At 42.1% G+C, this 72,089-nt stretch overlaps 1 protein-coding gene across 3 annotated transcripts; it reads right to left on the bottom strand.

The window, feature by feature from the left end:
* Positions 1-31,332: 31,332 nt before the first annotated feature.
* On the bottom strand, positions 31,333-58,436 carry MYB (MYB proto-oncogene, transcription factor). Of its 3 annotated transcripts, none has more exons than XM_073627320.1 (16): positions 58,182-58,436; positions 52,370-52,484; positions 51,075-51,146; positions 50,849-50,941; positions 49,542-49,762; positions 47,821-48,043; positions 46,665-46,733; positions 45,111-45,215; positions 44,204-44,446; positions 41,363-41,680; positions 40,811-40,956; positions 40,038-40,152; positions 39,820-39,945; positions 38,922-39,020; positions 35,910-36,002; positions 31,333-32,629 (listed from the first exon to the last, which is right to left on the bottom strand). In XM_073627320.1, exons 1-16 carry the CDS (start codon positions 58,202-58,204, stop codon positions 32,519-32,521), a joined length of 2,172 nt encoding a protein of 723 aa, XP_073483421.1. In that variant the 5' UTR covers positions 58,205-58,436; the 3' UTR covers positions 31,333-32,518. The 3 variants fall into 3 exon arrangements, with proteins under 3 accessions (XP_073483421.1, XP_073483422.1, XP_073483424.1); XM_073627321.1 differs by lacking the exon at positions 58,182-58,436 and adding an exon at positions 52,591-52,747; XM_073627323.1 differs by lacking the exon at positions 41,363-41,680 and having other exon boundaries at positions 58,182-58,433.
* Positions 58,437-72,089: the final 13,653 nt, after the last annotated feature.

Genomic DNA, 72,089 nt, shown 5'->3' with positions numbered 1-72,089 from the left:
TTTGTTTTATTGTTAACCATCATTTGCTTAGCAGGTACGCCATTCAGTTGCAGCGCGGATTTATTTATCTTGACAGCAACAGCGTTTGCTCCCACGATATATAAAGCCGTGACTCCAGCGCTGTCGGAGGTGATTTCACCACCACAGTTACATACTTCAGCATATATGCCGAAGCGTGGGGGCAGCAGTGGGTGGAGGAGCAATTTGCTCCTGCCTTTTGCGGGAGGATGCCCCCATGCTTAGGCATATATAAATGGTGCATGTATGCCCATCATTAGAAGTGGGTGGATGAAGGGAGGTATTCTAATGGTGGGCATACCCACCGATCAATATCTTTTTTTCGTTCAGCCCACAGGCTGCATGAAAAAAAAGTTTACAATATATGCCTAACAAGGACCAGCAACGTACTGGCATGTTGCTGGACTTTGAGTGGTTATACCAGAATGATGCCTGCAGGTTTAGGTATCATCTTGGTATCATTATTTTCAGCCAGCGGTCGGCTTTCATGTAAAAGCAATCCTAATGGCTAATTAGCCTCTAGACTGCTTTTGCAAGCAGTGGGAGGGAATGCCCCCCCCCACTGTCTTCCATGTTTTTCTCTGGCTTTCCTGTCCCAACAGGGAACCTGAAAATGCAGCCGGTGATTCAGCCAGCTGACCATAGAGCTGATCAGAGACCAGAGTGGCTCCAAACATCTCTATGGCCTAAGAAACCGGAAGCTACGAGCATTTCATGACTTAGATTTCGCCGAATGTAAACAGCGCCATTGGGAAATTGGGAAAGCATTTTATCACACCGATCTTGGTGTGGTCAGATGCTTTGAGGGCAGAGGAGAGATCTAGGGTCTAATAGAGCCCAATTTTTAAAAAAAAGAGTACCTGTCACTACCTATTGCTATCATAGGGGATATTTACATTCCCTGAGATAACAATAAAATTAATAAAAAAAAAATAAAAATGAAAGGAACAGTTTAAAAATAAGATAAAAAAGCAAAAAAATAATAAAGAAAAAAAAAAAAAGCACCCCTGTCCCCCCCTGCTCTCGCGCAAAGGCGAACACAAGCGTCGGTCTGGCGTCAAATGTAAACAGCAATTGCACCATGCATGTGAGGTATCACCGCGAAGGACAGAACGAGGGCAGTAATCTTAGCAGTAGACCTCCTCTGTAAATCTAAAGTGGTAACCTGTAAAGGCTTTTAAAGGCTTTTAAAAATGTATCTATTTTGTCGCCGCTGCGTGTTTGTGCGCAATTTTAAAGCATGTCATGTTTGGTATCCATGTACTCGGCCTAAGATCATCTTTTTTATTTCATCAAACATTTGGGCAATATAGTGTGTTTTAGTGCATTAAAATTTAAAAAAGTGTGTTTTTTCCCCAAAAAATGCGTTTGAAAAATCGCTGCGCAAATACTGTGTGAAAAAAAAATATGAAACACCCACCATTTCAATCTGTAGGGCATTTGCTTTAAAAAAATATATAATGTTTGTGGGTTCAAAGTAATTTTCTTGCAAAAAAAAATAATTTTTTCATGTAATCAAAAAGTGTCAGAAAGGGCTTTGTCTTCAAGTGGTTAGAAGAGTGGGTGATGTGTGACATAAGCTTCTAAATGTTGTGCATAAAATGCCAGGACAGTTCAAACCCCCCCCAAATGACCCCTATTTGCTGAGAGGCATGTCGAGTCCATGGAATATTTTATATTGTGACACAAGTTGCAGGAAAGAGACAAATCATTTTTTTTTTTTTTTGCACAAAGTTGTCACTAAATGATATATTGCTCAAACATGCCATGGGAATATGTGAAATTACACCCCAAAATACATTCTGTTGCTTCTCCTAAGTATGGGGATACCACATGTGTGGGAATTTTTGGGAGCCTAGCCGCGCACGGGACCCCGAAAACCAAGCACCGCCTTCAGGCTTTCTAAGGGCGTAAATTTTTGATTTCACTCTTCACTGCCTAGCACAGTTTCGGAGGCCATGGAATGCCCAGATGGCACAACCCCCCCCCCCCCAAATGACCCCATTTTGGAAAATAGACACCCCAAGCTATTTGTTGAGAGGTATAGTGAGTATTTTGCAGACCTCACTTTTTGTCACAAACTTTTGAAAATTGAAAAAAGAAAAAAAAAAAAAATTTTTCTTGTCTTTCTTCATTTTCAAAAACAAATGAGAGCTGCAAAATACTCACCATACCTCTCAGCAAATAGCTTGGGGTGTCTACTTTCCAAAATGGGGTCATTTGGGGGGGTTTTGTGCCATCTTGGCATTTTATGGCCTTCAAAACTGTGATAGGTAGTGAGGAGTGGAATCACAACTTAACGCCCTTAGAAATCCTGAAGCCGGTGCTTGGTTTTCGGGGCCCTGTATGCGGCTAGGCTCCCAAAAAGTCCCACACATGTGGTATCCCCGTACTCAGGAGAAGCAGCAGAATATATTTTGGGGTGTAATTCCACATATGCCCATGGCATGTTTGAGCAATATATAATTTAGTGACAACTTTGTGCAAAAAAAAAAAAAAAAAAAAACTTGTGTCAAAATATAAAATATTCCATGGACTCAACATGCCTCTCAGCAAATAGCTTGGGGTGTCTACTTTCCAAAATGGGGTCATTTGGGGGGGTTTTGTGCCATCTGGGCTTTTTATGGCCTTCAAAACTGTGATAGGCAGTGAGGAGTGAAATCACAACTTTACGCCCTTAGAAATCCTGAAAGCGGTGCTTGGTTTTCGGGGCCCCGTATGCGGCTAGGCTCCCAAAAAGTCCCACACATGTGGTATCCCCATACTCAGGAGAAGCAGCTAAATGTATTTTGGGGGGCAATTCCACATATGCCCATGGCCTGTGTGAGAAATATATCATTTAGTGAGAACTTTGTGCAAAAAAAAAAAAATTGTCACTTTCCCGCAACTGGTGTCAAAAAATAAAATATTCCATGGACTCAACATGCCTCTCAGCAAATAGCTTGGGGTGTCTACTTTCCAAAATGGGGTCATTTGGGGGGGGGTTTGTGCCATCTTGGCATTTTATGGCCTTCAAAACTGTGATAGGAAGTGAGGAGTGAAATCAAAAATTTATGCCCTTAGAAATCCTGAAGGCGGTGCTTAGTTTTCGGGGCCCCGTACGCGGCTAGGCTCCCAAAAAGTCCTAAACATGTGGTATCCCCGTACTCAGGAGAAGCAGCAGAATGTATTTTGGGGTGTAATTCCACATATGCCCATGGCATGTTTGAGCAATATATCATTTAGTGACAACTTTGTGCAAAAAAAAAAAAAAAAGTGTTACTTTCCCGCAACTTGTGTCAAAATATAAAATATTCCATGGACTCAATATGCCTCTCAGCAAATAGCTTGGGGTGTCTACTTTCCAAAATGGGGTCATTTGGGGGGGTTTTGTGCCATCTTGGCATTTTATGGCCTTCAAAACTGTGATAGGTAGTGAGGAGTGAAATCACAACATTACGCCCTTAGAAATCCTGAAGGCGGTGCTTGGTTTTTGGGGCCCCGTATGCGGCTAGGCTCCCAAAAAGTCCCACACATGTGGTATCCCCATACTCAGGAGAAGCAGCTAAATGTATTTTGGGGTGCAATTCCACATATGCCCATGGCCTGTGTGAGAAATATATCATTTAGTGACAACTTTGTGCAAAAAAAAAAAAAATTGTCACTTTCCCGCAACTTGTGTCAAAAAAGAAAGTATTCCATGGACTCAACATGCCTCTCAGCAAATAGCTTGGGGTGTCTACTTTCCAAAATGGGGTCATTTGGGGGGGTTTTGTGCCATCTGGGCATTTTATGGCCTTCAAAACTGTGATAGGTAGTGAGGAGTGAAATCAAAAATTTATGCCCTTAGAAATCCTGAAGGCTGTGATTGGTTTTCGGGGCCCCGTACGCGGCTAGGCTCCCAAAAAGTCCCACACATGTGGTATCCCCATACTCAGGAGAAGCAGCTGAATGTATTTTGGGGTGCAATTCCACATAGGCCCATGGCCTGTGTGAGCAATATATCATTTAGTGACAACTTTTTGTAAATATTTTTTTTTTTTTTTTTGTCATTACTCAATCACTTGGGACAAAAAAAATAAATATTCAATGGGTTCAACATGCCTCTCAGCAATTTCCTTGGGGTGTCTACTTTCCAAAATGGGGTCATTTGGGGGGGTTTTGTACTGCCCTGCCATTTTAGCACCTCAAGAAATGACATAGGCAGTCATAAACTAAAAGCTGTGTAAATTCCAGAAAATGTACCCTAGTTTGTAGACGCTATAACTTTTGCGCAAACCAATAAATATACGCTTATTGACATTTTTTTTACCAAAGACATGTGGCCGAATAAATTTTGGCCTAAATGTATGACTAAAATTGAGTTTATTGGATTTTTTTTATAACAAAAAGTAGAAAATATCATTTTTTTTCAAAATTTTCGGTCTTTTTCCGTTTATAGCGCAAAAAATAAAAACCACAGAGGTGATCAAATGCCATCAAAAGAAAGCTCTATTTGTGGGAAGAAAAGGACGCAAATTTCGTTTGGGTACAGCATTGCATGTCCGCGCAATTAAAAGTTAAAGCGACGCAGTGCCAAATTGGAAAAAGACCTCTGGTCCTTAGGCAGCATAATGGTCCGGGGCTCAAGTGGTTAAATGGATGTTCAGAATCAAAAGCCTGTGTTGGTGGTACTGTCAGGCCTTCCCTGTAAAAAAGACCAACTGGCACTAGTAGTAATTATGCAGGTTGTTTTTGGGGGAAGATCCTGAAAAAGGAGACGACATGCAATAGATGCCGACTGCTTCCTGGTCTCAGAGCAGGACCTCTCAGCCCTGCTAGTAGGGGATTTTTAACCAACAGTTTCCCTCTCTGACCTTTTCTGTTTGGAGGGTGGCCTTAGCATAGCATTATCGCTAGTCAAAATATCAGAGCTTGGCCTCTTGCAGCTGCTAGATCTGCCTGAACCAGGACAGGCAAGCTGCTCCTGCTTCATTTGCCTCCCCTTTGAAAAGCCACTCCTGTGACACCTAACACGTCTACTGGAACGTTGTGTAGTACTGGTGGTGGAAGTATGACTGTCTGGGCCTGGCAATACAGATGCTGACATACATGACACAGACAATGATGGTACAAACTCACAGGTGCTGGTAGTGGTTGTTGTTGCTGTGGCACTGCTGCTGCTGGTACCAGGAGGAGGAACCTTATGTTGAGAGCTTGAATTCATCTTGACAAAAACTTTACTAGACTGGACTCTCTTTTGCTGCTTCTCAAATTTTGTCTCCCCTCCTCTGCTCAAACTCCCTTTCTCACTCAGTTACAGGGAATGCAGTGAACTTTTGCCCTTAATTCAACCTCCAGCACAAAATAATGCAGTTGATTGGACTGTAAATTACTCCATGCCAGTGATCCAGCCCCCAAGGAATTAACTGATTGGCCTAAAAAAACGTAACTCTCTAATATCCAGAATAACTAATGAATTTGCATTGGAATTGAAATGTGTCTAAATTTTACAACTTTCGGACATTTGGATGCATTCGAATTTCCATTCAAATAGATTATGAATAAAACCGAATCCGAAATAAATGATATCGCAAATATCAAATAGCTTTGGCGTAATTTGTTGATGCTTTAACACAGCCTAATGCAACAGCAAGTCGACTCGTGGTTTTGCATAACGAATGATTTCATTTCACTATTCGTAAAATTTAGCGGACATTCAGATGAATCAATTTCTTTCCAATTGTTTAGTAGCTCACTAGGGAATAAAACGAATCGACTTGAATAAAATTAAATTATTCATTATGCGATCAGGATCACAAGTCGACTTGCTGTTGCATTAGGCTGCGTTAACGCATTAACAAATTATGCAGAAGGCATTTGCTGTTTATGATATAATTTAGTTCGGATTCGGTTTTATTCATAATTGTTTTGTTGGGAAATTTGAATGCTTCCGAATGTCCAAAAGTTGCTAAATTCAGACGAATTTCGATTTGTTACTAAATGAATTGCACAAGCCTACATTGTACTCTTTTAAATGTTTTTGTTGTTTTAACTGGGCATTTGTGTCTTTTGTTTGGTGGGCTTACATATTGTGGCTGCAGTTTGTATGTGGCTGCAGTTTGTAGTGTCATGGTTGATTGAATACATGTCTATGTATATGGGGACCCAGGTATTGTCCCAGGGGACATGTATCAATGCAAAATAAAAGGTTTTAAAACCATTTTTTTCAGGAGCAGCGATTTTCAGAATGCTTAAAGTAAAGAGAATAAAAACAAACTATCCCTTTAACCATCTCAATACAGTGCACTTTCACCCCCTTCCTGCCCAAGCCATTTTTCAGCTTTCAACGCTCTCACAATTTGAATGACAATTGCGCGGTCATGCAACACTGTACCCAAATGAAATTTTTAATATTTTTTCCCCACAAATAGAGCTCTCTTTTTTCTTTTGATCACCTCTGCGTTTTTTATTTTTTTCCGCTATAAACAAAAGAAGAGTGACAAGTTTGAAAAAAACACAATACTTTTTTACTTTATTTTACTTTTTGCTATAATAAATGTCCAATTTTTTTTTTAAACAAATTTTTTCCTCAGTTTAGGCCGATATGTATTCTTCTACATATTTTTGGTAAAAAAAATCGTATATTGATTGGTTTGCGCAAAAGTTATAGCGTCTGCAAAATAGGGGATAGATTTATAGCATTTTTATAATTTTTTTTTTTTTTAACTAGTAATGGCGGCGATCTGCGATTTTTATCATGACTGCGATATTGTGGTGGACATAGCGGACACTTTTGACACATTTTTAGGACCATTCACATTTATACAGCGATCCGTGCTATAAAAATGCACTGATTACTGTAAATGTGACTGGCAAGGAAGGGGTTAACACTAGGGGGTGATCGAGGGGTTAATTATGTTCCTAGGTAGTGTTTCTAACTGAAGAGGGAGGGGACTCATAAGGGGAGGAGACCGATCGTTGTTGCTCTATACTGAGAACACACATCGGTCTCCTCTCCTCTCTGACAGGATGTGGATCCGTGTGTTTACACACACAGATTCATGGTCCTGCCGTGTTACCGGGCAATCGCGGGTGCCTGGCGGATATTGCGGCCGCCGGGCACGCGCATCGGGTGCCCAGTGACATTGCGGGTGCGCGCGATTGCCGCCGGCGGCGCGCGTGCGCCCCCTGGTGGGCAGGGACAGCGAGGGCGTCATATGACGCCTTCCTAGAAAGAGAGCTACGCCGCCTGGCCGTCATATGACAGCCGGGGGATGGTAAGCAGTTAAATATCATGTCTGGGGGGTCCCCTTAGTCTGCCTGTAAAGTGGAACATCTGTCTAATGTGTTTTAAAGTCCAGCAGCAAAATGACATTTATAAAGAAGAAAATGTAATTTGAACTTGCTCGTGGCTGTAATGTATTCCCGGTAATATAAATAAAAATCAAGGAAAAAAACGGCGTGGGCCCCCCCTCCCCCCAGTCCATACCAGGCCCTCTGGGTCTGGTATGGTTATTAAGGGGAACTCCATGCCAAATTAAAAAAAAAAAACAGTATGTGGTCCCTCCAAAATCCATACCAGGCCCTTGGGGTCTGGTATGGATTTTAAGGGAAACTCTAAGGCAAAATAAAAAAAAAATTGGTTTGGGGCCCCCCAAAAATCAATACCAGACCCTTATCTGAGCATGCAGCCTGGAGGACAGGAAAGGGGGGGGCAAGCGAGACAAGGGCCTCATCCCCACAACCCTTGCCAAAAAAAGTGTCAAAAAAGTAAAAAACACAAAAGACAGTTTTTGACAATTTCTTTATAAAAAAAAAGTGTACATCCATCTTTAATCGCACCGCCCGTTGGACCCGAAAAATAGAAAAAAAAAAACATGAAAAAACTCCACCTCCATGGGAGGCCTCCCCGCTGACTCCTATCTTTTTGCGGTAACAGCTGTTATATAGGCAAGGACGGTGCCACACATTTACATAACCGGATGACCCTGCCCCCCTCTGACGACACATGACATCAGACGGGGCGGGGTCACTCAGTTACATCACCGGGTGGCCCCGTCATTGTCTATATAACAGCTGTCACCGCGAAAAGACAGGAGTCAGCGGGACGCCTCCCATTAAGGCGAAGCTTTTTTTTTCTATTTTTCGGGTCCATCAGACAAAGTGATTGAAGATGGATGGACATCGCGGGACACTTTGTTTTTCTTTTTTAATAAAGGAATTGTCAAAAACTGTCTTTTGTGGTTTTTACTTTTTAACACTTTTTTTGGTGAATGGGTAGGGATGAGCCAAACACCCCCCGGTTCGCAACAGAACCTGCGAACGGACCGAAAATTTGCAGGAACGTTAGAACCCCATTGAAGTCTATGGGACTCCAACGTTCAAAATCAAAAGTGCTAATTTTAAAGGCTAATTTGCATGGTATTGTCCTAAAAAGGGTTTGCGGACCTGGGTCCTGCCCCAGGAGACATGTATCAATGCAAAAAAAAGTTTTAAAAAAGGATTTTTTTTCGGGAGCAGTGATTTTAATGATGCTTAAAGTGAAAAAAAAGTGAAATATTACTTTAAATATCGTACGGGGGGGGGGGGGGTGTCTATAGTATGCCTGTAAAGTGACGCATGTTTCCTGTGCTTAGAACAGTCCCTGCACAAAATGACATTTTTAAAGGAATACAAGTCATTTAAAACTGCTTGTGGCTTTAATGTAATGTTGGGTCCTGGCAATATGGATGAAAATCAGTGAGACAAACGGCATGGGTACCCCCCAGTCCATTACCAGGCCCTTTGGGTCTTGTATGGATATTAAGGGGAACCCCGCACCCAAATTAAAAAAAAGGAAAGGTGTGGGGCCACCAGGCCCTATATACTCTGAACAGAAGTATACAGGCGGTGCAAACAAGACAGGGACTGTAGGTTTGTTGTTAAGTAGAATCGGTTTGTAATTTTGAACTGGTACATTTTTAATGTGTTTAGCTCCAGCAAAAAAATCTATTTTAAGCTTTTTGGAAAACATAGGGAAGGGTTATCACCATTTGTTTTGCTATCTGTGCACCTCTTCAGAAGATTTTACCTCACTTTCTGTCCCAATGACAAATGTTTTTTGACAATTTGGGGTTCTTAGTGAAACAAGGATTGGTGATAAAGCATCAGTGGAAAGGAGACACGTTTTTCCCATATTAACTCTTATGCCCCGTACACACGGCCGGACATTGATCGGACATTCCGACAACAAAATCCTAGGATTTTTTCCGATGGATGTTGGCTCAAACTTGTTTTGCGTACACACGGTCGCACAAAGTTGTCGGAATTTCCGATTGCCAAGAACGCAGTGACGTAAACCACGTATGACAAGACTAGAAAAGGCCAATTCAGAACCAAGCGCGGCACCCTTTGGGCTCCTTTTGCTAATCTCGTGTTAGTAAAAGTTTGGTGAGAGACGATTCAAGCTTTTTCAGACTCGTGGTTTTCAGATCGTTTTCTGCTGTTCAGTTTGTGCTTGTGGGTTTGTATCTGCTTTTCAGTGCGTGCAAGCAAGTTCCGCGTGACTTTGTCATTGTGTTCTTGTTCTTTTGTTACTGTTTTTCAGGTCGCTCTTCACAGGCCTTGCTGTTCTTCAGTGCGTTCTGTTACTTCGTTCTGAACAGCCGACCGTTTTCTAGCCATGTTGCGTATATGTACTCCTCGTAGAGTTCGTGCTGTGCGGGGGCTTGGTGTTGGGGTCCTGACCTTGACACAAGTCCAGTCCATGAACAGGGTGGGGAGGAGTTCATGGACCAAGAATTGGTTGCTTCAGCGTTCTGTCATATGCCTTTGCTCCGTGAGATCCGTGAGAATAATCCTGATGATTTCAGGAACTTTCTCCGGATGACGGACCTTGTATTTCACCGTTTGTTGGCTTTGCTGACCCCCTATATTAGCAGGCAGGATACCTGCATGAGGCAAGCCATCACTCCGGAGCAGAGGCTCATCGCCACCCTGCGGTACTTGGCGACGGGGAGAAGCCTGTAGGACTTCAAGTTCTCGACAGGCATCTCCCCCCAGGCTCTGGGTATCATTATCCCAGAGACCTGTTCTGCCATCATCCAGGTCCTGCAGAAGGAGTATATTAAGGTAAGATTTTTATCCTTTAATATCACATTTTATTGCATTTAAAGTTTGCTAATATATTGTATTTCTTTCCTTATTCCCTAATTACCATGATTGTAATATGCTGTGAATGTCCCCTTTGTTCTCATGCATGCAGGATTTTTATGTAATTTTTTTTTTGGTCCTTCATACATATTTGCCTTCACTTACCTCTCCAGCATGCTATCCTGGCCCTATATTCACCTCATGTAGTCACTTAACAATGTATTTTATCAGCTCCATAGTAGTGCTTTACTCCAAACACCCCCTAAAATGTTTTTAAATGTGATTTGTGCTTTAAATTCAGGCAGAGTGCCAGAGGCTTTTTTTTTGGGGGGGGGGGGGTCCCCAAATCATTAGGAACCCTCCCACCCCCCAACTGCTAAGTCAGCTGATCCCAATTCTCTATCTATCCTCAATCATCTATCTGCTGACTTTGCCAAACCCATACACACTATACCCATCTCTTTTGTTCTCAGATGTATGGATGAATTCCCCAAAGCATGTAGTGCAAGGGCCTGCCTGTATACTTTCAAATGGTACTGTTTAAAGTTTTTGTATCCTATTATTATCTTGATATGTAATAGCAGAATGTCCAAATGTGCTCAAATGTGTACAGTGTGTATTTATATCTTTGTATTATGACACTTCTTACCTGTCCAGTGGGCTGCCAATAGTGTAACTAAGGAGGGGCTGTTCAAAGTAATACCCATTATTTAGGCATTCATCTCTCAATGAAGTGGAGAGGGTTACCTGGCCAAGAGCTCCCCCCCTATAATGTTGGAAATGGCCCATGAGGGGGGCAGGAGGGGGAATATGATAGTTGTACCTTATACTTTGGTCTTTAAAAATTCCCATAAATAAATGTTAACTTGATGTTGGCCAAGAATGTTTGTGTCTAATCTGCTTTCCATGTTTATGTGCAAAAAGTCTAATTTTTTTTTGTTTTCCTCAACAGTTTCCTTCCACGCCACAGGAATGGCAGACTGTGGCCTCCCACTTTGCCCAGCGGTGGGACTTTCCTAACTGCGGAGGAGCAATTGATGGGAAACACGTCCACATCATCCCACCACCCAACTCGGGGTCGTACTATTATAATTATACGGGGTTCAATAGTATTGTGATGTTGGCGGTGGTGCCGGCTACTTATGAGTTCCTGTATGCGGACGTGGGGAAGAATGGCCGGATGTTCGATGGTGGAGTCATCGCCCAGACGGAGTTCTACAGGCGTTTCCAGAATGGCAGCTTGGACTTGCCACCTCCAGAAGACAATGTGGAAGGACTCCCATTCGTCTTCATTGCGGATGAAGCTTTTGCGCTGGGGGACCATCTTATACGGCCATTTCCAATGAGGACCCTCACCCCGGACCAGAGGGTTTTTAATTACCGGCTGGCCAGAGCCAGAAGAGTGGTGGAAAACACGTTTGGAATCATGGCCAGCCGGTTCCGCCTATTTCTTACACCCATACATATGGCGGAGTACAAACTGAATCACATTATCCTGGCGTGCTGTGTTCTACACAACTTTTTACGGCAACATTCTGCCAACTATGCTGGCTCAGTTGGGCCTGAAGCCGGAATTCAAAATGAACCAACCCTGATGGCGCTTAAAAGTGGCCGTCCTGGCTTGCCCTCCCTGAGTGCCCGTGATGTCCGGCTAAGATACCTTGAATTCTTTGCGGGTAGGGGGGCTATGAATATGCCAGACAATGTGTGAAACCTTTATCAAATAAAAAAAAACATTAAGCAAATCTTTGGTGACATTTACTGCTTGTGTTTGTTTTAGCTGACCCTGACAGAAATGTGTGGAGTCCTGAAAATGGCGTGATTGTGTAACCTTACAAAGCACTGTTGGGTGTTATTTACTAAAGGCAAAGACACTTTGCACTACAAGTGCAGTTGAAACTGCACTTGTAGTGCAAAGTGGATTTGCCCTTAGGAAATAACCCCCATTGTCACAGAAAGCAGCAATTAGAGCACCACAAAAGTGTTGGAGCGTTGAGACAATAATCCACACATTCTTGATTAACAATCTTTTTAATACCAGCACAATCACATGTGCATTTAGAAAAGGTTTTTAAAACAAACCAACATGTTTGTTGTATAACAATTTTTGGGGTGGCATTAGAAAAAGTAGAAATGTCCATTTAAGATAAAACAGGCATGTTTAAAACCAACAAGAAAGACACAAATCTTGAACTTACAAAGTTCACATTTGGTAGAACTTGAAGGCAATATCAGACATGAGTACCGTATTTATCGGCGTATAACACGCACTTTTTTCCCCTTAAAATCAGGGTCCCCGCCGATCTCCGCTGATTTTTTGCGATTGCGCCGACATACACATCCGAGTGTACAGATTTAAATATGGCGCCGGCGGACTCGGTGAAGGGCGGAGCCGAGATACGCAAAGCTGAGTGTACCCGGCTCCTTTCGGCTCCACTCACCGTCCCGCCCAGTCCCGCCACTGGGCGTGACTGTGAGCGGAGCCGAAAAGAGCTGAGTGCATTCGGCTATGTGTATCTCTGCTCCGCCGAGTCCCTCCGCGGCGCCATATTTAAATCTGTACACTCGGATGTGTATGTTGGCACGATCGCAAACAATCAGCGGAGATCGGCGGGGATTGCAAGGCTGCACTGGGGCAAGGCTGCAATGGACACTGGGGAAGGCTGCACTAACAAGGCTGCACTGACATGGCTGCAAGGCTGCACTGGGGCAAGGCTGCAATGGACACTGGGGAAGGCTGCACTAACAAGGCTGCACTGACATGGCTGCAAGGCTGCACTGGGACAAGGCTGCAAGGCTGCACTGGGACAAGGCTGCAATGGACACTGGGGAAGGCTGCACTAACAAGGCTGCACTGACATGGCTGCAAGGCTGCACTTGGGCAAGGCTGCAATGGACACCGGGGAAGGCTGCACTAACAAGGCTGCACTGACATGGCTGCAAGGCTGCACTGGGGCAAGGCTGCACTGACAAGGCTGCACTGAGAAGGCTTCAATGACACTGACAAGGCTGCATTGATGGGCATTTAAATGTAAGTTTTTTTCCCTTAAACTTCCCTCCTAAAAGTTTTTTTCCTTAAAATTCCCTCCTAAACTTGGGGTGCGTGTTATACGCCGATAAATACGGTATTTAGGAACTGTGGTTGATATTGCGTCCAGATGGGGTGAAGTCACCCCCGGAAAAGCCAAATTTTGAAGATGCACACAAATTTACAAATGTCAACATGTGCTAGCTGCCATCATGGGGGATCAAGGGACGTGTTTTGGGGGAGCAACCCCTTCCTCACAGCTACTTTATTATTGAGGAAGGGGTTGCACCCCCAAAACGCATCCATTGATCTCCCGTGATGGCAGATAGCACATGTTGACACACTGTGTGCATCTTCAAAATTTGGCTTTTCTACTATTTGACAAACAATGTTAAAATTGTAGTACACCATAAAACAAAGGGATTTGGAGGGGTTTTAAACTCTCCCCAAAACATCAATGATGTTCTTACTTTTTTGAAGAACATCATTGATGATTTTATTGATGTTTTCCAATGCAACATTACACCCCATGATCTCCCCAATCAGGATCTGTGCACTTTCCGAGGTGAAAGGATCTGGATCCACAACATCACGATCACCTAAAAAGATAGAAACAAAAAAAAAAACATGTATTATAAATATGCCGGCATCCATCTCTTACCTGAGCCTGTGGTCGCAGACACTCACCTGTTGTGGTGCCAATTTCCACCACGTCTTCCTCCTCCTGCTCTTCTTGTCTTGGTTGGATTTTCCCTTCTTCCAGAGGTGGGGGGTCTCTGGTCTCCTCGGATGAGGGGTGTCCTCAGAGTCTTTTCTCCCCTATGTAAAAAAAAAAAATCATATACTTAGCACACAGATATTTGAGGGAAGAACTATAAATATGAAACATTGCTTTTAGTGTCCTTTGTCAAGCTTGAATACTTTACCTGTTTTGTACAAGCTTCACAGATGGAGACACCCCTATAGTATACACTGGAGCACCTGTGTGGGCCCCCTAATAAAAAGGGTGTTCTTGTGTCCCACACTAGTGCTCCAGCGTCCAGATGTGAAAACTGCTGCTGAGTGTCCTCTCCTTACACAGAATCTAGTTTGCATTTCATTCTATTAACAAACACATCTACACAACCAAATTTTTTTCATACAAGTAGGCCCTAAAAAATGTTGGCAAATGCATATGGCCCAAACAATGGTGTTTTATAGGCCGAAAGAAAAATGTTTGATATGAACTAATAATGTGCCCATGAACATGAAAGTTGACATTTTAAACTGTATTAACAGTTAAGAAAAGCACATGGAGCAACACGAACGTAAGAAAGACAAAAAGAATAGGAACACAGCACAACTACTTACTTTTTTGCAGCACTCTCCGGATCTTTCTGTACTGCTCATGTTCTCTTAATTTAAGGTCCGACCACCGCTTCCTGAGCTGCTCTTTCGATCGACGTACCCTGAAATTCTGGTTCAGACTTTTGATCACTTTCACCATGATCTTGGCCTTTCGGACATTGGGGTTGGGGTAAGGTCCATACTTCCCGTCATAGTCGGCCCTTTTCATTATGTCGACCATCTCCAACATCTCCCCAAAGGACATATTTGATGCCTTAAATCGTCTCCTTCTTGATCAGGACGTTTCAGGCTCCGGGCTTTCCTCCTCCTCGTTGGTGTAAATATCAGACACCTGCTCTGACTCCGCCATGTGCTCTTCCCCGCTGCGCAGAACGAGAAGGGGCGGGGAATAGACTAGAAAGAATGTCAGGGGCGGGCGGAGTTTCACACATGCGCAGTGTCTATAAAGCGTAACACGATCTGTGAGCGGAGGAAGGAGTAACGGAGGCGCCGATCGTGATAGCGAAGGTAAGATTTAACATTGGGCCTATACTGCTTCTAGATTGAGGCCTGTATTTGCACAAGTTTAGAAGACTTTAGGCTGACATTAGGGTTTGTCTTGTGTTGTGTCTTGCAGTGAAAATGGATATCTTGAAAGATAATGACTTTATGCCAATCTTCATTGATATGTTCAGGGAGCTGCCCTGTCTGTGGGAGATAAACCACCCTTAATATAAGAACCAAGCAAAGAGGAAGGCAGTGCTGGATAATTTGTTGGAATTTGTGAAGACGGTGATCCCCAAGGCAGACATCACCTATTTGAAGATCCTAATTGGTGGCCTGAGGAGCACTTTTCTAAGGGAGCACAAGAAGGTCCAGGAATCCCAGAGATCCGGAGCTGCAGATGACATTTATGTCCCCAGGCTGTGGTACTATGACAGGCTGCATTTTCTGGCAGGTCAGACTGAACCCAGGCCAGCACTCTACACTCTTCCTTCCATGCTTCCTTCCACTCCAGCTGAGGCTTCTGCAGCCCAACCTGGGCCTTCCAGGCAGCAACATGTGGAGGAGCCCAGCTTGAGCCAGGTATAGCATTCCTCTAAATATTTCTGGTTGTCCAATCAACGATGTTAACTAGATGTTAGTTAGGAGTACTAATTTATGATTGTGATTGATGATGCAAAAACTAAAACCATGTCCCTTTTTCATACACAGGGAAGTCTCAGCCAGGAGGTGGCCAGGCCAAGCAGGCTGCCTGATATCTAGGTCCCTCCCCTACACCTTCAAAGACAAAGTGGCAGGAAGATGAGTAACCTGGAGGAGGCTGCCATAGGCCTCTTTTGGAAGGCTACAGAGGCCCTGAGAAGCCCCCACAGTGTGGAGGAGGACTTTGCTGGCATAACTGCCTGCAAAATGCTGCAGATGGAGGAGGGCCAACGACTCCTGTGTGAGCCCTTAATTTTGGAAGCTCTCAATAAGGGGTTGAGGGGCCAAATAACATCTGCTACCCACATTTGTGACCTCACACATAGTCCTCCTCCTCCTCCAGGTCCTCCTCCTCCAGGTCCTACTACTCCTCCTCCTCCTCCAGGTCCTACTCCTCCTCTTGCCACATCTCCAACACCAGAGCCACAGCATGGAAGGAAGCGTGGAAAGAAGACCAGAGAGTGATGACCCTGGGTCCAGTCTGGTCTGACAAAAGATGCAGGCTCTTGTAGTACCACAGCCTGGGAACATACATGTCATCTGCTGCTTTCAGGATCTCTGGGACTTCTGGACCAGACTGCACTCCCTTAGATAAGGACTCCTCAGGCCATCAATTTTGATGTTAAATAATTGATGTGTGCCCCAGGATCCAAGGCTTCGCCAATTTCTGATGTTTCTCCAGCGTTGCCTCCCTCTTTGTTTGGTTCTGAGCCCTTAATAAAGGAATTTTTGTTTCAATTATACTTGCCTATGTGTGTTCCTGAAAAAGGGACAGTTTGTTTGTGAGGAGGCAGGTACATTTCAAAAATACAATGTGAAATTAACAAGGGACACCAACACCAAACAATCTCATTGAGATTAAATAATATAAGATATCAATGGTGTTGTGGTAACTTGACACACAAAACACACACAAAAATATTAGGGAGTAAAACTAACAAAAAAATAAAACAAAGATCAGCCTTGAAAAAAATACAAACCCAAAAAAAAACAAAAAACAGCCTTTAAAAAAAAAAAAAAAAAGAAAACAACAAAAAAAAAAATTTGTCAGACGTGACAAATCCAAATATATTGAAGGAATCATGATAAATAATAAAGAAAGAAGTTTGTGAGAAGTCTGTGTGAATATAAGCAGCAAAACTACTTAATTCTTCTCACATTATAAAGAAGAAGAGAGTGCGCTGTATTAAACCATTTTTTACATTGCAGCGTGACGAAAGTGCTGTATCCATTGCGAATGCTAATTTTACCAGACCGAGCTGTTCCGTCTCGGAATTTCTTCTGAGCATGGGTGACACTTTGTGCGTCGGAACTGGCCACACACTGTCAGAATTGACGCGATCGGATTTTGTTGTCGGAAAATTTTTTAGCCTGCTCTCAAACTTTGTGTGTCGGAAAATCCGATGGAAAATGTCCGATGGAGCCCACACACGGTCGGAATGTCCGACAACACGCTCCGATCTGACATTTTTCATCGGAAAATCCGACCGTGTGTACGGGGCATTACAGGAGAGAATTTCCCTTCCTAGGGGTAGATTTCATCTCACTTCCTGTTGTCTCCTTCCGTTTGCAAGTAGGAGTCGAACAAGCCCTGCTGCAAAGTATTGCATCAAAAATTTTAATTACACGTCCCTGTTATACGGGGGCTGAAAAATTGGGCTTTAGGCACTGGTGCTGGTGCCACAACACTGCGACCCCTCACAGATACTCTAGTTGGAGCGCAGGAACAAGCCCTTCTGCAAAGTATTGCATCAAAAATTTTAATTACACACCCCTGTTAAACAGGGGCTGAAAAATTGGGCCTTAGGCACTGGTGCTGGTGCCACAACACTGCAACCCCTTACAAATACTTTAGTTGAGTGCAGCAACAAACCCTCCTTGAAAAATATTGCATCAAAAATTGTAATTACACGCCCCTGTTAAACAGGGGCTGAAAAACTGGGCCTTAGCCACTGGTGGCGGTGCCCAGAACCAAAAATATTTTTACAAGCTATCAGCATGATCATTGAGGAGGAAGAGGATAGTCACTCAGCATAACAGGATAGTCACTCAGCATCAGCATAGGCAGTCTTGAAGGGATCTGATTTTCAAAAAAAAATATTCGGTTACATCAGCATCAGGTGCTTGGTAGCTGGTGGTGATCCAAGACTGATTCATTTTTATGAAGGTCAGTCAAACCTCCAGCAGCACTGAATGTGCGTTCCGAAAGAACGCTGGATGCAGGACAGGCCAGTAGCTCAATTGCATACTGTGCAAGCTCTGGCCAGTGATCCATCCTCAAGACCCAGTAACCCAGAGGATTTTCGGTGGGAAAGGTGTCCAAGTAAGATCTTGCCCCTAGGTATTCCTGCACCATGTAAAACAGACGCTGGTGATGGTTGCTGGAACCGATCATACCTTGGGGCTGCGGGCTAAAAATTGTCTGAAAGCATCGGTCAGATGGCCACCTTCTCCACCGCTCCTTCTTTGACTGACCGAAGCCTCAGCAACACGTTGTCCAGGAACAGGAGTTTGTAACCTCCCAGTCTCTGGGAACGCGTTGCACAGACCTTTCTGCAAGGCCTCCCGAAGATGTTTCATCCTCTGCTCCCTCTGCGACGGCAAGATAAGGTCCGCAACCTTACCCTTGTAACGTGGATCAAGGAGGGTTGCCAGCCAGTATTGATCCCTCTCCTTGATACCATGAATACAAGGATCCTTCTGCAGGCTTTGCAGGATCAGGGAGGCCATGCAGCGTAGGTTTGCTGAGGCATTCGGTCCGGAGTCCTCTGGGTCACTAAGGACGACATGATCCGCAGCCACCTCTTCCCAGCCACGTACAACTCCATGGGTTTCTTGGGACTGTAAATGATCCCTTAAAGACTGCTGCTGATGCTGAGTGCCAAGCTCCACCTCCATGCTGACACAATCCTCCTTTTCCTCCTTCTCCTCCTCCTCATCCTCTTCCTGTGTGATCGGCGGGCACGCAGGAACACTGTCTGGATAAAGGGGGCCTTGAGAGCTAAGGAAGTCCTCCTCTTCCTGCCTCTGTTTTGCCTCAAGTGCCCTGTCCATTATTCCACGCAGCGTGTGCTCCAACAGGTGGACAAGGGGGACAGTGTCACTGATGCATGCACTGTCACTGCTCACCATCCTCGTGGCCTCCTCAAATGGTGACAGGACAGTGCACGCATCCCTGATCATGGCCCACTGGCGTGGGGGAAAAAAAACAAGCTCCCCTAACCCTGTCCTGGTGCCATAGTCGCACAGGTACTCATTGATGGCCCTCTGCTGCGTGTGCAGCTGCTGCAGCGCCTGGCCAACGTTGAGTTCCACCTGGTGGGCATGTCACAGATTAGGCGGGCCGAGCACTGGCATTATATGACCTGCAGAAATGCACACAGACTTTCCTGGCCTGCCTCAGGACATCCTGTAAGCCCGGGTACCTGCCCAAGAACCGCTGCACCACCAAGTTAAGGACGGGAGCTAAACAGGGCACATGGGTCAGTTGTCCCTGTCGGAGGGCGGAGAGGAGGTTGGTGCCATTATCGCAAACCACCATGCCTGCCTTAAGCTGGCGTGGTGTCAACCACCTCTGAACCTGCCCCTGCAGAGCCGACAGAATCTCTGCCCCAGTGTGGCTCTTGTCCCCCAAGCACACCAGCTCAAGCACCGCATGGCATCTTTTGGCCTGCGTGCTTGCGTAGCCCCTTGAACGCCTACGGAGCACCGCTGGTTCCGAAGTCAAATCAGCACAGGAAGAGGCCATGGAGGAAGAAGAAGAGGAGGGGTGGAGGAGAGAGGTGTGGTAGAATCACCACTAGTAGTATTTTGGAGGCGTTGTGGCAGAACAACCTCAAACACTACTGCACCTTGTCCTGCATCCTTCCCAGCTGCCAGAGTCACCCAGTGTGCGGTGAAAGATAGGTAACGTCCCTGTCCATGCCTGCTGGACCATGAGTCAGCGGTAATATGCACCTTACCGCTGACCGCCCTGTCCAGCGAGGCCAAGACATTGCCTTCCACATGCCGGTAGAAAGCCGGAAACGCCTTCCATGAGAAAAAGTGGCGTTTGGGAACCTGCCACTAAGGAACCGCACATTCCACAAACTCACGGAAGGGGGCAGAGTCTACCAACTGAAAAGGCAGCAGTTGAAGTGCTAGCAATTTAGCCAAGCTATCGTTCAACCGCTGGGCATGTGGATGGCTGGGAGCGAACTTCTTTTGGCGGTGCAGCAGCTGGGGCAGGGAAATTTGCCTGGTACAATCTGACGTTAGTGTACCGATAGCAGATTGCCCCAAGTACTTGGCTGTGACACACCTAATTCTACACCTTCATTCCTCTCACTGCAGGTCTCAGAGAGGACTGAAGGTATAGTGGGGTTGGAGATCCCAGCTGATGAGGAGCAAGGAGAGGTCCTCTTTGTTCTTTGGTGTGAGTCTTTTAGGTACGCTTGCCAACGAACTGCATGGCAGGTCAACATATGTCTGGTCAAGCATGTGGTGCCCAAGCGGGAGATGTTTTGGCCACGAGAGATACGCTTGAGACATATGATGCAAATAGCAGCTGTGGGATCTGATGCACTCGTCTCAAAAAAGGCCCACACCAAAGAACTTTTGGAATAATGCGCAGAGACAGCAGTGCCCTGCACATGCGGAGCTCTGCGGTGTGATGCAGTCGGTGTGCTGCCCTTAAGCTGGCTCCTGGAGGGCATCCTGCCTCGTTGGTGATGTGCCTCCTCCTCCTCCTCTCTCCTATCAGGCACCCACGTGGAGTCAGTAACCTCATCATCCCCTCCCTCCTCATCACTGGAGCAAAGCTGGCAGTATGCTGCAGCTGGAGGAACATGACTGCCAGATTGCTGTCCTTCTTGGGCACTCCCTCTCTCTGGGCTCACGTTACTGCCTTCCTCTAGTTGGGTACCATCATCGGAGCCTTCAAAATGCTGGGCATCCTCCTGGAGCATGTACCCAACACTGTGGTCAAACAGTTCGGGGGACTCCTCAGGAGGACATGGTGGGGCTAGGGAAGGAGTGACTGATGCCATTGAGCCGAGGGAAGAGGCCACGTTGGCAGCTGCTTTGCCAGACAAAGTACCCTGAGCCTGGGTGAGAGAGGATGAGGAGGATGAGGACGGCTTGGTCATCCACTCTACCAAGTCTTCCGCATGTTGCAGCTCAACACGGCCAGCTGCTGAAAATAAGGACAAGCGTGTCCCACAGCCACGTGCTGATGAGGATGCACCGTCTCCACGACCAGCACTGTTGCCTCTAGACACAGAGCCTGCTTGCCCTCTTTTATTGGCTTGTGACTGTCTGCCTCTCCTTGTTGGCCTTCCAGACATACTAATGGCCTGCAGTGAGATGTAGCTGCACAAAGCTGGGATGTATATATATACTGATACTGCAGCTAGCAGAATCAACTGCCTGCCTGTAGTATTATTAGTATGAGAACACCAGCAATTGTCTTCAGGTAGCTTTAGGTGCACACTGTGCAGAGGACGCAGTACACTAGCTGTAAATACTGTAGCTGCCTGTCTGTGGTATTAATAGGCTCAGAAGAACACCACCAATTTTATTCAGGTAGCTTTAGGTGCACACTGTGCAGAGGACACAATACACTAACTGTAAATACTGTAGCTGCCTGCCTGTGGTATTAATAGGATCAGAAGAACACCACTAATTTTCTTCAGGTAGCTTTAGGTGCACACTGTGCAGCGCACACAGTGCACTAACTGTAAATACTGTAGCTGCCTGCCTGTGGTATTAATAGGAGCAGAACGACAGCAATTGTCTCCAGGTAGCTTTAGGTGCACATTGTGCAGAGGACGCACTACACTAACTGTAAATACTGTAGCTGTCTGCCTGCGGTATTAATAGGATCAGAAGAACACTACTAATTTTCTTCAGGTAGCTTTAGGTGCACACTGTGCAGAGAACACAGTGCACTAACTGTAAATACTGTAGCTGCCTGCCTGTGGTATTAATAGGAGCAGAACAACAGCAATTGTCTCCAGGTAGCTTTAAGTGCACACTGTGCAGAGGACGCACTACACTAACTGTAAATACTGTAGCTGCCTGCCTGTGGTATTAATAGGATCAGAAGAACACCACTAATTTTCTTCAGGTAGCTTTAGGCGCACAGAAGATCAGAAGAACACCACTAATTTTCTTCAGGTAGCTTTAGGCGCACACTGTGCAGAGGACACAGTACACTAACTGTAAATACTGTAGCTGCCTGCCTATGGTATTAATAGGAGCAGAACAACAGCAATTGTCTTCAGGTAGCTTTAGGTGCACACTGTGCAGAGGATGCACTACACTAACTGTAAATACTGTAGCTGCCTGCCTGTGGTATTAATAGGATCAGAAGAACACCACTAATCTTCAGGTAGCTTTAGGTGCACACTGTGCAGAGGACACAGTGCACTAACTGTAAATACTGTAGCTGCCTGCCTGTGGTATTAATAGGAGCAGAACAACAGCAATTGTTTCCAGGTAGCTTTAGGTGCACACTGTGCAGAGGATGCACTACACTAACTGTAAATATTGCAGCTGCCTGCGTTACTGCACTAATAGGATCAGAAGAACACCCCTAATTTTCTTCAGGTAGCTTTAGGTGCACACTATGCAGAGGACGCACTACACTAACTGTAAATACTGTAGCTAATAGGACTAATAGGATCAGAAGAACACCAGCAATTTTCTTCAGGTAGCTGTAAATACTGTAAAAACACCTGCCTGTCTGTCAGTAGTAGGAAGAGAATAACAGGAACGGATCTAGCTAAACTAATTACAGTATATATATATATATATATATATATATATATATATATATATATATACAACACCTAGGATGTATATATATACACAATACACTGTAAGTGCAGCTAACTGACCCGCCTGCCTACTCTAACGTAAATAAAATGACACTGTCTCTCTGTCTATCTATCTCTCTCTCAACGCCGGAACACACTACACAGGGCCGCCGTGCAGGCGGCCTTATATAGTGTGGGGCGTGTACTAAGCCCCCTGAGCCATAATTGGCCAAAGCCACCCTGGCTTTGGCCAATTACGGCTCTGTGTACAGACGGCGCTGTGATTGGCCAAGCATGCGGGTCATAGTGCATGCTTGGCCAATCATCAACCAGCAATGCACTGCGATGCCGAATTCCGAACGATATGGGCCTTTCGTGCCAAATTCGAGTGGCGCGTCACGGCCCATATCGTTCGGAATTCGTCGAACGTCCGAACAGGCAATGTTCGAGTCGAACATGCGTTCAATTCGAACACGTAGCTCATCCCTATGAATGGGTACGGGTACAATGTACCCGATATCCATTTACAGGGGGAGCGGGATCTGGTGGCCCCCTTGTTGAAGGGGGTTTCCAGATTCTGATAAGCCCCCTGCCCGCAGACCCCACAACCACTGGGCAAGGGTTGTCGGTATGAGGCCCTTGTCCCCATCAACACCCCAAAACACCCCAACGACCCCAAAGCACCCTTCCCATGTTGAGGGCAAGCGGCCTGGTATGGTTCAGGAGGGGGGGGCACTCGCTCGTGCTCTCCCCTTTCCTGGCCTGCCAGGCTGCTTGCTCAGATAAGGGTCTGGTATGGATTTTTGGGGGGACCCCACGCCAATATTTAAAAAAACTTTGCCATGGAGTTCCCCCTAAAATCTATGCCAGAGCCAAAGGGCCTGGTATGCATTTTGGGGGGACCCCATGCTGTTTTTATTTTTTTTATTTTGGCGTGGATTTCCCCTTAAATCTATACCAATACTATATTGGTATAGTATACTACTATATATACTAGACTGCCTGCACAGTATATATAGTCTACACTGAATGCAGAGTATATGTGTGTGTGTGTATATATATATATATATACCATATTTATCGATGTATAACACGCACCGGCGTATAACACGCACCCCAAGTTTAGGAGGGAATTTTAAGGAAAAAACTTTTTAGGGAAAAAAACTTACATTTAAATGCCCATCAATGCAGCCTTATCAGTGTCCATCTGCAGCCTCGTCAGTGTCATTTGCAGCCTTATCAGTGTCCATCTGCAGCCTTGTCAGTGTCATTTGCAGCCTTATCAGTGTCCATCTGCAGCCTTGTCAGTGTCATCTGCAGCCTTGTCATTTGCAGCCTTGTCAGTGTCATCTGCAGCCTTGTCAGTGTCATCTGCAGCCTTATCATTTGCAACCTTAACAGTGTCCATCTGCAGCCTTGTCAGTGACATTGCAGCCTTGTCAGTGTCACTGCAGTTTAAATATGGAGCAGAGATACACAGGACCGGCTCTGTGTATCTCGGCTCCTCTGGGCTTCTCTCGGCTCCTCTCGCAGTCCCGCACTATGATGGACATAACACAGGTCCAATGGCGGGACTGGGCGTGACTGTGAGCGCCGCTGATATACATACATAGCCAAGTGTACTCGGCTAGGCTCGGCTAGCTCCGCTTACAGTCAAGCCCAGTCCTTGTGTTATCTCCATCATAGGGCGGGACTAGGTGTGACTGTGAGCGGAGCTAGCTGAGCCTAGCCGAGTACACTCGGCTATGTATGTATATCAGCGGCGCTCGCTCCTCCGTTCACAATCAGCGGGGGGATCGGCGGGGATTGGCGTATAACACGCACCCATGATTTTCCCCTGATTTTAAGGGGAAAAAGTGCTACATATAGTATATATATATATATATATATATATATATATATATATATATATACGCAGTATCTCCCCTCACATTTTTGTAAATATTTTATTATATCTTTTCATGTGACAACACTGAAGAAATGACACTGCTATAATGTACTGTAAAGTAATGAGTGCACAACTTGTATAGCAGTGTAAATTTGCTGTCCCCTCAAAATAACGCAACACACAGCCATGAAAGTCTAACCCGCTGGAACCAAAAGTGAGTACACCCCTAAGTGAAAATGTCCAAATTGGGCCCAATTAGCCATTTTCCCTCCCCAGTGTCATGTGACTTGTTAGTGTTACAAGGTCTCAGGTGTGAATGGGGAGCAGGGGTGCTAAATTTGGTGTTATCACTCTCTCATACTGGTCACTGAGAGTTCAACATGGCACTCATCCACTCTGTGGATCTGTGGATCTGAAAAAAAGAATTGTTTCTCTACATAAAGATGGCCTAGGCTATAAAAAGGTTGCCAAGACCCTGAAACTGAGCTGCAGCACGATGGCCAAGACCATACAGTGGTTTAACAGGACAGGTTCCACTCAGAACAGATCTCGCCATGGTCGATCAAAGAAGTTGAATGCACGTGCTCAGTGTCATATCCAGAGGTTGTCTTTGGGAAATAGACGTATGAGTACTGCCAGCATTGCTGCACAGGTTGAAGGGGTGGGGGGGTCAGTCTGTCACTGCATCAAATTGGTCTGCATTGCTGTCGTCCCAGAAGGAAGCCTCTTCTAAAGATGATGCACAAGAAAGCCCGCAAACGGTTTGCTGAAGACAAGCATACTAAGGACATGGATTACTGGAATAAATGTTCTGTGGTCTGATGAGACCAAGATAAACGTATTTGGTTCAGATGGTGTCAAGCGTGTGGCAGCAACCAGGTGAGGAGTACAAAGACAAGTGTGTCTTGCCTACAGTCAAGCATGGTGGTGGCAGTGTCATGGTCTGAGGCTGCATGAGTGCTGCCAGCACTGGGGAGCTACAGTTCATTGAGGGAACCATGAATGCCAACATGTACTGTGACATACTGAAGCAGAGCATGATCCCCTCTCTTCGGAGACTGGGCCGCAGGGCAGTAACAACATGATAACGACACCAAACACACCTCCAAGATGACCACTGCCTTGCTAAAGAAGCTGAGGGTAAAGGTGCTGGACTGGCCAAGCATGTCTTCAGACCTAAAACCTATTGAGCATCTGTGGGGCATCCTTAAATGGAGAGTGGAGGAGCGCAAGGTCTCTAACATCCACCAGCTCCGTGATGTCGTCATGAAGGAGTGGAAGATGACTCCAGTGGCAACCTGTGAAGCTCTTATGAACTCCATGCACAAGAGGGTTAAGACGGTGCTGGAAAATAATGGTGGCCACACAAAATATTACACTTTGGGCCCAATTTGGACATTTTCACTTAGGATATACTCACTTTTGTAGCCAGTGGTTTAGACAATAATGGCTGTGTGTTGAGTTATTTTGAGGGGACAGCAAATTTACACTGTTATACAAGCTGTAAACGCACTACTTTACATTGTAGCAAAGTGTAAATTCTTCAGTGTTGTCACATGAAAAGATATAATAAAATATTTACAAAAATGGGAGGGGTGTACTCACTTTTGTGCGATACTGTATATATATATATATATATATATATATATATATATATATATATATATATACACTACACGGTGTGTATATATATATATATATATATATAAATACACTGCCTGCACTAGTCTACACTACACTGACTACACTGTGTGTGTGTATATATATATATATATATATATATATATATATATATATATATATATATATATACTAAACTGCCTGCACGCCACTAACCTGCCTCTAGCTAACATTCTCTCAATCATAAGCATAACACTATATACGGCCGCCGTGTAAGCAGCCTAATATAGTGTGGGGCGTGGACTTAGCCCCCTGAGCCATGTTTGGCTAAAGGCACCCATACCCCACGAGATTGTATGCCCCCCTCAAATCAAGCTTCGTGAAAACCGTTGCTCCCTTGAGGCGGTCAAATAACTCTGTAATCAACGGAATCAGATAGGCATTCTTAATCGTGAAACGATTGAGACCCCTATACTCAATACAAGGTCTCAGTTCACCACTCTTATTCTTCACAAATAAGAAACCAGCACCAGCAGGATACAAGGATGCGGCTGAAACCTCGGCAAAGTACGTGTGTAACATACTCCTCCATGGCCTTATCCTCCAAGACTGATAAAGGGTAAACCCGGGCACGAGGGGGTATGGCACCAGGTTGAAGGTCAATTGCGTAATCATACGACCGGTGTGGAGGCAAACTACCAGCTTGACCTTTGTCAAAGACATTGCTAAAATTGCGGTACTCCTCCGGCAGGGAGGAGAGTGAAGAGGTGCATAGGACCTTGGCTACCTTCTGGAAGCATGTCTTACTGCATTATGGTGACCAGGATAGAACCCAGCGGCTTATCCTTCTGGATAACTGGGGACAAAACAACGCCACCTAAGGTCTGTCCATGACAAGACCTCAAGGTTCGGGCGTTCCCTGGAGGGGTAGGACAAGACTTCAAAAAGTGACCTGCCTGGCCACAATAAAGGCACAATCTCTCCCTCCTCCTAAGGGTTCTCTCATCCGCAGAGAGACGCGTGAAGCCCAAGTGCGAGAGCTCATCTTCACTGACCGACTCGGTACCAGGAGGCATGGGAGGTGAGGGAGGCAAGCATGAGACTGCAAAGCTCGGAGAAAAATGTACAGGAGGCTTCCGCAAGTGCTCCTTAAAAGAAAGTCTTTCTCTGAGTCTGGAGTCAATGAGGATGGCAAACATGATCAACTTCTCCAGCTCAGTGGGTATATCTCAGGCTGCTATCTCATCCTTGATGGTATCTGAGAGACCATGAAAAAAAGCAGCCACAAGGTCCTCATTGTTCAAAGCAACCTCTGCTGCCAGAGTACGGAATTCAATGGCGTAATCGGCAACAATTCTTGAACTCTGTTTGATGGACATAAGGCACTTGGCAGCAAAAGCGGAGCGTGCTCAGGATAACTCAAGACAACAGGTTTTTCCGTCTCCCATTGAGGGTTTGCCCAGGCCAAGGCTCTCTCAGAAAGCAAAGATGTCACGAATACTACTTTGCTTCTGTCTACGGGAAACGCCTGGGGCAGCATCTCAAAGTATATCACAACCTGGTTGGGAAACCCTCTGCATTGGACTGGATCGCCCCCAAATCGCTGGGGAAACGTAGCGGAACCAGACATACAGTGCCTTGAAAAAGTATTCACCCCCTTGGCTTTTTACCTATTTTGTTACATTACAGCCTTTAGTTCAATGTTTTTTTTTTTTATCTGAATTATATGTGATGGATCAGAACACAATAGTCTAATTTGGCGAAGTAAAATTCGAAAAATATATACATAAAAGTATTTTTCAGAAATAAAAAACTGATAATTGGCATGTGCGTATGTATTCACTCCCTTTGTTATGAAGCCCATAAAAAGCTCTGGTGCAACCAATTACCTTCAGAAGTCACATAATTAGTGAAACGATGTCCACCTGTGTGCAATCTAAGTGTCACATGATCTGTCATTACATATACACACCTTTTTGAAAGGCCCCAGAGGCTGCAGCACCTAAGCAAGAGGCACCACTAACCAAATACTACCATGAAGACCGAGGAACTCTCCAAACAAGTAAGGGACAATGTTTTAAGAAGTACAAGTCAGGATTAGGTTATAAAAAAATATCCAAATCTTTGATGATCCCTAGGAGCACCATCAAATCTATCATAACCAAATGGAAAGAACATGGCCCAACAGCAAACCTGCCAAGAGACGGCTGCACACCAAAACTCACAGACCGGACAAGGGGGGCATTAATCGGAGAGGCAGCACAGAGACCTAAGGTAACCCTGAAGGAGCTGCAGAGTTCCACAGCAGAGACTGGAGTATCTGTACATAGGACGACAATAAGTCGTACGCTCCATAGAGTTGGGCTTTATGGCAGAGTGGCCAGAAGAAAGCCATTACTTTCAGCAAAAAACAAAATGGCACGTTTTGAGTTTGCGAAAAGGCATGTGGGAGACTCCCAAAATGTATGGATGTATGGAGGAAGGTGCTCTGGTCTGATGAGACTAAAATTTTACTTTTTGGACCATTCACATTTATACAGCGATCAGTGTGATTAAAAATGCATTGATTACTGTGTAAATGTGACTGGCAGTGAAGGGGTTAACCACTAGGGGGAGCTGTAGGGGTTAAGTGTGTCCTAGGGAGTGATTCTAACTGTGGGGGGGGGGTGAGCTATGTGTGACACAGGGAGCTGTGATCAGTGTCAGTGTCACTAGGCAGAATGGGGAAATGCTTGTTTACATCAGCATTTCCCCGTTCTTCCTCTCCGTGAGACAATTGTGGGTATCCCCGCGGACATCGAGTCCGCAGGAACCGTGATCACACTCACGAAGCTTGCGCGCAAGCTGCTTCTTAAAGGGCAACGTACAGGTACGTTAATATGCCTGTACGTGCCCTTCTGCCGATGTATATCGGTGTGAGCCGGTAGGCAAGCAGCTAGATAAGACAGTAGGCATAGGTGTAAGTGAAGAATGATAACATGGGGATAAAACTGAGCGTGGGCAAATACTCATATTTTGAATGCACATTGCCAAAACACAGGTTGAACACTGATATTTCTCCTGCACAGTATGAAGTAGCTGGGATTTTCACCACGTGGGTCTTACTGTCTGGATGTCAAAACGATAATTATTTTGCAATTATGCAGTACAACTTGGCAGTCCTAAGGTCATGAGAATAATAACATATAAGCTGAAGTACAAAGCCAGGGGGTAAGCATGGAACAGTGTAGATGACACCACAGTCTAAAACAAGCCATTAGGAAAGGGGAAATCACAGTTAAAGAGTAGTCTGCCTGAAACACAGAGTCAAGAAGAATTAGGCACTGGAAGAATCACATAAAATGAGACACGTAGACATTTCAGACCTGGAAGACACATACAGAAGCCAAGCTGGGAGACTAGTGTAAATAGCAACATGAGCAAAAATAGCACATTTGAAAATGATGGATGTGTTGAGAGGAATAAAGTGGGTTTTCAGAAAATAGCATTACATTCATGTATATCTGGAGTGCAGTGATCTAGCAGCACTTGGTACCAAGTCACAGTGGCCACGTGGCTAGCACTTCCATCCAGCAGCACTAGGGTCGTCGATTCGAATCCCAACCATGGCACTAACTGCACAGAGATTGCAACTTCTCCCTGTGTCTGCGTGGGTCTAAATGGGCTCCAGTATATGTACATATGAATGGGAGTTAGGGACCTTAGATTGTAAGCTCCTTGAGGGCAGGGACTGATGTGAATGTACAATACATATGTAAAGCGCTGCGTAAATTGGCGGCACTATATAAGTACCTGTAATAAATAAATAAGTTGTTGATGGTGTGGGCAGCATAACCTTTAAGATTGCAATTCAAGATTTTCCCCACATGAAACCATTGCTGCAATAGCTAGATAGTGTGGACAGCTAAAGTTTGACAATGGAGCAGGGCTGTAGTTAAGGCACCAAACAATGACAAAGCAAAGCTCAAGAACGAGCCAAATTAAGGTCCCAGAAAATGAATCATCTACCTGAGTATTAAGTCAAAAGACAAGCATTGGTTGGGAACAAAAATTCAAAGAGCATTTTGAGGGCAAAAGCTGGATCAAGCTAGTAGACATACTATTTAAATGGCTCATTTGTGATCGCTGGTGCATGCTATGTGTTACTCTAGATGTAGATCTGATCTGGAAAGCATATGCGGTCATGAAAGACCATGGCAGTAGTCCACAGATTTTATTTCTAACTGGTTAGTTTGAGTTAGTGCACTTCACTCCTTATTAAAAAGCCTTATAGTAGCAATAAGGACAGAATCAGCAGTGGGCCATACAACAGTGGTGTCCAAATATTTATCTTGGAATTATCTTTAAACAAAAACCCATCAGTTCTTCCATTTTTAATGAATAAACCTGCCAGTCTTTCAGTTGTGGTGTTTTTAAAAGACTAAAAATACATTTTGAGCCAGTGGGTTTGCACGTTGTATCTACTTATTGCTGGCAGCTATAAACCATGAATTACAGTCTAATATGTTTGAAGTAATTGTAGGACATTGAGCCCTATTTGACTACGACCCCATACACACTATTAGATTTTCTGCAGATTTTTGTGTTCAGATTTACCAAAACCATATAATGAGGTCAAACCTTAAGAGTTTCAATTTGCAATCAGGCAGGCCCTTGCACTACATGGTTTTGGTAAATCCGAAGACAAAAATCTGCAGAAAATCTAATAGTGTGTATGGGGCTTACCTGTATTAAGAAACTGAAGTGTTCAGAATCAGGTGTATTAGACTTTACTAATTAAGACTGAATATCTGAGGTCGGGTTTACACTGGTGCGACAAACGCTTAGACATTGGGAGCTCATGTCGCATGACGTGGGGAAATCAAGGTTTCCCTATGGGAGCCGTCTTAACTGGTCCGACACAAGTCGGTCCGACTTTGAAAATGCTCCCTGTACTTCTTTGGTCCGACTTTGATCCTACTTCAGCCCATTGAATATCATTGGTGTTGGATCAAAGTCGGATCCCTGTTCATTGAAAGTCGGACGTATGTCGGCTTCAAGTCGCAGGGCAAAGTCGGATCCAAAGTAGGACAGCTGTTGTGTCACACCAGTGTAAACCCGACCTGAAACTTCAAGTAGCGATCACAAGCAAATAATCAGCAAGTGACAGCTGTCTTGATCTTCACTATTGGCCTTTGATTTTGTTCATATTTACACAGTTAGATCAACATGCTTATCAGTCCTGGTTAGTTCAATTCTGCATGATTCCATTGTATTCCTGCAATTTCTTTTGGTAAAATCACATATATTGCTGTATATACTAGGGTTGATAAACTGTATATACATTTTGCAAAATATAGGAATATAAAAACACCACATTAGAAAACACTCTTTATTTGTTTTTTTAACAAAGGCAGTAAAAAATAAGTGCAGAAATGCTGCACCAAATGCTTTAAGGCAGCAAGTTCGAAGTACACAAACAAAAACTCCCAACAATACAGTGTTCAATTTTATAAGTTCAGACAGAAGGCAGTAACTGTACAGAAGAGAATTGAATAAAACTGAGAATGAAAATCTCAGTTTGAACAAACAAACAAAATATATATAAAATATGAACACATAAATGCAGTCTTCTCCCAAACTGAAGGTGCAATTTTAAAAAAAGGTTCTCCCAGAAAATGTACAAAAAAAGTTCTTGCGAAAATACAAAACTTTATCAAATGCTAGTGCATAATTAAGCGTGTATCAACATAGTGATCTTTTTGTCCTTATTCCAATGATGCTATCACAATGCCAGCATGTCTATATGCTACAAACTTAGCAGCAGGGATAAGGGGTTAAAAAAATGCATTTTTTGCATTACTTTTATTAAAAAAAATTAAATTAGTGAATAAAAATAGAATTTGCTTTAATAAAAAAATTATTACCAGTCAGTAGCCTTTTAAAGCAAGCTAATTTTGTAAAAAAAAAAAAAAAAAGTCAAAAATAAAAAAATCAGCACTCATACAAATATATATTTTTTTACATATATCTGAATAAAATACAGTCCTCAGCATTCACAGAATTGAAGTCACGTATATTTTGTGCTTGTGAACATTTGTGAATCTTGTAGTAATGCTTGCCACTGTTTTGTGTATCAAGGCATTTTGTCAACTGCAATTAGACAGTAAATGGTAGAGCTCCTGCTCTTAATGTGAAAACAAATATATATATAAAACATCAATACTGGTATTAAGTTTACTTGTTCTTTAAAAACTGTTCAGATTTTGCAAGTGTAATAAATTACAATGCCATTAATGCCCAAATAATTTAGGCAGAATTTTAATTTTTGTGTATGGAAATGTGCACCCTCCAAATAACTTTATTGGTAGGATGAAAATCCAACAAAAAGCTCAGAAATTAGAACAAAATGCACTTTGTGCTTCTCCCAACTGTTGTACCACAACAAAGTGTCCCAATTAACAAAACTCCCAAAGTTTAATGTAGAGGAATTGTTCAACAGAATCCCAAATTATCTTTTAAGTGTTTCCAAAATGATAATGCTTGTTCAGATCAACCAGCCCATCACATGACAAGGGTGGATACCGTCTTCATGCATTGATGATACATTTCTGTATACAACTTCTGGTCGTCTATCTTCCCACAGGACATTGCTTCCAATGTACTCCCAAGTTGCTGTGGGGAGAAGAGATTAGATTCATTTTAAAGCTATAGAAATATACATTTATTTTTATCATGCTCAATATGGATCCTTTTTTTTTTAAGACAGTTCTTAGTCACAAAATGTAATAAATGTGTCTTAGTCATATTCTTCAGAAAAACAAATAAGCTTATAAAATGTTTACTTTTTTATTAACATACCCAGGTATGTACAGTCAATACTGGTATTTGCATATCCAACTGAATACTACTACCTAATTTTCATATACATATTAGCACCCACATTTAAAACTTTTCATGACAGGCATATGTAGCCTGCCATTTCTGACCTGAAAATGTTGGTATCCTGATCATTATGTTACGCTTTTGGCTTCCATACTTTAAAGTGATATTAAAGTATTTAGTTTGAAAATAAACATGTTATACTTGCTGCACAGAGCAGCCCTGACCCTCTTCTTGGGTCCCACGCAGGCGCTCCTGGCCCCTCCCTGCTGTCCCCACATCAAGCATCTTGCTATGGGGGCACCCGAGCCGAGCCGCTGCTCTGTTTTCATTTAGGTTCGCCCCCCCTTCTCTCCTCATTGGCTCACTGACTTTGATTGACAGTAGCGGGAGCCAATAGCCAATCAAGAGGGAGAGTCACGGGCAGCCGAGGCTCTTGTGTAACATTTCAGGTTTGAGATGGGTCAGGTAAGTATTAGGGGGGCTGCTGCACACTGAAGTTTTTTCATCTTAATGCATAGAATGCATCAAAATAAAAAAACCTGCCTTTAGAACCACTTTAAGTCATCTATCCAGAACAAGTGTGCAGATCTGTAGAGTTGGAAGTTCTTATTCTCATACTCGTTCCAGGCTAAATATGAATGTTTAATTTTACACTCTGGTAAAAGGCCTGTGTTTACGGGCTTAGAGATTGTGTTAGTGGGCATATGCAGAGTACATCTAGGTGCATTATGTTTGCATTTCAGATCAGTTTAAGATGGCCCTGAGATCACTCACTGTTCATTAACATGCATTTGACCTGCGGTTAACTGCCTTCTTCTATATTACCATTGACTTGTATATAGAGAAAAAGTTCTGAAACACAAAAAAGCCAGTTGACACAGGCCCTAAAATAGGTCTGAGGTGTTTTTTCTTTTTATTTACTCATATATTTTCTTCCTAAGGGCCAGTTCACACAATAGAAAAGCAGTCCGGATGTGTTCCAGATGCTTTTTTGCATGCGCATTTTTGATGCGTTCCAGTGCATTTTTGATGCAGTCCAGTGCATTTTTTCCCCCTCTTTTTTCTTAACCTTGAGGGCCAGTTCACATCACATGCAGTCCAGTGCGTTTTTTTCCTGCATCAAAATTGAAAGTAGGTTATATGGTTTTTAATGGCATAGTTCACACCAGTGCTTGCAGTTCCAGGAAAAATAAGTAGAACATGCTGCATTTTTCCTGCACTGGACTGTACTGGAATGCTGTAAAAAGGAAAACGTACTGGAACGCACCAAAAACACACTGGAAGACACATCCTTATTTAAGGTTAAGAAAAAAAGAGGGGGGAAAATGCACTGGAGCGCATCAAAAACGCACATGCAGAAAAGCATCTGGAACACATTCGGACTGCGTTTCTATGGTGTGAACTGGCCCTAAATAAGGACATGTGTGTTTCAGTGCGTTTTACAGCATTCCAGTCCAGTCCAGTGCAGTGCAGGAAAAATGCAGCATGTTCTACTTTTTTTTTCCTGGAACTGGAAAGCCCTGGAACTGCAAGCACTGGTGTGAACTATGCCATTGAAAAGCATAAAAAAATAAATAAATAAATAAAACGCACCGGAATGCATGTGGTGTGAACTGGCCTGTGAAAATGTCTGCGTAAAGGTCAATAAAACTCAAAACAGGTATTTAGGATTTGGGTGGGAATTAGTGGGATAAATACCGTAACATGCATTTGAAATTCAAGTGATAAGATTTACTTTTAGTAATATGTGTTTTAGCACTTCCTCCAAAGCAATAATGAAGGTGACACTCTCTCAAAGCTGAAATTGATAATTATGTGATTGTTTTACATTATAACATATTATAATAGACCTTAATGGATGGTTAATGGAGCAGCTCCTGCAGTGAATAATAACGTACACCGCATTCTGGGAAAGGTAGTTGTTCAAATAATATAAATAGGTGAATTTGACATACAGTATATCTCTGCGTGACATGCATACTGATCTAAATGGTAATGCCTAGCCTGCGTATATTTCACAATCATATCAGTGTTTGCATATGTTACCTAAACACCTAGATAAAACTTCTGAGAACTTGCCTGCATCTTGTTCATAAAGCCTTTCCCTAGTGCTCCATTGTTCAAAAAATATATGTCAATATCCTCTTATAATGTGTTAAATTAAACATAGTGACTTAAAAAAGGAAAAAAAAAAATAGTATGAAACCTGGACATTTTGCTTCTAATCAAATCTGTGTTACAAGTCATGTAATCTGTTCTAAGCACTTTTCACTTTCTATTTCCCAAGGTGAATAAAACATAGATCTGGGATAGCTATTGTGAGGTTTTTACAAAAGCAAACACTTATTTCATGGATGTGTCATAGTAATTTTGAAAGAAACAGCTTCACAAATAAAATCAAACCTCATGGCTTAAAGAGAAAGTAAAAGGCACAGTTGATTGCACGTGGCTGAATATCAGTATGCTACTGGATTTCTGTGCTATTATTTAAAAAAATATATATTTTGCAGGTTTTGTATTCCTCAGTTTTTTTTTAATCAATGTATAATGCCTGGTACACATGATGAGATTATTGGACGAATGATTGTCTGTTTTTTTTGCATGCTAGTCTCACATTGAAAATAAAAGAGGTTTCTAAAGTTACGAAAATTCTCGTAAAACAGAATAAAAATTCGGAATTGATGAAGGACAACTGTACTGATTAAACGAAAGTTGTACGATCTAGTATCAAACAAGAAAAATTTTCGTGTCTGTCCCTTCGGATAATATCGAATGAACTTTAGTGATCAGCTCTTGAAAGCTATGTTCTAACGACCAGATTATAGTACGATCACTTCAAAGGCGGTATTTTTCGTATGATTTTCTGATCGTGTGTATGGGCCTTAACAGCATGTAGTGACCAAAAACAACCCACAATGAAGTTTTGGGACACTTGAAATGCAAGTTTCTTAAGTCACACAAATTAGAGAAGGATGGATAAGGGTGACAATATATAATATATGTATATAATATTGTAATATTATATCACAACGGACCATGTGAGCATTCAGTTATAATAATAACAAATTACCTGTAATGGGCTTGAAAATAGTCTATTTCTTTGAGCAGTAAATGACCTCAGCCTGTGATCCTCTTTCATCAGAAAAGAACTGGTAAGAAGATTCTGTAAATAAAAAGGCAAAAGAGATTGTTTGGTTAACATTACACTGCATGAGTTACATTGATTTTCTTTGAAGCAAAAAAATACAGGTTTTTGGTGTCTCTATTTTCTACAGCTTTTACAGACGTGTCTTACTTTCACCGAGGTTTTACAATTATAAGGAATAACAAAGGCTTCCCATACTGAACTCTCTGCAATGGCCACATCATCTAACTTTAGGAGACCACAATAATAACAAGCCAGGTGGGTATTCAACCCACCAGTGGCTACCAAAACTGATATATATTTGGGTAGACCTCCTTAACAACTTCCCGCCTGGCCTATAGCGGATTGACGGCCGGGCGTTGGTTCTGTTATCCTGACTGGGCATCATATGCCATCCTGACACACAGCATCTCGTCGTGGTAAGGAGCCTCTGACAGAGGCTTCTTGCCATGTGATCAGCTGTGACCAATCACAGCTGATCATCGCATGAACCAGGAAGTGCCGGTAAATGGCTTTCCTCGGTTCACGCTGACAGGGAGAGCCGATCGGCGGCTCTCTTTGTCAGAGGGGGGGGGGGTCTGTTCTGATAACTGATTATCAGCACAGCCCCCATCAGATGTGCCCATCAGCTGCCAATCAGTGCCCAACAGCTGCCAGTCAGTGCCCCCTCAATAAAGTCTCAGTGCCAATCAGAGCCCACCACAGTGCCAATCAGTGCCCATCACAGTGCCCAGCAGTAACACCTGTCAGTGCAGCCTATCGGTGCCCATCAGTGCTGCATATCAGTGTCGCCTATCAGTGCCCATCAATTCGACATATTAGTGCCAACTCATCAGTGCTAACTCATCGGTGCCGTCAGTGAAGGAGAAAACAAAATTTTATGACAGAAACTAAGAAAATTTTTTTTTTTTCCCCAAAATTCTGGTCTTTTTTAGTTTGTTTAGCAAAAAATAAACTCAGAAGTGATAAAATATTACCAAAAGAAACCTCTATTTGTGGGAAGAAAATGATAAAAACTTAGTTTGGGTACAGTGTTGCATGACCGTGCAATTGTCATTCAAAATGCGACAGCACTGAAAGCTGAAAATTGTCCTGGGCAGGAAGGGGTGAAAGTGCCTGGTATTGAAGTGGTTAATGACATGTCAGTCTTCAAAAGAAGAAGCAAGTTATATCAAAGTATATAGAAAGACAAAATGTATTTTAGTTTGGGATAGAGTAGATAAGGGTTAAAACTCCTTTTAAGTTTTTTTATGCTATGTTCCCACTAGAATATTTTATCTCTCTTCCTTTTCCAGTGATATTATCACAAAAAATTTGGGAATTCCTGTCACTTCTAGACCTGGTGACAGTAGCCACCAGGACATATAGGGACGGTGGCTCTCCCCAGTGAGGACACAGGCAGCAATAAAATCCTTCTAGGTGTTCCAAGCCTCCTATATACTCTAGCAAAAAAAAACTGCTTTAGATACACTTTAACCACTTAAGGACCAGAAGGATTTACCCCATTAATGACCAGGCCATTTTTTTGCGATACGGCACCGCTTTAACTGACAACTGTTCGGTTGTACGATGCTGTACCTAAACAAAATGTATGTTCTTTTTTCCCACAAATAGAGCTTTCTTTTGGTGGTATTTGATCACCTCTGTGGTTTTTATTTAATGCGCTATAAACAAAAAGAGAGCGACAATTTTGAAAAAAAAACCAATAGCAATATTTTTTACTTTTTTGCTACAATACATATCCCCCCCCAAAAAAAAATATATAAAAAAAACCCAAAAAATGTCTTCCTCAGTTTAAGCTGATATATATTCTTCTACATATTTTTGGTAAAAAAAAAAAAAAAAAAACGCAATAAGCGTATATTGATTAGTTTGCGCAAAAGTTATAGCGTCTACAAAATAGTTAATAGATTTATGCCATTTTTATTATTATTAGTTTTTTTACTAGTAATGGCGGTGATTTGGGATTTTTAGCGGGACTGCGACATTGCTGCGGACAGATCGCACACCAGACTGACATTTTTGACACTTTTTTGGAAACCAGTGACTTTATTACAGTAATAAGTGCTAAAAATATGCACTGTTATTGTACTAATAACACTAGCAGGGAAGGTGTTAACATCAGGGGTGATCAAGGGGTTAAATGTGTTCCCTGTAGGTGTTTTATAACTGTATGGGGGATGGGCTGCCTAGCAGAAAGACAGGATCTGTGTGATCTCCCGTCAGAGCGGAGATCTTCCTTGTTTACACAGGCAGATCACCGTTCTGTCACTGCAGGGAATGATCGCGGGTGGCCGGCGGACATTGAGTCCGCCCCACCCCCTGATTGGCTCCCCCCGCTGGCCAGTAGGCACTCCCACAAAATAGAGTTCATGAGCCAACGTACAATGACGGTGATTCGCAGGAACGAGCGAACTGCCACAGTACAATGACGGCGGCTGGTCAGCAAGTGGTTAAGGAAGTGACTGCACATGTCCACTCCTGTAAATTACATCAACTAGTCTTCTAAGGCAGGCCATACATGGTGCAAATTTCTTTTCTGCAAAATTTGCATGATTTTCCCATCAAAACAAACAGTGCTGACAGGGGAATCCCTCCTGCCGGGAGGCAGCCGATAATGACAACTGCAAGAGAATCCGGCAGGCTGGTTGTACCCAAGTTGATTGATCAACTTGGTACATTCAGCCTGCCCATTAACAGGTCGAATCTCGGACAGTTCCTGCTGAACCAACAGAAATTTGTGCAGTGTATGGCCAGCCTTATGGACGGTGCATATAGCTTTTTGTATTATCTTTTGACAGTGGACATGTTTTTGAACAATGAAAATAAATTCTCATTTCATTTTCAGGGCCTTTTCTGATTATCTTTGCAGTGTGAAGCTGTGGTTTGTCTTCAGTAACTATGAAGTGAGACAATTCCATTAAAGTGCTGACTTACTGGAGTATCTTCCAGAATATTGTGCTGTGTAAATAGCTGAGCCACGAGGTTATCAGATTCCCAGTAGACGTTTTCCATCTTATGAGTTGGAGACTCTACCTGAAAACAACAAAATGATGCCACTTATGTCAGAATAACATTGTTGAAATAAATTCCAGAAAGCAGATGTTGGCATAGACTGCAAAATCAGGTGCAGCTGTACATGGTAGCCAATCAGCTTCAAACTTCAGCTTGTTCAATTAAGCTTTGACAAAATACCTGGAAGCTGATTGGTTTCTACACAGGGATACACCAGATTTTGAACTCTCCAGTTTTAGTAAATCAACCCTACTGAAGCTGCCAAACTTTAGCTCTTCAGTGGCAGTGATGTCACATGCAATGGAACTAAAAAAGGTCATCTTCAACACTCAGAGCTTGCTTGTGAGAGTTTCTATGTGATGCTTCTAACACAGATATTGCTTTGTGACAAGTTCAGTTTAAAATAATTAATAATATTTGTGCAATTTCTTTTCAAGACAAAATATAACATTCTACATACACTTATTAACTTTGGTGAAAATTAAATTTTACTATCAAAACGGAATATGTCTTGAAATGAAACCAAAATACCAGGCCCGATTTATTAAAATATCTGAATCTCTGCTGCACATGAAGGAGCAGATTATCCTTTTCACTACTGTACTGCAAAAATGTGATTCAGTTTCAACTTATATCACAACGATAAATAACTCGGACTGTAATACATTATTCCAGCTTAATTGCATGGACCAAACACATTAGAAAGCATCAGAGATGGTGAAATACACTTTATAGTTTTACAGTGTTATAGGATTCATATTTATTCTGAAGTATACAATATATAATACATGGAAGCCTGCATGAAGATCTACTTGCTTACCTCTTGCTTAATTTTCTTTAGAACAGGTTCCTCTGTCTCATGGAACTCTGCTACAATGCCAGAATCATCAGACTCCTGTTTGATTACTTCCTGAAGGTCTTCTGCAAGGTGTGAGGGTGTGTGATGCTGAAAGAATGTAAGAGAAACTATTGTAAGCATTAAAGCACATCCTGCCTACTTGCTGTACCTGAGCAAACCAGCCCTTTCGTTCAGCTTACCGAAAGTTTCAGTGGCCCGTATTTGAACTCCTGAGCAGCTAACGCATTTTTGAAGGGAGTGGGTGTTCTTGGAGAGCTGTCCAAAATTGATCGTTTCATGGCTGGTGTCCTAAGGCTGTAAATGTCAAGGGGCAAATGTAAATTTGCTTTTTTTTTTTTTTGTTTACAGTTTTGAAACAAATATAACCTATTCAGATAGCTTTGTAAAATGCTAACCACATATGCTACCTCCAACTCTGTAGCAAAGTGACCATTCTGAGCACTACTTTTGAATTACTGTAGCAGATGTGAAATGATTAATATTGAGCATACACAAAAAAGAAAAAAACAAAAACACCCCAGAATTGCTTTAGCAAAATGTCGGGCAAGTGAACAGAGTTCCTACATAAAACATAGGGAGGTTGATTTACTACAGGCAAATATACTGTGCACTGCAAGCGCAGTTGCTCTAGATCTGAGGGGAAGCTCTGAAATGAGGGAAAGCTCTGCTGATTTCTATCATCCAATCATGTGCAAGCAAAAATGCGGTGTTTTTATTTTCCTTGCATATTCCACTCAGATCTAGAGCAACTGTACTTACAGTGCACAGACTATTGGCCTTTAGTAAATCAACCCCACTACTATTAAAAGTAGATCTATACTTAAATGTTAACTTGGCTTTTGGTCATGTGACTGGCAAAACCTTTCACTAGAAACAGCTGAACGCAATCATTTTGAGGGCTGTCCTTATACTTTTGCCCATATAGTGCATTTTAGGGGGGAAAAAAACCTACATGTGATTTTCTTTTTGTAGTCGCGTTGTGTGGTCCCGGTGAAGTGGTGTGGTAATTGCGGTCTTGTGGGAAGAACACAAAGGGGTGGAGCTTAGAGTTGGTTGCTCGATGTGCATCCCCTCATGTGCTGACACTGGATTCAAGAACTGCAAAGAGAAATCACAAGGAATAAATTACTATATTGTTCAAAGAAATAGTACATAAAATATGTTGCAAGTCTATGAACACGTTGCCCTAATACTAACAAGCACACTAAGTAAAGGATTGTGGAAAGAAACAGGATATTCAGAAAAGTTTTACAGAACGCCATTACCAAAGTGCCAGAGCAAACAGACAGAAAGAATTAGCAAGCCTCCTCCAAAGTGCCAAATAAAAACACCAATTAGTGTTGCTGGTAAACTAATTTCAGAGCTCCATGTGTAAGAGTGAATTAATCACAAAGTGAAATTAATGGGTGTGAGAGGAATTAGTCATTGTTTCCAAACATTTACTTTCTATACTGTTAATTCTTTGATGAGAAGTAGTGAGAATTTTGCAGAAGTCATCATCTACCTGAGAGGGAGAGAAAGGCAGGCTTTTGATAGGGGAGAGACCACTCTCTCCACCGCAACTGAGACGCCCTCTCTTTTTGCACAGGACGATCAACGGCGACTGGCTGCACTTTGAGCAATCTAGGGAACTGGGCGAGGTGGGAGAACCCATACAGAGCATGGTTTTGCCTGTGTCTGTATCAGGTACAGCCCCGGGGCCACACAGGCTGCCCATCTCCTCCGGAGGCTCGGAGTCTCGGCCTGAGGGAGAACTGCTGTTTGAGGAATCTGTGTTCTCACTGGTTTCAAAACTGTTGACTTCACTCCATGATGAAGAATCCTGAAACAATGTAGGAGGCACGCAACTTTAACATATTGAAAGGTGCCGCCTTAAATACTTCCACAAAAAAGATTACTACTTACACATTTTAGAGCAATCCAGAAATGATGCAACAGTTGTGCTCACTCTTTTATTAGGTATGTGTATACATTGCTGCAAAAGGGCTATATAATCTATCACACATTTTATCAACCAGTTGTATGTGTATTTTAGGGGACAACTGTGTATCTTTTCCAGGCCATGCAACTGCATAACAAAGTTTAAAATTGTATCAAATCATAAAAAAATATGGTACTAACTGGAAAAGATTAGAACAATTTCAGGATAGAATAAATGAAATGACATGCACCAATGGGTAGATTAAATGAATTGATCCATATCAGTAAGTATTTGGCTCTCGTGCTACATTGCTTAAAGTGAACATGTGAGGATTAAAAATGTGCACACTACCATTACTGACTTGTTTAGAATGGTGCAGGCTATGAAGCTGTTGCCCTGATCCTAGCTTCCTTTATTAAGTGAGTCACTGACCTGGAACAAGCATGCAGAAAGGGGAGTTCAGACTTTACTGGCTGCATGCTTGACCCGGGTCAGCAACCGCGTATGTGGTTAAGACAGAATCAAGTTGATTTTCTCCAAACTACCATTTTTAAGTACAAGCCAGCAATGGCTTATCCTATACTTCAAAGGTTTCAGATTTTGGTTATTAGTCTAAGCAACACTTCTCCATCACAATCAATTTTTTATGGGTCTATAACTATTTACTTATTTAGATAATAACTAATGTTTCTTTTAACTGAAAAATGTACACTTAGTACTGGTTGGAATGACCATCGAAGCAGAGTATTAATAAACAAATAACATGCAGCTTTAAGCTTGAAAAAGAAAAGGAAATAAAAACAAAATAAGAAACTGCATTCCGCTTGGTAAGTATACAGTAAGACGCAGGCGTACACTATGTAAACCTGTACTAGCAAAAAAGGATCTCACAGTTGGCAACATAAGATGCCAGATCTTAGCCTCTGCGTTACAATAATTCTCTTTGCAGCTCCACCGGAGCCCTACAAAATAATTCTGACTTCTGGGGTATGTTGAGAGTAGGCATGACACCCAGCAGAGTGACCTATTGCCATGTGTCTGTGAACATTTGCATAGGAAATTGTGCAGTCCACAGTGGCACTGTGAAAAAGGTTATTGCTGCACAAAAGGAAGTAGTGTCTACTTTAATCATCTGCCAGACAGTATATTAACTTTTGTTTTATTTAGTACAGGTACACTTTAAAGTTGTCATAAACCCTTAAAAATACCCAGTTAATCGACTCGTCTTAGGTGATACAGAGATGAAGCAACTCCTCCTACATACATTGTACCTGTTTATCTGTAGCCCCCTCTCCTCTACATATAAGTCCAAAATGTATAAAACTGTTCTTAGGTGATACAGAGATGAAGCAACTCCTCCTACATACATTGTACCTGTTTATCTGCTGCCGCCTCTCCTCTACATATAAGTCCAAAATGTATAAAACTGGTCTTAGGTGATACAGAGATGAAGCAACTCCTCCTACATACATTGTACCTGTTTATCTGCAGCCCCCTCTCCTCTACATATAAGTCCAAAATGTATAAAGCTTGCCTGAGCTGTCAGATAACAGGGGGCAAAAGCTGAAATTACACTCTGCGGAGCTTAGTGAGGAGAGCTCTGAGAGCTAATTGAAGGAAAGAAATCCCCCCTCACACAGCACACAGAGCTAAGGCTGTCAATCAGCTGGAGGTCCCTCCCTGTCAACTTTTTCTCTTGGTGTCAGGAAAATATGTCAGAAATGACTCATGCTGTTAGCAGAGGAATGGGGCAGCAGACAGAAATAACACTTAAGCCCAGTACAAACCAATAAGATTATCAGACAAATGATCGTCCGTTTTTTTGTTGCATGCTAGTGTCCCTATCAAAATTGAAGAGGTTAGCAAAGTACGAAAATTCTCGTATGACATAATAAAAAAATTGGAAGTGATGAAATGTATTGTATTTGTAATGTATTTTCAGACAAAAACTGTACTGATTAAACGAAAAGCGTACAATCTTGTATCGTACGAGAAAACTTTTCGTGTCTGTCCCTCCGTATAATTTCAGATGAAAGCTGTGTACTAGCGATTAGATTATCATACGATCAATATTTTTTGTACGATTTTCTGATTGTGTGTAAAGGTCTTTAGTGATCTTAATTGAGACAAGTACACACTATAGATATGCTTTGTTTATATTTTATGTCTGTAGTTTACAATCACTTTAAGCCACAGCAAACTATTCTGAACGCAAATCAGTGGCATTGCTTTCTGAACTAAGGCACAAGAGAACTCCAGACTTTACTAAACTGACTGTAGTGGGAACCATTAGGAAATGAAATTTAGCGGCACACAAAAAATACATTAGTAGAAGATGTACTCTACCCATGAATATGAATATTCACATTGCCACTTTCACTTTTTTCATTTGAACCTGATCTATGAAATGTCTGGATTACTTACAGGATCAATATACTGCAAAGTGTCAGTGTATTCAGGCACATTCTTCATCTGTATTAACAGATTTACACCAAAACACCGAGCTGGTGAAGCACTTTCTTCAGGAAGGCACCCATGGTCCAACGGAGGAGAAGGTGTACAGTTATGGGGTTCCGCAAGACAAGAGGCAGGAGCACTGTCACCATGGGGCCTAGAGTTGTCAGCGATTGTTGTGCTCTGCCACACGGGATATTCTTCTGCATGGTTCTGTGTTTTACAAAAAGAGATGGAAAAAAAGGAGGAACTTAGAATGAAATTGCTCAAGGTGTCTCACACACAGCTATGGGCCAGATAAAAGCTGTTGCATCATCTAAAGTACTTGCACTTCTGAAACAGTTGTCAAGATGTTTCCTTTCATCAATGTAGTAGCCAGCCTGAAATACACTGCTATGTGTTGTGTCATCGTGCAATGACTATTTCATACTACAGAGCTACACATGCAGAGAGGTCACAGTACATGTTTAATAAAACGTTTAAAAAGATAAGACCTCTTTCTCGGCTGAAGTGTTCTACTTTAACCAAAAACGTGTAATTGATACTGTTTTCAAAGGCTATATCTGCTTTAATACAGGATATTTAACATTTATACTATGATGGGAATAGCATGAATAACCTATTAAAGTGTAAATATGTAACTAAATGCTGTCAAAAAGATAAGACTAAACAACACTATACTGTATATTGTGTTAGTTCTCAAAGGTACTATTTTAATGTGTCTATTGGTGCATATAACCACATAAGAATATGTGTAAGAACTAATCTTTGTTGAAAGGACAAATTGACAAAAGGCATGTGATTGCTATGCCAAGCACTTAATTTATTTGGATTTTGGATAGTTTGCAGAACCTAGGATAAGCGAGACCAATCTTACTGGTATTGCATGATGTCCCTTCAGTTCATTTTCTGTTGACATAAGTAGTAACTCTAACTCTTTTATCCTCTTTTCTTTTTCTGGATCTTCATCATTATAGGGTCTCTAAAAATACACAAATAGGAAAAAAAAGACAAACCAAAAAAACAATTAATTAGTAGGCTTTAGTCAGATGTCAGAAAGCTATGAAAGGAAAAACTGTGAACTGTCTGCAATAAATCGGGCTGTTTCTAGCCAACTAGTGGGTGTTATTGAGCACTTCACGCAATCAGTTGCGCTTTTTACTTAACAATATTCTCCATATTGTTGGAAAGTCTCTCAGCGAATAAGTCCCATATCCTTCCCTTTCTCAGCACATGTGCCCTGCTGTCACTGTTAGGCGAGAACTGTAGTAACAGCTCTGGAACAACTTATTCAGATATAGAAGTTGCCTCCCTGTGAGTTACCTCTTAGTGGGTTACCTGGTTGTTAGACTAAAGCCTAGTAAAGGTCGGGCAGCATTGGCTGGTTCAATAGAAACCGTCCGACATTCGGCCCGTGTGTATTGCAGCTGGTCTGTCAGAAGCTGGCCCTTCGCCCAGCTTCTGTTAAAGGGGCATGACCAAAAAAGGTCTGCCGATCAGCTCCTGCTGACTGGAGTGTTCTGGTGGGGGGCTGTCCCCTTGTCAGAACACAAGGGCACAGCAGAAGAGATCGCTGTACTAACATTGCATGGTTAGTACAGTGGCTCCTCCTGAGGTGTCAGTTTTTTATGTTCAGCCCTGCTGGGTTGAACAAACAAAAAAAAACTAGTAGTGTATACTTGGTTTTAGTTAGTACAGGCAAAAACACTTTAATTTGATCACTGAAAAGCTGCATTGTGTATGCTTTGTTCTCAGCAAGTTCCATCATAAACTAATATATGCCCAAACATAAAGACTGTGATAACAATAGCACGCAATAGAAAAGACTCCACTATTCTTGCTTAGTCATAACTTCCCCTTTCCCTGGCTTTTCCTTTTGCTATATGAGTGTTTTCACAGTGACCACAAATTAGCTCCTGGGTGGAAGCTCTAAGACTAGTATAAAAAACAAGCTTGTGTGCATCAACTTAAGCATAATGTGCAAATATGATATTCACGTGAGTTGGTAAGCTGGGTATACACTAGGAAAATATATACAAAAATTCTCAAAACATTTGATTATAGTTCAAAAGTAGTTGAAGATTTCATTTTCTATTAAAATTTGATATTAGAAGGAATGGACTTTACTGAATGAAAACCACATTCATTATTAGAAATTCATACATTTGAGAATATTTTTGTTTCTTCGAATTTTCTCCTCATTGCAGTCGAAAATGAATGCCGATTTGACCCCACTAAAGATTAGAATAACAAACGAATGTTCTCACAACTAAAAATGTCAAATTAAATTCTACTAGTGTATACCCAGTTTTACACATAGATAACTAACAGATCAATATCCTACAATATACTGAAGAAGAAAAGACAACATAGCTAATAAATGTCAGCCATAAATACTCATTATTAATAAATGACTTTCAGGAAAAAGTACCTGGACAACAGCAGTTGCTGGTTGAGGGACGTTGACTATATTTACATGAAGTGCTACAGGATAAGGTGCCTGTGAATAAAGAACAAGAAGACGTGAGACAATAAAGCACACCATTTCATACAACAGTTCTCAAATGTACTCTAGTAGCAGTTTTAATATGTATTGCTTGTATGGTCTCCATTATTTGCATGTATAAGTTCAATCATACTATTTTTTCAAACAAGTGGAAGCCTTGGGATAGATTGTACACAGTAACCATTGTTACTACACAATAGGTGTGGTTCCACTATCAGGTAAGTAAAAACACTCCCCCTATATCATAAATAAAAGGTTTGCATAAATGTTTGCATTAGTCCTCCACATATTCAAACTAGGAGGGATTTGCCCTCTGTCTCCTGAAAAAGCTTTTATGATTATGATGAAGCACTGCTGCCACCAAAACCATTCATTTGATCTATATTTGCATCTCAGGTCGTAAATTCTTAATTTTTTGGCTTGTTTTCAAATATCCTATGTTCATGCAACATGAAAGTTACCATTTCTGAACAACCACAGCAGTAGCTTATTGGAAAATAGCAAATGTGTCACATTTTAATTAGGCATGTAAAATATAATTGCATTGAAAGTCATAAATCCCGCATGCACATTTGTGCGAGTGTGTGTGTGCACCATGTGGTCATTACGATTCGTGTTAAATTGCATCTAACACAAATACACAAACAAAACCAATGCTCCTTACCCCCCAGCACACAATAATAGACACATGCATTGTCTTGTATTGTGCTGGAAAAAAAAAAAAACAAGTCAGGTGAGTATTTTTGTTTGTGAACATGTATTGAAAGCCAATGGAAAATGATCGAGCAGTTTAAAAGGCCCTATAGAAATCACGGAAGATGCTAGTCTTATTTTGAAAATGGAAAACGGGGGTGAGGAATCTTGTGTTCACTCCTCTTTTCCAATCATGATAGAAGAATATGCTTTTTTTAAATTATTTCTAAATAAACTTAATTTTATAAGGTGGGAAATTATTGTGAAAAAATGTTGTCTATAATATACAAAGCTCTTCAATAATATACCTTTTTAAAACAGCCTTTAGTACAATGCTAATCAGCAAAAAATGTTATGTAAGCGTTATTCAAGGATGTAGGGTACTTACATTTGGTGGCTCAGGCAGATGGTAGTAGAAACTTGGGACATGGCTGTTTTGAGAAAGCTGTGCAGAAGGTGCAGTGTGAGTGGTGAAGCTCATTAAGGGGTTTTTTGTAAAGCTTGTGGCTATAGAAGGCTGGTTGGCTTTGGATGATTCCTGCAGATAACCTTCCTGTTCGACCTTGCGTCGCATAGTAGAATTCCAGTGGTTCTTGATTGCATTATCCGTCCTGCCCAATATAAAATTTTAAAGGTTACTGGTGAAAAGAACTGGTGATGTTAAAAAAGTGCTTTTATAAAAAAGTTACTTCATATGAGTATGGTCAAAATGAGGACTTATTAAAAATAACTCCAAATGTTAAAGATCTCTAAACAGGGTGAGGTATGTGTAAGCACATTCATTATGCTTACCTCTGATCCTGTACTCCAGATATTTTCAGGTCTAGAATTCAGAAGCTGGCACACACATGCTCCCAGTGAATTACCCTACAGGCCTTTGGAAATCGTTTTTAGCCCCATTGTTGGCAACATCCATATGTGCTATCGCCCACAACTACAGTGCTGACAGCAAAAGCACATATCACAAAAGTAACTGTAAACACCTAAGGCAAATTGACACTATATGCGGTTACAGACATTTTATCGCATGGTAAAATGTCTGTCACTGGAGGGACGCACAGGAAACAATTGTTTCCTATGTGTCCCATTCACACTGCAACGCAGCCTAGCACTGCGCTGAAACTTGCTGCAGTAAAATAGACATGCTGCATTTTACCGCAGAGCACCGGGACGAATTGCAGTGATTGAAGTATACGTTTTATATACATCAAATAAAGCTTGTCCAAAACAAAGGAAAAAAGGGAGCCATGTGATGTGCTGAATCGCGCACCACACTGCCAGCAACACAAAGAGTCCGGATCAGTGAATCGCTCCTACCGCTCTGCGTTGCAGTGTGAATTGGCCCTACATGGATGACACTGACAAAAATGTAACACACCGCTGCTTATCAATTATTAGATCTGATTGCTGCATTACTTTTACTTTTTCAGGCAAAGTACATTTTCAGAAAGTGCAGAAAATACCTGTTGATCTCCCCATAAATGCAGTGTCCTTGTCACATCCCTTTGAGCAGCCTAATAAAAAACCCCAAATCTTATTTTGTTCTGTAATCTACTAATCCCATCATCATCCATGTCATGAAAATCAAAGGCAAACTTGTATAAAGTCCAGTCTGAGTGGCAAGTAAATATGGCCACCCAGGGACAAGGAGTGTGTTATTTGCCAGATCACTAGGAAAAAAATAAAGAGAAAAAAGCCTGAAAATGCAACCTAATGCAGCCATCACATTTAAAGCTAAAATATATTTTTTTGTTTTTGGGTTTAGATGCATTATAATTAAAATAATTGCAATCTAGGGAGCTGTAAACGTGGAGTTGCTCTTTAGCAAACTAACATACAGTTCCAAGCTATACAAGACCTTTTCCTTTTTAATTAAAGCATGCTGTACTGCCTAAGTGAATATTTTTAAGTAATAAGACATTTTACTGGGTTTCAGTGGATTAGGCTTACAACAATAAAAATGTATTAAACAGCAAATGAAAGACCTGGAAACAAATTTTGTTCGCCTATAAAACAAGCTTGAGTAAAAAAATAAGGAAAAACAGCCAGCAATACTATTTGAATCCACAGTTAATCAGAACAATGTTTATGGAATGCCTGTTCTATTACCTCCCAGGAAGAAGCTTGGCAATTTCTGCCCATCTATTTCCAAGACGTTTGTGTGCGTCGTATATTATTCTGTCCTCTTGCTCTGTCCAGGAGGTCTTCTTCACTTCTGGATTCAGATGATTGTGCCATCTCTCTCTGCATTGCTTACCAATCCTCCCTTTTAAGTGCTTGGCAATTATAGACCAGCGTTTGGGGCCATACTTCTGTACTAGTTCGATCACCTAAGAAATATAATAATTCGTAACACTTAAATAAAGATAAAAACATGACAGCAGTGATCAAAATATCAGTGGTGAATGTATATGCTTTACTTTTTGATTCATACACTTTTCCTAAAATATTTTTTTTTAATTAAATGTAAAGAGCATTTTCAGGCAAGAAAAGAAACCAAGCGCTGTGCCAAATAATGCTATCCAGCAAGTCCTGGAACTATGCTAAAGTCTGCAAGTCCACCAAATTTACTTTAAACTGGTCTTTCTTTAAGCCACTACATCTAGAATCCAGAGGGGAACTCACAAGGACACTGGGAGTTTACTTCTAGAAAAATGTACTGTGTAACCCTCTCTGTTAGAGTTAGACACTAGTTTTTGTATTACATCTGCAAGAAACCTTCAGTGCCTGTGTTTGGGTATAGTTCTCCTGCTTGAAAAACAGCGCTTCCTCAGACCACCACATTACTAACAGAAAGGACTAGGATGGGCTGGTATACTACAGCACTGGCTGGATAAAACACTACTGTACTAAGTAGGTAGGCTGTGCTCCGCGTACGCATATCAAGGTTCAATTTTATTACATTTTGACTGATGTATAACTGTAGAGGCCAAGTAAAAAAAATGTATATTTTGAAAACATATGGGGGAGTTTAAATGTTTGCTTTGCTTACATGTGACCCCACTGGGGAGTTTTGTTCTAATGGTCTTCATGTGTGGTCTGCTGGTCAGAAAGGTTGGGAAATCTCCCAAATGGCAACTATTGGGTTGATTTACTAAAACTGGAGAGTGCAAAATCTGGTGCAGCTCTGCATAGAAACCAATCAGCTTCCAGTTTTTTTTTTTTTGTCAACGCTTAATTGAACAAGCTGAAGTTAGAAGCTGATTGGCTACCATGTACAGCTGCACCAGATTTAGCACTCTCCAGTTTTAGTAAATCAGCCCCACTGACAGCAAATGAATACATGAGAGAGGTTCTAGCACTTCCCAACTTTATTCCAAACAAAGGGTAATGTTTGGGCTATACTTGGGTTTCTTTTAACACACAGAACAAAATGGCTGTATAATCAGTGAACAGAAAGATTGTAGATGGCTTACCCGCTGGTCTTCTTCTTTGGTCCATGGTCCCTTAATAAGTTCAGGGTTTAAAACTTTCTGCCACCGATGCTGGCACTGAACATCTGTCCGATTCTTTGACGATAGAAACAAACAGAGATCAGCATTATTCCATTGTTATACCAGCAATTTTTACCTGTTTTAAGTGTATTAATGAAGTATGTACTGTATATTGATCAGACTTCTCTGTACTTATTTGCAGACTTACCGGAAGGAAGCTAGCAATAACCTTCCAATCTTCTGTGCCATTCTGTTCTACTAATTTCTTCAGCTTCTCATCCTGTAACAATGCAAAAAAAGTTATCTTTAAATATTATTCCACTATTATAGTCCAATATTTTTGGCCAGGTAACCAGAAATGTTATAAAAAACAGAAGAATCGCGCTAATATAAATTACAAAAAAGTAAGTCCGGTCCGTTGGCCGTACAGACCCGTCCTGCTGGAGATCGAGCACAGATTGGAGGTGACGTCATCCTGTCGTCCTGCTCCGCCCTGTGACAACATCACGTCTTCCAGGAGTAACCCCTTCCATTCTTGGTGGTGGACTGCTTTTCACGGAGGAATATTATTTATTCACTTGGATCCCCTTTTTCACATGGGTGGTTACATATAGATGCCACCATTTGAGACTATTATTTAGTTCACTCATTTATGGACTTCTAGGTCACATGGGTGGTCAACCCTGGATGCTGCCGTATTTTGTGTTCATTTATATTGAATTTCAGTTTAATTTGCATTTGACACTGTTCTTAATTTGTGTTCGCTGTTTCTATGCCCTTTTTTTTAATTTATATTAGCGCGATTCTTCTGTTTTTTATTTTTAGCGATATATGGGTGTCATATTGTCAGAGTCGCTGCTTTTTCACTATGCTATGTAATTGATATATTATCGCATCATTTTAGGTGTTTCATTTACAACCTATCACTTAGCACAGTTTTTTTCCCCTTTTTCCTAAGCAGAAATGTAGCTGTATCTGGCCTCCTCCCCATATCTGGTCTATGGTGTCTGGTGATACAGATGATGGGGCACTATTCCTCCACCTAATATCAAATGTAATGTTTACTCCCACCGATGCCAGGAAAATTTCCACTCCCGCTGGCCACAGTCCAGCCCCCATAAGGTCTGAAGGACAAAAAACTGGTCCTTTGCTTAGAAAGTTTGGAGACCCCTGCCTTAATGCATATTGTGCAAGCGATTAAAGGTAATGCATAATATCTGAATGTATGATAGCTGGTAAAAACAAAGGCTGCTCTTTGGTTTTGTATGACAATACATCAGTAAGCAAACAGCTCAGAAGACTAGCTGCCAGTTAACTTAAAAAATAATAACAGGTCACTCCCTGTCACTCGCTAAGCAACCACTCTAATACAAACCTTGAACTTGAATGCCTAAGTAAGTCGATGAGGTTAGAGCCCCTGAAGAAATCATGGTACATAAAACGAACCCCAGAGCAAACAATAAATCTATACCAGTGATCATCAACCATACAGCAACAAGTTACCTCCTCGCGTGTCCATCGTGTTTTTCCCAAGTGTCGTTTTCCTTTGGAAAGCATGCCATCATAATCATGTTCGTACATTTCTATGTCGTCATCATCTTCCTCTGAGCTGTATAAGCTGCAGGCAGACACAGGCATCACATCAGAAAGTCATATTTTATCTTTATTCACCATCCCCCTGTTACAAAATCACTTAAAAAAAAAAAAAAAAGGAAGAGTTTCACCTGAAAATCTGGAAATCTTGCACGACAAGATTTTGCACGCTACTTTGCTGGTCTGATACTGTGAACAGGTTCTACTGTTTTTGGTATCCACAGATACAAGAGAAAGGTCCTGGCAGACTGCTCAGTGCTCTACATGTTCAGACCTGCTTCTGCTGTCAGATGAGTGGCAAATTGCACATTTGGCAACCTTTCCACCAATAAAGTCAAAATAAGCCTGAATGTCTAAGGATAGTAAAAAGAGCCTGATATTGTGTGTCATTTACACAGGCAGGCCTGAGATTCTTTATCTGCTTTATGAAATACTCCAGCATTTGTGACTCTTTGGAGCCAACCCAAACTTTTGTCTTCGCCTTCTTGTGAGTGAAGTAAGGAGCTTACAATCTGACCTTTATGCCGTATTTATCTATACTTAGGACAACTTTACAATAGTTTATACTTTGCAAACTATTTCAGGAAAAATACAAAAACTTGGAGAAAGACAGCAAATTGACAGATGGGTCTTTCACTGAAGGCAGCAGAAAATGTTCTTTCAGTCCTGTTCAAACCACAGCAACAACGGGACCCACCATTACACTTCCAAATATATGTCATAATGTTGCTATTTATCAAGCCCTTACATATACCCAGTGAAGGGACTATCCTCAGGTGATACACAGGGATGAAACAAATCCTCCTACATACTTTGTACCCGTTTATCTGCAGTCTTCCCCTTCTCTACATTTGTTCAAGGTGCAGAAATCATAAAGCTTGTCTGAGAGTACCGAAAAAAGGGGGCGGAGAGTTGAAGTTACACTATGCAGAACTCAGTGAGGAGAGCTCTCACAGCTGATTGGAGAAAAGAGAAACACACCCCTTCACACCGCACACATAAACAGAGCTGAGGCTGTCAATCAGTTGGAGGTCCCCCCCCCCCGTCACCTTTTTTCTCTTGGTGTCAGGAAAAATTGTCAGAAGCGATTCATGCTGCTAGCAGAGGAACGAAGCAGCAGACAGAAATTACACTTATGGGCTGTACACCCAGGTCGAATATCAGGTGGCATGGGCTGGTTCAATAAAACCAGCCAACATTTGGTTCGTGTGTACGGCAGCCAGTCTGACAGAAGCCAGCACAATAGCTCAGTGGAGGAGATCGATGTACTAACATTGCATAGTTAGTACAGTGGCTCCTCACGAATCCAGGCTGGGTTCACACTTATGTGAATTGGATGCAGGTTTCCCTCTGGGGCGGCCGCGGTCTGCACTGGAAAAGGGTCATATGTGTCACTGGTTCTGTTTCAGCTCCGAATTCAGGCAAAAATTAGGACCCGATTCGCCCCTGAAATGAAGAACAGGGACGCACCAGACCCCTGCTGCGAGCCACAACCGCAGCTAGTGTGAACCCAGCCTTAGTGCTTTCAGTACACATTACAGAGGGATATGCTTTGTTCATATTTCATGCCTGAGGTTTACAACCACTTTAACTTGGGTATGACTAATAAACACTCCCACAAATGCACAAACCTCTCACATCATTACCTACAATAGGGCTTGCTGTAGCTACCCAAAGATATCACCTTTTATGAGAAAAGCTTTCAAACACCAAATTTTTGCACTACTTTAGTAAAAAAAAAAAAAAAAAAAGGCTTAACGTGTATATCAGCATGACCCTTCAATGGCCAGATCAAATGTTTAAGAGATACATTAAATCGACTCATAACACTAATGAGAAAAGTCAGACAGATCTACAAGCTCCCTTTTCAAAATATGTATTTGGCCAAAAGCCACTGCTATCACGTTGTTTTGTAAACAAACACAATTGCCAACACACCCGCACTTCATGGGCCAGAAGACAAAAGCAGTGTTTACCAAAGTGCTGCAAAGCTGAAAGTCAAAAAGAAGTCCGTCTTCCTTTTTGCAGTGATGTCCTTTTTTTTTTTTTTTTTTTTTTTAATCTTGCTTGTTCTACTTGAGACCCCTTCCAAAATAGCACAGGCTGTTTTAGAATTACTAGGTCAGCCTAATTTATGACTAAGGGGTTTCCCCCATTAGCAATATCTAAGTGAAAGGAAAAATCTTGGTGTTCTCATACAATTGCAAGCCGCCTGTCAAAAAAATTAAAACATAAAAAGTAGCGCCTAAGAACGGCTAAAATATTCTGGCTGCACACGTTCTGCACTTGGGTTCTGATACACGTTCCATTAATAAAGGAGAGCATGTCTTCTGACAGGAAACTAATTCAAGTGTTTCAAAGATACCCTTCTTAGTTAAAAGTGCAGTGTTGGAACAGATGTCTCTCTATGGAAAAAGATGATGTCAAATGAAACTACACTGTGAAAAAGAGATCATCTGTGTGATAGTGCAAGTATCTACAGAATTTAGAAGCCAAAAAGATTCAACCCAAAGACAGTTGAAGGCAGATACATGCATGTTCTTTGTTTTAGCACAGTTCATACAGTACTGCCAACAAAAGAGCGGGTTAAATATTTGGTGTCATCAGACTGTGGTTAGAGTAAGGTAAGCAGTAAGTTATACGTTTGGAAGGAACTCAGTTATGCAATGGTCTAAGAGGTGAAAGGGAAGATAGGTGGCCACATGGGTGGGGGATGTTCTGCCGCTTTTACAAATAGGCCAAGATGACACCACTCTAAGTAATTATTCATAAATGTAATAACCACACATTGTAAACTAGGATCTAATATCTGAGTCCACCACTCTAATGCCTGGAGTATTTAACCATAGACTTAATAATCACACATTGTAAACTAGGATCTAATATCTGAGTCCACCATGCCAATGTGTAGGTAATTAACCTCTGCTATGTTAAATGATGTCCAAAGCATTTACTAATCTAAAGACATGCTGCTAGGCTCATTGGCTCCTGTCTTAATTGGCCCTAGTATGTGTATGAATGAATGTGAGTTAGTGACCTTAGATTGTAAGCTCCTTGGGGGCAAGGACTGATGTTGCATGATGGAATGATCCGCTGCATAAATTCACTGGCACTATAAGTACCAATAATAATAATTATAAAAAATGTAATGACTTGCACTGTTCCTATTCACAGAAAAAAAGTAAATGCTTAAACATAATAACCACACAATGTAATCTAGGAGCTTATATCTGACTTCACCATGCCAATTTATAGGTAACTAACCCATGCTAGGTTAGATGTATTTACTAATTGATATGGATTGACTTGCCCTGTTTACATTCACAGATAAAAAGCAAATGCATTGACCCAGTGATCACATATTTATAAGCTAGGATCTAATATTTGAGTCCTATAGATACCATCAATAATCAAGCAGCAGAACATGTTTTAGTGCAAATACAAAAGGCAACAAGAGCAAGTTCAAGTCCACAAGGGCTCCATTCCCATCAGGGGCACAGGGCGCACCGCTCTTTTTCAAGACCAATTAAACTAAATTTGAATTGCCCCTAAAGCAAGCCATTAACTCTCCTATCAGCATACAAATACATGCATGCAGTGGACAGATAACCGATATTCCACTTTCCAGCAATAGAGTAACCACACTAGGAGCCAAAATGAAAGCACACATATATGAGATACTATTGGGCAAAAATGACACAACCATATACAGTGACTATGGCTTTTGAAACAGGTTTCTCTACAGGTAAAACAATCATAGAAAAGCGAGCTGTGTCAGAAAACCAATCATCCTCCTCTCCTGCAGAGAACGGGCCAAGCCAACAATGACACGTTACAACAGTGCAGCCGCTACACTGGCACATGCTCATAAAATGCAAAGCACCATCTACAGCAATTCATTTCCAGTTCAATGGGCCAGATATGACATCAGATGTTCTGTATTCATTGTGTTTAGTATTGATAAGCTTCTAGATCAAAGACTAATTATACTTCAATACCCACTATACCACTGCACTGCACACACAATGCACAAAGTAATTCATTCTCTGTTCTATAGCCCAGATGTGACATGAGATGCTCTACATTCAGTATATAGTATATGGGAGAAGGACCAATACTGTAACTTTCCTATAGCCACATCTCTAAGAACAGTGCACACAACTAAAGCAAGTCATTTTCAGTTCAATGGCTCATATATGATATTGGATACTCTACATTCAGTAAGTATTATTAACAAGCATTCTAGATCTAAGGTTTATCAATACTGTAATACTTTCTATACCTCACCTCTGCACATGTATACATGTCAAGCATTAATGCACAATCTACAGCAATTCATTTTCAGTTCAATGGCCCAGATCTGAAACTGGAAACTCTACATTCAGTGCTTAGTACAGATGAGCCCTTTGGATAGTAATGTTATCAGTACTGCTATCTATCTATCTATCTATCTATCTATCTATCTATCTATCTATCTATCTATCTACATGTCTAGCAACAATGCACAATCTACAGCAATTCATTTTCAGTTCAATGGCCCAGATCAGACTTTGAGTGCTCTACATTCAATGTATAATACTGATATACCTTTAATGATCAAAGACTAATTAATACTGCAATTGTTCCTATACCCCAGCTCTGCACTATAGGCAGATGTCTAGCAATAATGCACCATCTAAAGCAATTCATTTTCAGTTCTATGGCCCAGATCTGACTTTGGATGTTCTATAGTCATTGTATAATATTTATATACCTTCATGATCAAAGACTAATCAATACAGTAATCCTTCCTATACCCCACCTTTACATTACATACACACACACACATATGTTTTGCAACAATGCACCATCTACAGCAATTCATTTTCAGTTCTATGGCCCAGACCTGACTTTAGATGGTCTACATTTGTTGCATATTATCGATATACCTTTAATGATCAAAGACTAATCAATACTGCAATTCTTCCTATACCCCACCTCTGCATTATGCACATACATGTTTTGCAACAATGCACCATCTGCAGCAATTCATTTTCAGTTCTATGGCCCAGATCTGACTTTGGATGTTCTATAGTCATTGTATAATATTGATATACCGTCAAGATCAAAGACTAATCAATACAGTAATCCTTCCAATACCACACCTTTGCACTATATACACATATATCTCCAGGTGCAATGCACCATCTACAGCAATTCACTTTCACTTTAATGTTCCAGATCTGACATTGGAAGCTGTACATTCAGTGTTTAGTATTAATGAGCCCTATAGGTTTATGAATACTGCCATCCATATATATTTCTATTTCTCTATCTCCCCCACCTCTGTGCACTATACACAGATCAAACCGATCTCTATACATAAGAACACATCACAGAGAACTATCTGTGGAGGAAAGCAGCAGCTGGATGCTGTGTCCTGTGTTCCCCCTATAGAAGTGTTCGTACTGTGCTGATGGGTGGGATGTCGGTCAGTAGTGAGGAAAGTCCCGTATAGGACAGCGCTGAGTGCTGGAACCACGTGTGGTGTGCTGAGAGGAGAAGGAAGGAGCTCCTTCATCCACCTGTTACTACATGGCAATGGTGGGGGCAGACAACAGGTGCCTGTCCTCCTCTTCTGTATCCCGCACATGTCTCATGTGTGCCCGGCACAGTGTAATAAGAAGGGTCCAGCCAGGTGTCAGGCTGTAGAAGGTGAGCTATGTGTATGACTTGTCATTACCTGTTCCTGAGTCTCCTGGCCATCCTGAGGTGAAGGTCAGGGGAGAGTGAGGTGAGTGTGCTCCCTGCTCAGAGGATTACAGTGCACTGAGAGTGCGGGGCTTGGAGAAAAAAAGGAGGAGAGCCCATTCCGGGGGAGAGGGGGAGGAGTCTGAGGAGGGGACAGGTTTACTTCAAGGACTGTAAACACAGATTTCCCCCTAAAACAAAAGCACATTGGGCACGCCCCCCTCCCGCCAAATCTGCCGCCCTGCGCACGCGCTCTTCCGCTGGCAAGGCAGTGCCGGGGAGGGTGCAGGCAGCGGCAAAGGACAGGCGCCCTTTCAGGCACAATCCCCGCTCTGAGAGGAGGTGCGGAGAGTAAATAAGGATGTCAGTGGCCGGCAGCACGGAACGTATTGTCACTGGGGTGTGTGGAAGATGTGTGCACACAGGTGTGACACCACAATACGGGGGGGGGGGGGGGGGGCTTTAGCATGCAGAGCAATGGGGGCTGACACTTTTCAGTCACAGCTAATTCACCTCGAAACTAACTTTTCATTTTACCTCATAAGGAGCTTTTACTATATTATTACACACGCATCCATCAAAGCTGAACTCCAGCTAGGAATCTTATTGTGGAGATACATAGGGGTTGATTTACTAAAACTGGAGAGTGTGAAATCTGGTGCAGCTCTGCATGGTAGACAATCAGCTTCCAGGTTTTATTGTCGAAGCTTAGCCACTTGCCTGCTGGGCACTTTCACCCCCTTCTTACCCGGACCAGTGTTCAGCTTTCAGCACGCTGGCACGCTTTAAATGACAATTGTACGGTCATGCTACACTGTACTCATATGACATTGGGGGTTATTTACGGAAGGCAAATCCACTTTGCACTGCAAGTGCACTTGGAAGTACAGTCGCTGTAAATCTGAGGGGTAGATCTGAAATGAGGGGAAGCTCTGCTGATTTTTTCATCCAATCATGTGCAAGATAAAATGCTGTTTTTTATTCTCCTTGCATGTCCTCCTCGGATCTACAGCAACTGCACTTTCAGTGCAAAGTGGATTTTCCTTTAGTAAATAACCCCCATTGCTATCATTTTTTTAGACAGATCAAGCTTTCTTTTGATGGTATTCAATCATTACTGGGTTTTTATTTTTTGCTAAACAAACGAAAAAAGACTGAAAATTTTGAAAAAAAAAAAAGTTTTGTTTCTGTTATTTTTGTAAATTAGTAATTTTTCTCCTTCACTAGTGAGGCCGCAATGATAGGCTGCACTGATGGGCATTGGTGAGGCTACACTGATAGGCTGCACCGGTGAGGCTACACTGATAGGCTGCACCGGTGAGGCTGCACTGGTGATGCTACACTAATAGGCTGCACTGATGGGCACTGGTGAGGCTGCACTGCTGAGGCTACACTGATAGGCTGCACTGATGAGCACTGTTAAGGCCGCAATGATAGGCTGCACTGATGGGCATTGGTGAGGCTGCACTGGTGAGGCTACACTGATAGGCTGCCCTGGTGAGGCTGCACTGGTGAGGCTACACTGATAGGCTGCACTGATGGGCACTGGTGAGGCTACACTGATAGGCTGCACTGATGGGCACTGCTGAGGCTGCACTGTTAAGGCCGCAATAATAGGCTGCACTGATGGGCATTGGTGAGGCTGCACTGGTGAGGCTACACTGATAGGCTGCACTGATGGGCATTGGTGAGGCTGCACTGGTGAGGCTACACTGATAGGCTGCACTGGTGAGGCTACACTGATAGGCTGCACTGATGGGCACTGGTGAGGCTACACTGATAGGCACTGGTGAGGCTACACTAATAGGCTGCACTGATGGGCACTGGTGAGGCTGCACTGATGGGCACTGGTGAGACTACACTGATAGGCTGCACTGGTGAGGCCACAATGATAGGCTGCACTGATGGGCATTGGTGAGGCTACACTGATGGGCACTGGTGAGGCTACACTGATAGGCTCCACTGATGAGGCTACACTGATAGGCTGCACTGATGGGCACTGGTGAGGCTACACTGATAGGCTGCACTGATGGGCACTGGTGAGGCCGCAATGATAGGCTGCACTGGTGAGGCCGCAATGATAGGCTGCACTGATGGGCACTAGTGAGGCTACACTGGTGAGGCTGCACTGATGGGCACTGGTGAGGCTGCACTAATGGGGACTGCTGAGGCTACACTGATGAGCACCGGTGGGGTGGCACTGATAGGCAGCACTAGTGAGGCTACACTGATGGGCACCGGTGGGGCACCACTGATAGGCTGCAATGAATGGCAGCACTGATGGACACTGTTGGGGCTGTGATAATGCGGACACTGATGATTAGTGTAGATGTCCCCTGTGTGGATTGCCGCTTACCAGCTCCCCTCTCCTCATGCGTTGTCAGTGTAAGAAGAGGATAGCCGATAATCAGCAAATCCTGTTTACTTTGTGATTGGACACAGCTGATTACATGGTAAAGAGCCGCTGTGATTGACTCTTTACACTGATCTGCGATCAGCTGTGGCCGAAGGACTCTGCAATCACACATCCCTGCTGATGCACGCCACAGGGGGTGCGTAGGGAGCGCAATCATGGGTACAAGCAAATGGCCACTGCCCTCACCTATAACTGGTCTTTGCAGTAAGGAGCACATGGAAGGGCAACGCATGCAAAACAAAACCAAAGAAATTACCAGCTCGACTTACCGACCAGTCTGCGTCCAACCGAATTGTCCTGTCTAACAGTCTGCATTAAAAACAGGGGTTTAGTCTGCATACATTTGTAGATACATGCATAAGCGACAGAGCCCTGTCAAGGTACCGCAGTGTTCTGTAGTCCTAACTCTAAGTTTTGTGATCCTCCACAGTGGAAGAACATGCATTATAATGGATAGGCAGAGGGCAGGTGAGCCTGGAGGGAGCCCAACCCTCCTTAAAAGCACAGGGGTGCACTGGACACCCAGCATATAGCACCATGGCAGCAAAGGTGTCCAGTACGTCCCCTCACCAGTATTCCAATAGTACAAACACATGGCCACTTCCCTCATCTGTAACTGACCTTTGCAGTAAGGATCATGGGAGGACCCGGCAATGTACGACCACGCTGTAGCCGTCATTTGGCTATAGCACGGTTGGGAAGAGATTAATTGAACAATCTGAAGTTAGAAGCTGATTGGCTACCATGGACAGCTGCACCAGATTTTGCATTCTCAAGTGTTAGTAAATCCCACCGTTTTCGACTTGGACCAATATGACCTCATGGACATGGGATGTCAAAAATGCTGCTTTTTTCTGCTTCTAAATGCCTCTCTATGTTAGCCTATGTGTCCATGCACACATAGGCGTTTACAAGCATTTGGACGCAGAAAAAAACACCTGATGTGCCTAATCGTTGGGCACGTTTAGCACTTGGACACTTATTCATTTCAGTGGTAGAATAAATGAATATTCTGGCTAATGGAATGAATGAACGCCCAAACACTTGGTGCTTCTAAACACATTTGCAAAATGTGGCTTTAGGTGTGTTTTCTATAAGCTGGTTTTCTCCTCCCAGGGGAAAATGCGTTCAGAGGAGCTAGGCAAACACCCAGTGCGCATGAGGCCTGAAAGTGTGCATATTCCATACTTATGAAAGCTAGAGATTACTACAGTGATCCTCTCCATCTTCCAGATCACATGTGGAGCTGCTGCCCTGTGCCATAGTGACCACAGGCGGAGGGGGGGGTCATGGTTCAGCATGGGCGCTGTCGACAATATCTTGCATTTTTCTCAATAAATGCAAGGCATTCTGTGACTGGAGAAAGAGATCACAATATCACTGCGCCACCTCTCCGGCACTTCCAATCAGACAACACTTTTAATTAATTGAGCAAATGCAAAGCATTTACCAAATGGCACCTATGCCAAGCAAGTGGTTTCCTGTGGGTACTATGCAGCACAAGACCTGAAAGACGACAAGGATCATTGTAGTAACGGTGACTACGACTGTAACTCTCCGCTTCCATAGAAATCAGCTGGATATGGAACATGTATACTTACATCTGTCCAAGCTAAACCAACGTAAAGCTGGCCTTACACTTGTGGAAATTTGTTCTTTTCAAAACATTCATTAGACTACCTATGAGTTAAAGGGGATGATTCATTCAATCAATTATCAGTTTACCAGTTCTTAGATGTGATGGCTTAATTAATTTTCTTTTTTAGGTTTTCCTTCCTTTGTTTTCACCTGGTGATCCAGGCAGTAGGTCTGTTCTTTTTCAACAGACCAAATTATCCTGCAGATGTATCAGTTAGGGGGTTGGAACAAACAATTTAATACTGACAGGAGTGCTCACAATGAGAAGCTTTTATTTTTTTTATGTAAAACTTTTATCCCAAAAGGAAAAACCTCAAGCCTATTTAACCACTTCCCGACCGCCTCACCAGATATACTGCAGCAGAATGGCACATACAGGCAGATTAACGTACCTGTACGTTGCCCTTTAAGAAGCAGCTTGCGGGTGCACTTCATGTCCGTGGGGATACCTGCAATCGTCTCACAGAGAGGAAGTATGGGGAAATGCTGATGTAAACAAGCATTTTCCCTGTTCTGCCTAATGACACTGATCACAGTTCCCTGTAATTGGGAGCGGTGATCAGTGTCATGTCACACACAGCCCCTCCCCCCCCACAGTTAGAATCACTCCCTAGGACACATTTAACTCCTACAGTGCCACCTAGTGGTTAACCCCTTCACTGCCAGTCACATTTACACAGTAATCAATGCATTTTTAATTGCACTGATCGCTGTATAAATGTGAATGGTCCCAAAATTGTCCGATGTGTCTGCTATAATGTCGCAGTCACAATAAAAATCGCTGATTGCCGTCATTACTGGTAAAAAAAAAAATATTAATAAAAATGCCATAAAACTATCCCCTATTTTGTAGACGCTATAACTTTTGTGCAAACCAATCAATAAATCAATAAACGCTTATTGCAATTTTTTTTTACCAAAAACATGTAGAAGAATATGTATCGGCCTAAACTGAGGAAAAAAAAATGTTTTTATATATATTTTTGGGGGATATTTATTATAGCAAAAAGTAAAAAATATAGCTTTTTTTTTTCAAAATTGTCGCTCTTTTTTTGTTTATAGCACAAAAAAAAAAAAAAAACACAGAGGTGATCAAATACAACCAAAAGAAAGCTCTATGTGTGGGGAAAAAAAGGACATCAATTTTGTTTGGGAGCCACGCCGCACGACCGCGCAAATGTCAGTTAAACCGACGCAGTGCCGAATCGCAAAAAGTGCTCTGGTCTTTGGCCAGCCAAATGGTTCAGGGCTTAAGTGGTTAAGTATTAGGAAGAGGAGGGAGTTGAACTTGAGGGATGTTAACCACAGAACGGTATTGAAAACAGTCACATGATTTCTACAAAATGAAAAGGTTTTTTTAAGCTTTTTTTTTAACTCCAAAAAGGTTTTATGTAAAAAAATATATTTTAACAATTTTTTACTCAGGTCAACATGAAATTAATCAAGTTGATATTTTTCTGTCTGCTTTTATACCAGCAGGTGGTGTTTAGACTCCTTTTCACATTTTAAAGACTTCAGTTTGCTTTTTTGATGCAAGAAGTCATCTTTTATTAGAAGTCTCAGAAGATTCAGACAAATGGTGGCTCAAAACAAGTAGCTCTGCTGTGTTTTTACATAACTTATAATGGTGCGGGGATCCTTTGTAATGTATTAGATGTTTATTTGTAAAATAAAGGATGTATTTGTTTATATTTATTTAGTAAAACATAGATATAAAACAATGGTTTTAAACGTATCAGCTTCAAACCTAACTTCAACAGTGAATTTTTATAAGGAGAATAAAGTTCACCACACATGTTGCAATCTTATTGTACAATCTTCTTTAGCTGTTCCAAAAACTATGTAGTTTAGGGTCTGTCTGGCTGGATACAAATTGATTGGATAGGTTAGGTAGATCCTCATATTACATAGTCTTGGTAAATGTGAAATTGATTGTACAAAGATTGTTTGGCCAGATTGTAATGTGTATGGAGACCCTTTGATACATGGTTACTATAGGCAGCACCCTTACAGCTGTGTAGGTAAAGAAGGTTACTGGATAGTTTAGGGCAGTGGTGGTCAACTCTCTCAAAATGGGGCCTTAAGTGTGACCTCCAACATCACCTCACATAAAATTCAGTGAATATTTATTAAGAAAGCAGACACACAACAGGATATATTGTAGTCAAAGACTATAGTATGGTCAAAGACTGTGGACATGATGCAAAGATGATCAGAGACTGCAGACATAATACAAGAGATGGTCAGAGACTGCAGACTTGATACAAGAGATGGTCAGAGACTGCAGACTTGATACAAGAGATGGTCAGAGACTGCAGGCATGATACAAGAGATAGTCAGAGACTACAAGCATGATACAAGAGATGGTCAGAGACTGCAGGCATGATACAGGAGATGGTCAGAGACTGCAGGCATGATACAGGAGATGGTCAGAGACTGCAAGCATGATACAAGAGATGGGCAGAGACTGTAGATATACTGCAGGAGATGTCAGAGACTGCAGGCATGATATAAAATATGGTCTAAGACATAAGATATGATAGAAAAGAGATTGTCAGAGACTGCAGGGATTTTACAAGAGATGGTCAGAGACTGCAGACATACTGCAGAAGATGGTCAGAGACTGTGGATATGATACAAGAGATGGTCAGAGACTGCAGGCATGCTACAGGAGATGGTCAGAGACTGCAAGCATGATACAAGAGATGGTCAGAGACTGTAGACATGATACAAGCGATGGTAAGAGAATGCATACATGATACAAGAGATGGTCAGAGACTGCAGACATTTTACAAGCGATGGTAAGAGAATGCATACATGATACGAGATATGGTCAGAGACTGCAGACATGCAACAAGAGATGGTCAGAGACTGCAGGCATGATACAGGAGATTGTCAGAGACTGTGGATATGATAGAAGAGATGGTCAGAAACTGCAGGCATAATACAAGTAATGGCCAGAGATGATGATGGATGATACAAGAGATGGTCAGAGACTGCAGGGATGATACAAGAGATGGTCAGAGACTGCAGACATACTACAGAAAATGGTGAGAGACTGCAGATGTGATTCAAAAGATGGTCAGAGACTGCAGATATGATACAAGAGATGGCGAGAGACTGCAGACATGATACAAAAGATGGTGAGAGACTGCAGATATGATACAAGAGATGGTCAGAGACTGCAGGCGTACCACAAGAGATGGTTAGGGACTGCAGGCATAAAACAAGAGATGGTCCGAAACTGCAGGGATGATACAAGAGATGGTCAGAGACTGCAGACATACTACAGAAAATGGTGAGAGGCTGCGGATGTGATACAAGAGATGGTCAGAGACTGCAGGCATGATACAAGAGATGGTCAGAGACTGCAGATATGATACAAGAAATGGTTGGAGACTATGGATGTGATACAAGAGATAGTCAGAGACTATGGGCATGATACAAGAGATGGTCAGAGACTGCAGATATGATACAAGAAATGGTTAGAGACTATGGATGTGATACAAGCAGATGGTCAAAGAGTGCAGGAGACTATTAGAGACTGTGAATATGATATAGGAGTTGTTGGAGAATGGGGACATGCTTGAACAAACAGTAATAGACTGCAGACACATTACATGAGACTGTTAGACAGCACTGCTATAACAGGGCAATAGTGTAACTTGAGTGAATGTCTGCAGGGGCCCTGAGGACCAAACTAAATAAGGTAAAGGGCTGCATGTGGCCCCTGGGTCCCAGGTTGGGGGCCAGGGGTTTAGGGTCTATAGTTGGTGCTGAACCAGTGTACTTTTTATAGAAGTTCACTTGTCATTTAGAATTGTCCAAAAAGTATATATTTGTTCTCCCTGTATTTACTCCTGTTTCTATCACCTTGAATTCTAAGAGCAATGGAAATGTATTTGGTGTCGGCCTTTGAAGAGAGGGAGAGCCCCTATACAGTATATCACACGATATCTACACTGTTAAGTCAGTTAGCCCAAACATTGCTTTTGTCTAACACAATGGTTACATGTCAATATATATCATCTCTAAAATGTTACCAGTAAAATGAAACATTGTTGCCAAGAGTTTCATAAGGTCATACTATGTATCATTGTGGGCAGCTCAGTGGTGTTATTGTGATGTGTCTGAAAGTTTTAGCTTGCCAGAATGTTTTGGGCTGTCTGTAAAGATTGAAGTAAATGCTGGTGCAACAAATCTACATGTGGTTCAAGGTTGCTTTATACATCTTCAAAGAACCCTCTCTCTTACAACTGGGATTGCTGACATAGCAAGAATAGGCTGAAAATGTCCCTATAACCTTGCTCTAGGATTCTTTACAATGCATGGGGTCTTTATGGGGTCATTTAATTTACTGCAAGAAAATCTATATTATGCAATGTTCCTCTGTCTACCCTATGACCAAATACTAACACACATAAACAAAATACCACGTATGTCAACCACATGCTGTTAAGCACATCATAAATGTACAGGACTGCTCCTGAAAAAGTCTTCTAAGACAAAACGTGTTGGGAAGGCATTGTGAAGCCAAGAGGGGCAGCCACACACACAGAAGCAGAAAGTACCAGAATGAGTCTAACTATACATTTTTACGCCATGGGAATTTCTTTTACCAATGTGTTTCAGTCTGTTAATGATCAGGAGTGTTTTTTAAAGAAAGGGTACACCATTGACTCTGTAAAAGTGAAGTATAATATTGCAAGTGCTGTTAATAAAAAGGATCATTGGATTCTGGTGAGTTGGCTTAATTTTGGGGAACACGCCCTGGTGTTTGTGGATATGTACTATTTTTTCACATCTTTCACATGGGACACACGATGGACACTATTATGGTGGATAGGCACTATGGAGGGAATTAATAAAAAGTGTCTGAGACAAGTTCTTTCTCAACTGGTGCCATTGCCCATAATAACCAGTCAGCTTCTGTTTTTTTACTTTTTCCATACAGCTTAGAAAATAAAAATTAAAGGCTGATTGGCTGCACTGCAAAGTTTGTTTTAGACACTTTTTATTAAATTGTACATTTATATATTTTAATGTTGTGCATAATTTGCAAGAATTTTGTAAAAAATAAAAAAAAAAAAGATTGATGTGTTTCTATGCACTTTTATGCATGTATTTATTCATCTTTAAAATATATATTTAGCGCTGTATGTCTAGACATTTTATTTGGTTATAAAAGTGCAATAGTGCATGAGCAAAGGTGTGAAAGGTCCTCAGTGACTTTAGGACTAAAGGGGAGACTATTGATAGTGCTTTACACTGTGTGGGGGATCCTTTGTGATATTGGTTGCCTAAAGATTTTTATTTCTTTTTTTTTTGGACTCCATAGATAAGTGTTTTCCATAAAACAATCCCTGTGACCAATGTATCAGACAAGCAGGCTATTGTTTAAAACAGGTTAAAACATAAGTTATACTTTGTATGTGCTTTGCTTACTGTCGTATTCGTTATTGAAAATGTTGTTTATGCAAACAGCCATATGCTACTAAGGATGATTTTTTGCCATGTATCTTCTCTCAAGGGTACATCCCCTTCAAAAGTCCCTTGTGTTCTTTTAGGGAGTTGTCATGCCTATGCTGGTTGGAACAGGTGGATTAAGTGTCCAGTGTCCTTGCCTGTATGTAAAATACACACATATTACAAGTATGACCTATCTGGTACACTCTGATGAATATTAATAGCTGCAGAATAGCATCATGTCCAGTTTGTTAAGACCTAAAATACTTAGATAATAGATAAGGGAAGGAAAGGGTGGTAGAACATAATATTCCATAGAAACAACGGTGGCTTTTTCTTGCAGTGATTAAGGCTTGCAAGTCTGAAATGGCTGTACAAGCTGGAACACCCAGCTCTATATTTTAGATGTTAACTGGGTTATAATTCATTGGTTCAATATGCACTATTTGCTTTAAGGAAGCAGAAAGGAATTATTTTAATTTTCTCTATTTTTAAATGGAACTATCCCTTTTTTCACATTTCCAATGAAAGTGATGACATATAGAAATGCTATACTCTACAGTAATTTAGTAGAGAGCCTTTATTATCCTGATTTTAAATAATTCAAAAACATATATTATTCAGAAGCCCTGTAAAAGTTTGTCCCCGTGTAGGGGGTTTCTCTCTCATTTCTTGTCCCAGTGAGTGCACAGAAAATAAGCGGAGATATCCCCAGCAGTGAAATAGACAACAAAGCAAATCCCACACTTCTAAAAAAAAAAAATGTTAATGTTGTGTCCCCAATGGGGAAGTAGACTCTTACTTCTTGTCTTTTCAAGTGTGACCTCTGATTATTACTCCTTGACTACCTACCTAAAGCAGCTGGGTTGGGCTTTGAGCACTGAAGAAATGACACTTTGTTACAATGTAAAGTAGTGAGTGTACAGCTTGTATAACAGTGTAAATTTGCTGTCCCCTCAAAATAACTCAACACACAGCCATGAATGTCTAAACCGCTGGCAACAAAAGTGAGTACACACCTAAGTGAAAATGTCTTAATTGGGCCCAAAGTGTGAATATTTTTTGTGGCCACCATTATTTTCCAGCACTGCCTTAACCCTCTTGGGCATGGAGTTCACCAGAGCTTCACAGGTTGCCACTGGAGTCCTCTTCCACTCCTCTATGATGACATCATGGAGCTGGTGGACGTTAAAGACCTTGCACTCCTCCACCTTCTGTTTGAGGATGCCCCACAGATGCTCGATAGGGTTTAGATCTGGAGATATGCTTGGCCAGTCAATCACCTTTACCCTCAGCTTCTTTAGCAAAGCAGTGGTTGTCTTGTAGGTATGTTTGGGGTCATTACCATGTTGGAATACTGCCCTGTGGCCCAGTCTCCGAAGGGTGGGGATTATGCTCTGCTTCAGTATGTCACAGTACATGTTGGCATTCATGGTTCTCTCAATGAACTGCAGTGCCGGCAGCACTCATGCAGCCCCAGACCATGACATTCCCACCACCATGCTTGACTGTAGGCAAGACACACTTGTCTGTACTCCTTACCTGGTTGCTGCCACACACGCTTGACACCATCTGAACCAAATAAGTTTATCTTGGTCTCATCAGACCACAGGACATGGTTCCAGTAATCCATGTCCTTAGTCTGCTTGTCTTCAGCTAAACTGCAGGCTTTCTTGTGCATCGTCTTTAGAAGAGGCTTCCTTCTGGGATGACAGCCATGCAGTCCAATTTGGTGCGGTGTATGGTCTGAGCACTGACAGGCTGACCCCCCCACCTCTTCAAGCTCTGCAGCAATGCTGGCAGCACATATGTCTATTTCCCAAAGACAACCTCTGGATATGATGCTGAGCACGTGCACTCAACTTCTTTGGTCGACCACGGCGAGGCCTGTTCTGAGTGGAACCTGTCCTGTTAAACTCCTGTATGGTCTTGGCCACCATGCTGCAGCTCAGTTTCAGGGTCCTGGCAATCTTATTATAGCCTAGGCCATGTTTATGTAGAGCAACATTTTTTTTCTGATCCTCAGAGTTATTTGCCATGAGGTGCCATGTTGAACTTCCAGTGACCAGTATGAGAGAGTAAGAGCAATAACACCAAATTGAACACACCTGCTCCCCATTCAAACCTGAGACCTTGTAACACTAACGAGTTACATGATACCGGGGAGGGAAATGGCTAGTTGGGCCCAATTTGGACATTTTCACTTAGGGGTGTACTCACGCAGTTTAGACATTAATGGCTGTGTGTTGAGTTATTTTGAGGGGACATAAAATTTACACTGTTATACAAGCTGTACACTTACTACCTTACATTGTAGCAAAGTATAATTTCTTCAGTGTTGTCACATGAAAAGCTATAATAAAATATTTACAAAAATGTGAGGGGTGTACTCACTTTTGTGAGATACTGTATCTTGGAGTATATTTATTCTTTAAAGGCTCATTTCTCTCTTAGGTGCATCCTTCACTGTCTTCTTCTATCTCTTGAGGGCTGCATTGGCAAGATCACCCTGCGACAGTTCCTAGTTCTCTTCCCATCCTCCTTGAAGTTCTGAATATCTCCACCTAAATATGGTATTCTTACATTCCCTGTCGCATCCATTTTATACAATAAGTTCAAAATCCAAAAGAGTTAGACCCCCTTATATTGGCGGTGGAAGCTGTGAAGGCCTGGCAATGTAAGTCCAAAGATCTCACTGCTGGAGACCCAGAGAGACCTAAGAAATTCTCCAGCATCTACTAAACTCTGTAGCACCATTTCTGGGTTCCCTGCTCCTTAGTAAAGTAAAAAGAATTGTTCAATCCTGCCTCCCCCCTCCTTCCCACACACATTTAGCACCCTGGAAGTGAGTATTTTTTAAAGAATTAATGCATTTTGTACTTTCAATACTTTTGTATTGAAGTTTTATAGAATACATAGGACAGAATTAGAAATAGACTTGAAAAACTTAACATTAATAAGTCACGGCTTGCACCCGAGGGTCCTTAAGGAACTCAGTCAAGTAATTGCCAGATCATTGTTCCTAATTTTTATGAACAGTCTACAGACTGGAATGGTACCAGCAGATTGGAGAAAAGCCAATGTAGCACCAATATTTAAAAAAGGGCCAAGATACACCCCTGGGAATTACAGACCAGTTAGCCTAACATCAAATGTATGCAAGCTCTTGGAGGGGATGACAAGGGACTATATACAAGATTTTAGTAATGGCAGCAGTATCATTAGCAGTAATCAGCAAGAGGAATCGTTCTTGCCAAACCAATCTATTAACCTTCTATGAGGAGGTGAGCTGCCATCTAGATAAAGGAAGGCCCGTAGACATGGTGTATCTGGATTTTGCAACAGCATTCGATACAGTTCTCTCAGGACTGGGCTCAGCCCTTCCTTCTCTGAGCTGGCCGCTGAGCTGTTGGCTAATTGCCAGCTCCCATCTCTCTCCACAGTTACTCAGTTGTTGATGATCCTGCTCATCAGTTCTACCTACTTAACCTGTCCAGTCCAGAGGAGCTCTGCCTTTGCCTTGGTCACTTCACAAGAAACTATCTCCTGCATTCCTGTTTACAGACTGGCTTTGTTGACATCCCTTCTGGCTCCAGATCCTGCTTGCTGTTCCACTACTTTGATCCCTAACTTCTGGCTTGGCTGACTATCCATTCTGGTTACTGAACTTTGTCTATGTTTTGACTACATTTGTTCTTTTTACTTTTATTATTAAACAAGTGTGATTTAACTGTACTTCTGTCTCGGTCTGATTTCATGGTTTCTGACAAGTTCCCCATAAACATTTACTGTACAAAGTAAGGTCAGTTGGCATGGACCAAAGAGTGAGTACATGGATTGAAAACTGGCTACAGGGGCGAGTTCAGAGGGTAGTGATAAATGGGGAATACTCGGAATGGGCAGGGGTGGAAAGTGGGGTCCCCCAGGGTTCTGTCCTGGGACCAGTCCTATTTGATTTATGCATAAACTACCTAGAGGATGGGATAAGCAGTTCAATCTCTGTATTTGTGGACAATACTAAACTGAGCAGGGCAATCATTTCACTGTGAAAACCTTGCAAGAAGATCTGAACAAATTAATGGGGTGGGCAAATGAGGTTTAATGTGGAAAAATGTAAATTAATGCATTTGGGTGGCAAAAATCTGAATGCAATTTACTCACTGGGGGGAGAATATCTGGGGGAATCTAGGATGGAAAAGGACCTGGGGGTCCTAGTAGATGACAGGCTCAGCAATGGCATGCAATGCCAAGCTGCTGCAAGCAAACAGAATATTGGCATGCATTAAAAAGGGTATTAAACGATCCAATCACAGCCGGTCACATGTAAACACAGAGATGCCAGTAATCGGCACTCCTCGCCTCACACTGACAGAGTGTGTG

Source organism: Aquarana catesbeiana, linkage group LG04, assembly GCF_042186555.1.
Source record: "Aquarana catesbeiana isolate 2022-GZ linkage group LG04, ASM4218655v1, whole genome shotgun sequence".
Classification (NCBI taxonomy): Eukaryota; Metazoa; Chordata; class Amphibia; order Anura; family Ranidae; genus Aquarana; species Aquarana catesbeiana.
The sequence above is the reverse complement of the archived record's forward strand: the minus strand, read 5'-3'. Positions and strand labels throughout refer to the sequence as shown.

What these genes read in the sequence shown, in the direction of transcription:
- MYB (XM_073627320.1), bottom strand. Translation starts at nt 58,204, where the DNA reads ATGGCCAGGAGACTCAGGAACAG. An exon ending in GCCAAGCTTCTTCCTGGGAG is followed by an intron (nt 48,044 to 49,541) that starts GTAATAGAACAG and finishes TATATTGGGCAG; the next exon opens with GACGGATAATGCAATCAAGA. An exon ending in TGCCTTTCTCTCCCTCTCAG is followed by an intron (nt 40,957 to 41,362) that starts GTAGATGATGAC and finishes TTCTCTTTGCAG; the next exon opens with TTCTTGAATCCAGTGTCAGC.